At 47.6% G+C, this 71,233-nt stretch overlaps 2 protein-coding genes across 2 annotated transcripts; both read left to right on the top strand.

Annotated features, from left to right (window-relative positions):
• The first annotated feature begins 23,067 nt into the window (after positions 1-23,067).
• On the top strand, positions 23,068-30,967 carry LOC137160161 (zinc finger protein 773-like). Its single transcript, XM_067558608.1, has 4 exons — positions 23,068-23,286; positions 25,678-25,804; positions 26,413-26,529; positions 26,894-30,967. The coding sequence occupies exons 2-4, from the start codon at positions 25,678-25,680 to the stop codon at positions 27,760-27,762; spliced, it is 1,113 nt and encodes a 370-aa protein (XP_067414709.1). The 5' UTR covers positions 23,068-23,286; the 3' UTR covers positions 27,763-30,967.
• Positions 30,968-61,029: 30,062 nt separating this feature from the next.
• Positions 61,030-70,739, top strand: LOC137160160 (zinc finger protein 665-like). The gene is given in 5 exon segments (XM_067558607.1): positions 61,030-61,889; positions 64,883-65,009; positions 65,621-65,725; positions 66,081-67,680; positions 67,682-70,739. Coding segments are annotated over 4 exon segments (1,989 nt in total). The 5' UTR covers positions 61,030-61,889; the 3' UTR covers positions 67,839-70,739.
• Positions 70,740-71,233: the final 494 nt, after the last annotated feature.

Genomic DNA, 71,233 nt, shown 5'->3' with positions numbered 1-71,233 from the left:
GTGAGGTCTCCATGCCAGGGGGCCGCATTGGGTATAATACACCACCGCAAGCCTTTTCAGTAACATTCAGCCAGTGTTGTCAAACAGCCGGGTTTATTAGTCAACTGGAGCACAGCATCCAGCATCCTTGGTTAGCACAGACAAATGAAGATTAAAGCATCATCTATTCCAGAGTCCAGTCAAACTGCAGTGAATCCTTGGCTGTGTTTCTCTGACCTCATTTGTTGGAGTCCCAGGTGAGTGGCCCTTGACTGTCTCCAGCAACTAACCCTTCTCCAGTCCTTTATTCCAAGCTGGGCCATTGCTGCTTGGCTTCCTGCAGAAAGGGGGTGATCTATGGTCATTGGCTACTAGGGATCAATGTCCAGGCAATGGAAATCGCCCTTGTATTCTCAAAAGCTTCATTGATATGGGGTTGGTCTCCTCCAGTTCCTTTCCAATGATCCACTTAGTCCCAGCAAGGTTCATTCACACCTGTGTCTCTCAGCAAACAGTCCCTTTTCCACCCACAATGGTGAAACAATGCAGCATATAGGGGAAACTGAGTCATACATAGGCTTCCTAAAAAAAGAATTACAGAATTACTTTGTCAGTGTGACAAAGGTCCAATTTGGAATCATGAACAGCTGTACCCCCTCACTTCTTCAACCTGGGGTGCTTTTACACTGCTTTGCTGGGAGAGCAGCCACTCTTGGTCTGCTCATACACAACCGTGAGCAAGTAAATCACTCCCAGTTACACCACAGGAGAGTTAATAGCTGGCCACTCCGGAATTACAGAGCAACACCAACAAATTCCTAGTCCCAGACTTGCCCCCAGAAATGTATGTCTTGTACTGCCCAGCCCTCTCCTGGACAATGCAAGTTCATATAAAGTCTGTCATTTTATTAATAGAAAATTATACGCACAAACCCTGTTATCTCAAATGGAGCTTCCCAAACACTTCAACCCAAACACACAGGTTTACATAAAACATCTGTATTAACTACAGAAAGAAAGATTTTAAGTGATTACAAAGGTATAACGAGGTATTACGAGGTATAAAAGTCAGGATTGGTTACAAGAAAATAAAGTAAAACACAACTAATATCTAACTTAACAAGCTAAATGAATGCAAAGCAAAAAGTCTCTCTCATCACATGCTGTAGCAATTTTACTGGCTGGAATCCTTTCAGCCAGTGTTATTTAAATAACAAATATCACAGGATCTTTTGCAGGGGATAAGGCAACAAGCCACTTTTATTGTGAATATGGAAATTTGGTAAATAGTATCAATAATGCAAATACAAGGGAAACAGGATCAACATTGTAACAGTATCAATACTGTGCTTTACCTAGTGAATACAAATACAGAGACTCCTGTTAATAAAGTATACTTCATTGACACATGTTTTAATTGGTTCTTTCATTCACATTCATACACACAGACAGGCATACCCAGAGCGGGAGACAGACAAATATACATACATAAGGGTCTCACAGATGTTATAGTTACTAGCCTCTTGGTGCTCGTGGTAGTCACTGGCCAGGTGACTGTAGCACGAGGGTGAGGAGCAAGGTTCTGCCAATGCGCACCGGTACTCCTGGCTGGTGTGGTGATGTAGACCCGAACCTCCAGTCTTCATCTTTCTATCCCATTTTATAGGGAAAAGACCCCATGTAAGTCTATGGGTTTTTGCTCTGTCATGCTGCATCTGCATTTGGGGTGATCCTTAATCACCCACATTGTTGCAAGCCTGATCAGATTTTGTCCTTTGAAGTGGGCTGACTTCAAAGTTATCAGGGTGGACTCCTCTTCGGCCAGTTGAGTGGTAAAAGTTATTATCTTTGCTCCTTTCTTCCTCCCTCAAACGTTTGAGGTGAGGCTGGTGTTCTCTTCATTGTGTTTGACCATTGTTCAATCACTCTCCCTGTCTACATGCACCTCAATTGCTCAGCCATTCACACTTCAATCATTCAGTGCTAAGCTGAAGAATTCACTTTTTTTTTTAAAGCAAACATTATTTCATTTTTGCCAGTGTTTTTCACAATTAGGTAGGTATGTTACATTTCACAGTGTGGCTTCTTATACTTAAAATAGGGTTTTCACAAATATTTTGAAAGTGGGTAAAATTAACAGATGAAATTATCAATGGAGTGGGTTTACAAACAATCTTAAAACAAATAGAATTATACAAAGTAAAGACAGACTTGAATGAGTATGCAGTAAATGGATATTTTAAAAAGACTGAAGTGAACATTTTAAAGGGTAGAACAATAAGAGTCAGTTGAGGTTTTAGCTTTTGATTAAAGTTACAGTGTATCAGGCTGAAGTGCTTCTTGGTAGAAAGAGGGTGTTTGTGTGTGTGTGTGTGGGGGGGGTGTTTCTGGCTCTGTTCTTTCCTGTTTAACATGCTATTGGATATTAATAAATTATCCTGGATATTAATTGGAAGTTGGATAAATTTGAAAAACATTGGCTAAGCAGACCACTAATAATTTTTAGAAGACTAGCACTACAAAAAAAAAAAAAAAAAAAAAATTGGAAATACAAAAACTGAGCAACAATTGAAGACTGGAGCATAGAAACTGTGAGCTTGGCCACCATGAAAAGAATTGCACATGTATCAGAAATACCCAAGAAAAATTCTCAGCCTTATGGGTTGCTTTCCTGGCAGTATCTCAGTGACGCTATTACATACATGCCTCCCCTCCTCCCTCTGCTCTCCACCCGCTTCCTTCCCTCCCCATCTCTGCCCCCCTCCTCTGAATGTTGTCTCTATTGTTATTTTAACTTATTTTTCTTTAACTAGTTGGATTTTTATAGCAAATTTTGTTTGTAAATTGTGTAATACAAATAATTGATTTATATTTTAAGCATATTATATATATATGTTTCAAATATAGCTAAGATTTGGTTAGCAAATAGTTAATATATTATGAGATGTTTATTAATCATATATTATGTAATAAAATTGTAATATGGGGGAGGGCAGGAGACCCTTCGCTCGGGCTGGCTCTGTCTCCCTTGGCCGCAGCAGCTGTTAAACTGGAGGTGACTCCCTGCAGCTCAGCACAGGGCCTGCTGGGAATAGCAGGAAAGGAAATCCTCCATAAACAGGCTTCTCTAAGTTCAAGGAAGTGAAGCTAATAACTAAACTGCAGCTGAGGAGCCATGGCTGTCAGGGACCTGGGTAGGGAGTTTCCAGGACGAAGTGACTTGCTCTGTCTGCCTGGAGTATTTCAAAGATCCGGTGACTATTGAGTGTGGGCACAACTTCTGCCAAGCCTGTGTCAGTCAGTGCTGGGGGGAGTAGGAGCCAAACTTCTCCTGCCCTCAGTGCAGAGAAACCACCCAGCAGAGAAATCTGCAGCCTAACAGGCAGCTGGGGAACATGGCTGAGTTAGTGAAAGGACTGATGCTCCAGGTGGTGACAGAGCCCGAGGTGTGGAAAGTGTGTGAGAGATACCAGGAGGCTGAAACTCTTCTGTGAGGAGGATCAAACCCCATCTGCCTAGTGTGTGACAGATCCCGGGCTCACCGTGCTCATACTGTGCTTCTCATCAATGAGGCTGCCCAGGAGTACAGGGTAGGGCACAGTTATCTCCATGGCTGGGAGTTACAGGGTCAGCTTCTCTGCAGTTACAGAGCCTCTGGGTGTATCTGAGCAGCACAGGATTACAGCCAGGGAGCTGCCCAATAACAGGCTCCAGGCATGGTCCTGGAGCTGATGGGAATGGGGAGGGATTGGGAGTCTTCTTAGAGCTGGGTCACTTTTTCAGACGGTTTAAGAAGGGGGATGTGCTCCCACAGCCTCACTCTGCTCAGTGACCCTGTTATCACTGGGAACAAACCAAGGAACCCAAACCAGACCCCAGAGTCATTGTTTCTGTTTGCAGGAGCAAATCCTGAGCTGCCTGCAGTGTCTGAGGAAGGAGAGAGAAGAACTCCTGGGACTAAAATCCGACTGGGACAAGGAGAGTGAGAGGGTCCTGGTAGGTGCCCCTGCCCTGCCCAGCAGGTTTGCACAGGGGCGCCAGTGACAGAAGCAGGGAGGAGTCTCTGTGCTGTTTGTTGTCTGTGTAATTCAGAAGGGTAAAGGATATCCAGGGTTGATGCAGTGAGACAGTTCATGGTCATTTTAAACAGTGTAAATCAGGAGTGACACCACTTAAGTCAGTGGGGCTAGGGTTAGACTCCTCTGTGACCCTCCCACTGAAGTTAATGAGTTTATACCAGGGTAGCTGGGAGCAGCCTCTGGCTCTGCCTCATTAGCACTGAGGGGGAGGGAGCAGGAGAAGACAATAAAACTGCTGAATATGCACAGATGTCGCAGGGATCAGGGTAGAGCAAGGAGAGGTTTTTGCACATCCCAGGGTCTGATTGTCAGAAATTTCTGGTGATCCCATCAGATGGTTTGAGCAGCATCGTTTTCCAAGACCTGATCTACACTGAAATCTGTTGCTGGTACAGTAATGGTGATTGGGAGGATGGTCTTTTGATGACATTTTTCTCCTAGCAAAAGCCCTAGTGTAGACACAGTTCTACTGCCAAAGAAGTTAAATGAAATGTTCTGTGCAGCCTGGACAAGGCTTTGTGCCATTTCCCATGAGCCCCTGCGCTCCCCATGTCCCTGCCCTGCCCTTTTTGTGCTTCTCTCTGTGCACCCCAGAGGCAGACGGAAGAGGAGAGGGAGCTGGCGGTGTCTGAATGCAAGTGGGTGCATCAGTCCCTGGCTGAACAAGGGCATCTCCTGCCCGCCTGGCTGTGAGAGCTGAATGAGGAGATTGGGAGGAGGAGGGAGGAAAATGCCACCCACCTGTTTGAGGAGATTTCCTGGCTCAGGGCCCCGATCACAGAGCTGGAGGGGAAGTGTCAGCAGCCCGTGCCTGAATTGCTGCAGGTGAGACTCTGTCAGACGTGCCCAGAGTCCAGTGCAGGGAGGAGATGGCCCCTGAGTTGCTCGGGGCTCACAGAGTAACTCAGTGCAGAGAGCGCGGCACAGGGTGTCAGCAGGGCCAGAAGCCCTGGGGCTGCAGAGAGACAGCAGTTTTGGCCATCAGGGAAGGTGGGGGAGGCTGGTAAAAGGCTGTTCCAGCCCACAGCACAGAAAGGCCCAGCTGTTCCTGCAGAGCAGCTGGTGTGAAAGGGGCTCTGCTCCCACTATCACAACCCTTTAGTGTCTCCACCCCACTGGAGAGCAGCCGGTGGGGCTGGGCCGTGAGAACAGAGTGACCCATCTGGGGCAGGGCTGGGCCATGGGCACTGACTCTCTGCTCTGTCTTGCATTCCCTTCTAGGGTGTCAGAAGCACCATGAGCAGGTCCATCCGGGCTCTGTCTGCCCCTCATGCCCCATCATGCTGGGAAGAGGCTTAGAGATCAGGCTACAGACCCAGCACCCCGACAGTGGGACGATCTCACCCTCTGGATCCAACCCCCTTTCGTCCCCATCGCCCTGGGGCTGCTGGAGTTGTGGCTCTGTGACATCCTGGGGAAGGGATTGCCCCACAGCTCTGGGCTGGAGAACCCTCCCTGGGGCCGGGCTGGCTCAGAAGATCATTAATGGGGCTGGGGCCTGTCACCCCGAAGGCCCAGCTGGGACCTGGCCCCAGCTCTGCCATGGCCCAAATCCTGTCCCATGTGAGGGGGGCCCAGAGGCCTGTGGGGAAAGAGCTAAGTGTCCCAGCCCAGGCCCTAGTGGGGCAGTGTCCATGTCCCAGAACCTCCTGCCCCATGGGGAGTGACCAGGCCCCTTGGAGGCTGAGAGGAGAAGCTGAGGAGTGGCTGGGCCTGGAGAATGGGCCCCTCTCCCAGCCCTGGGAGCAGCCCTTCCAGGTCCTGATGGGGAATGTGGGCCGGGCTGGGTGTGAGGGGAGCTAGGACTGGCGCTGCCCAGGCTGTGTTTTCTCTCTGGATGGTGAGAGGCTGCCAGTCCCCAGGCTGGGCCCGGGCAGATTGTGCAGGCACTAAATTCCCTGGGCAGCAGAGGTCATGACCCCATTAGCTCTGCCTGTGGCCCCTGCTCCCACCGTCTCCCCTTTCTGGCTTTGGGGAGTGGGAACTTAGGGCCAAAGAGTGAGAGGAATAAACACACTCGTGTCTCTGCAGAGGCGAGAAGACCATGTCTCCGCATTCGGAGCCCAACTTCCCTGAGCTGGAAAAGAGAATCCGGGATTTCCCGCAAGCGAACACTCTCCAGGGGGCTGCGACAGGATTGCTGGATAAGGGACACTGCCGGGGTTTCTCTCTTATTGTATTGAGGGAACGGCTCCCTCAAGGGAAGCTGTGAGCTGGGACTGTGGGAGGGGATGGTCCCAACTGGATGGGTTATTAACAGCGTGTTCATGTTCCCCATGAATCACAGCTGGACTCAGGGCCCATGGGGAAGATCATTAATAATCACTGATCTGCGTGACCAGTGCTGCCGCCCGCTCTGTCCCAGGCCATCTGAGCGCAGGGCCTGATGCTCTTGGTGCTGTTTGTTTTTCACAACTGTTGTGGATTTTGCTCAGTCTGTGATCTGTGGCTCGCTGCTCCAATTCTGGAATTGGGGTCTGGAATTGTGCAGTCTGAGTTGGCCGATTGAATGCAGAGCAACATTTCTGGGCAGTGATTGTCTCTGTTGTGCGGGAGGGGGCGTACAGAGAGGGTGCTGGGAGTTCACTTTCCAAGATCACGAATACTGGTGAATAAAAAACACAGTCACATGAGTCTTCAGAGAAATAGAACCCAAATGGGCATGAAAAGGGCCAGGATGGATTCACTGAGAAACCCAGTGAATCTTCCTGGGGAGGGTTTTGTGGAATCCTGAGCTCCAGGGAAGCTGTTCTCAGCAGAAAGGAAGGTTTCCTATAAAGACATAAATGGCTGAGAACAGGGGCTTGGAGTGAAAGTGCCTCCCCCGCGTCACTATCCCGTGGCAGCGCCCTCCTGCTGTGCAACAGGAGTGTCTCCCTCCAACACATCCTGCATGGGCTGAAGGAAAAGTGTGAGATTTCTAAGTAATGTTTGTAGCTGATCAATGTATGAGAGACATGGACAGACTCATGGCCAGATTCTCAGCTGCCTGGACGTCAGTGGAGCTTCCCTGATTTACGCCTTGTGTTGGGCCAGATTTTCAGAGGTATTTAGGTGCTCAGTGCTTCAAATAGATGCCTGGTGGGATTTTCAGAAGCCTGCACTCTCAGTCTCTTGTTCTGGGGGAGCCATTCAGCACAGGGTGGCTCCAACACCCTTACAATAGGGCCTGGCACTGTAGTGTAGATGGGACTGACCCAGATCCCATCCATGCCCTAAGCTGTGCTGCACCGTGCGGCATCTGCAGAGCCCATCACGACTCTGGGGAAGGGGAACATGGACCAGAACTGTGTTCTACTGCAAACTCCACCTGCGTGTTGGCTAGACTGGGCCAGACCAGACCAGCTGTGGAGGGACGAGATCCCCAGGTGGGCAGTTGGATGGTGTGGACAGGCCCATGGATGGGGGTGGGTGGGGGAGAGCAGGGAACTGGAGGGAAACCAGATCCTAGGTGTGATGGGGAAGGGGCAATGGCCAGCAAAGAGGGAACTGTCCAGCAGTGAAAGAGAGAGAGAGTGGGACAGGGATGAGTGAGTTACAATTAGGGAGGCTATTTGACTGGTATTAAACATGACAGGCCTCATTTTGAGTGGTTTGTCTCCTGTCTGGTACAGGGACAAAAGAGGACATGGTTTTTCTGGTATTGGATGGGGGACATCATTTTTAAGAGCATGCTGGTCTGTCCACTCCAGCATAATTTCAGACACACTGCGTGGTGAGGTCACAGCAGCAGTGTTACGGGGGAAGTTCATTTACCCTGGCTTCCGGATCTATCACCGGGGGCAGACTGTAAATCACACCGCTGGTGTTCAGTCAAAGGACAATTTCTTGTGGTGACAAATAATAAACACAAAACCACTGAAGTTAAGAATAAAACAATGGGGATAAACCCCAGGCCCCAAACCAGCAACACAGCCCTGGGTTCCATCAGTTTTAAATATTTACAGTTGATCCCAAGGAGTGCTGCTCACGATCTGGTCTTATTCGTCTGCTTCTTGGCCTCGATTCTCAATGCCCGCGCAAACCAAACGTACCCTCGCCACGCTGTCGCTCAGATGGACAGCCCCGAATTGTGGCACTGGCCTCCTTAAATCTCTTTGGTTTGCTTCTTCATTAGCCAGTCAGTGGCTAGAATCTTTCCCACTCTCTGGGTCGTGACACAGCACTAATCCGGTGCTCACGGCACTCTAATCTTGTGCACACAGCACTCTAAATCATGGGCTCCCTGCCTTTTTGCCCTGTCTCCGGGCAGATTTGGTTTGCTGGCATCCTGCCAAGCATCGGTGTCTCACTATCTCAGTGTCTGACTCCATTTTGAATTTAAGATCCAATATGGAGTCTGGCCTAGTTGCCTCTTAACTACTAACAGGGGATGATTCAAACTTATTTACAAACACATAAAACAATCATAAACCATTCCCCCAACAGCGGGGGCAGGGTGGCCTGCTCTTAAAAATGGCGCCCCCGTGAATCATGACCTTGCATGCACTGTGCATACAGGATTACACTGGCAGGGTGGACAGCAGGCTTTTAAAATCGATGTCTCTGGTGTGCCATAACATCACATGCACTGGGCGTGCGAGGCCACACTGGTGGGGGTGGGCCCACATCATTCCCAGAATTCCCAGAATGTCCTGTAATCCAGGAATGTGTGAGTGGCCATCTTAGTTGTAATGGGATGATGTTGTATAGAAAAGCCAGGGCCAAAATGTTCCCAAGACACCCCCATCCCCAGGGCTTTGATTTCTCTGTATCAGAGAGGATTCAGAGAGAGGGGAGGTGATTCTTTAGGGGAGGCTGGGGCAGATCTGGCTATTGGTGGGAGATGGATCCCTTGCCCCAGTGATTCCCCCTCCCCTAGTGATTCCCCCTCCCTGATGCCTCCTACCCACACTCAGGTCCCCTCTTGCCCTCACCCTGCAGGGTCCCTCTGCCCCCATCAACCTCTCTGCCACACGCTCCTGACATTCAGCCCCTTTCCCGCCCCCCCCTCCAAGGATCTTCTAGTTTTAACCAAATGATGAAAGAAATGAAGGAAGCAGATGTTATCAGAGAAAGCTCCAGTCCTTGGGCAGACCTCCTTGTCCTGGTAATGGAAAAAGACAGTCCACATAGAAGGGGAGTTTCCTATCAGAACTCAGCCAAGTCACACATAAGGACGCATGTGACAGACATGACAATTTCCTGCAATATCCTGGTCAGTCCTGATGGAATTAAGATAAAGATCACTGAAGTAAGTTTAACATCTGTGGGGTCCTTTGTATTAAAATGCAAATGTTTGTGTCCTGTTTTGGGGTTGTACAGATCTTGTTTAGTCAGAAGAAGGATCAATGCAATCTCTGGGAGTGAATGTGAACTCCAAAAGACTGTGCTGAACAATATTGCAGGTGGCGTGTGAAGTGGAATTCCTAGGAAGTACTTGGAAGGAAGGGGTTGCAACACTCGCACCTATGAACTCAGTCTTTGAAGCTTCGCCTCGAGGGGGCCTTTTATCTGCTGATTATCTGGTATAAGGACAGTTCAAACACACCACTTGGATTTTCCAGGGACCAACAGATTAAGGTTTAAAATGACTCAGGGCTTCTTCCTGATCCAGCAAACAGAATGGACCTCTGGTCCCTCGAGGGCCCAATCCTTATGAAAGCATTGGAAGGACTTGGCCTACTGAAGCCTGTCAGACTGGGTGCTTGTTCTGAGATGAGAAAGTTAAGAACTTGTGACCACAAGAGACCCCTTTGAGGGGTCTGAAGTACTCGCCTGCCAGAGCCCAGGTTGGAGACAGCTGGGGAGACTCTCTAGTAAATGTATTAGCCCCAAGGGCACCATTTCAGATTGGGGTGGGAGGCAACTTTAAGCATGATTCCAGAGGCTACTTAGGCACCTGAAAACTCTAGATTTTGCAGATAATAACTTAGACATTAGCTGACAGAAGCACTGTATCTAATTCCTATGTAAAGAAAGAAAAAATATACATACAAACATCAGTTAAAGCTATATTGTAAAATTAAAACAATGAGGAAACAATACAAGATATTCCCAATCTCAAATCTTGAGATATCAGTTTTGGAACCTTAACACAGATATCAGAAACATAAGTTTGATACTTGGTACACTATCTTTAGTAGAGATAAATAAAAATAAATAAAATCTGCTTACTTTCTCTAAGAGACACACTCTGTGTTACTGCCATTATATACTGTATTTTAAACAATCGTTTTTCACTCCACTAAAAACATAGTTACTTAATTTTAACATATACAATTAAGGTTGTTTTTTTTTCTCTTTTATTAAGAACAGAAATGTATTTTTCTAATTATTTTGGCTTTTATGTTTACTGATCACAGTCATGTATATGACTCACTAGCATTTTATTCCATCATTACTATTAGTATCAGACTTGGAATCACATTTATTTTCATATGAATTTTAAGTTATTTTAGAAATACAGTATAACTAAAAATACAATTTGAAAATAAGCAACCTTCATCTGCACAGTGTCAAAGTTATGTGTTTAGCTAATGGTTTTTTTTCTAAACCAGCCTTGCTAAGGTGAGAACAAGCTAAATTTATATTCCAGAAGGATATTATATTTGACTCTACCAATTTAAATAATGAATGACAAAGCTCAGTATGGTAATAAAAGTAATAATGATAATTACTCTGACCAGAACATTTAGAACTCATGACTCAAAGAATTAAATTTAATCATAAAGGAGAAATAAAATTATGAAATACCGAGACCAGTCAAAAAATTAAAATAACAGCACTGTAATTCTTAATGAACTTTGAAAGAATAAAATTACAGAGAATATATGTGCATTGCCCATTTCGACAGGCAGTACCAAGAAATAACAACAACAACAATAATAATAATACAAGTGTGTGCATGTGAGAGAGAGTGTGTTGGGGAGTTTGTGTGGGAGAGTGTGTGTGTGAGACAGCGTGTTGGGGGAAGTGCGTGTGTGTCTGTGTGTGTCAGTGTGCTGTCTCTCTAAGCCGAGCATGCAGGAGCCTGAATGCTTGTTCAGTACAGCAGCAGTCACTCGCGTCAACCTCCTCCTGGCCCTGGCCAAAGTCGCCATCTTCAACACCAGGGAGGGGAGGTTGGCTGGGGAGGCGTCCTGCGACTCTGGGGCCTTTTTCTGTTCCCTTCTCTGTTCACGTCTCCGGGCAGAGTTCTCCTGGGCGGCGTCCGCTGGCTCCCTGGACACCTTCCGGGAGTGGTGGGCACTGTCCGGGGTTCTCTGCTCGGTGTCCCCTTCCGGTTCCCTTCTTCTATTCCTTTGACCTTCACGCCCTTTCCTGTTTTTACATTTGTTGTCCCCCGGAATTAGTTGCCCTCTAGGTCTGGTGGCTCCTCCCCTTAGGCTGGGGGAGGGGCCTTGAACGGTGGGCGGGCTAATGCCCGCCCACCCTCCTAGTTCGCAAATAGGAGCACCCACTCCAGAGCCAGAGGCACCAGCGCAGATAGGCTGCCTGTCTCCCAGTTCAATGGAGACTGAGAGACTGGGTACACAATAGGCAGGGGGAGGGGAACACCCCATCATCATTCCCTGGCCGGCTCTGTGAAGCAGAGCAGGAGGCAGGCTCCATATCCCCAGCAGCATAGCCAGCAGCGGCTGCACGGGGCACGGGGCAGTGCTGCAGCTGCAGATGGCAGTGGAACAGGGCAGCAGGAGGGGCAGCATCTTCCCTCTTGCTTGCAGACTTTCCCAGAGCAGGTTCTTACACTGGTTTGTCTGTAATGCTTTTACTTTAAGAATACACTATGGTTGCGCAGGAAGTGCTGTGTGGTCACTATTAACTGTAGCAATTTCACTGTATCCCATCTCGGAGGAGAAAAGTGAAGCAGGCCTGCTTAGACAGATTGTCTTTTTCTGGGAATAACACAGCGAAGGCAGGGAACTGCTGAGTCTAGAAATACCCCACTCAGGATGGAGAGAGAGATGCGGGTCTGTATCCAAGAAAGGCAACAGCTGGGGAGCTGTACCCAGCTAAATTGGGGAGCTGGAGTCAGATGTGAGTCCCAAGCACTGGACTACAGAGACATTCTCTCTCTCTCTGGCCCAATGACTCTTCCACTGTAGATTAAATACTTAATTAATCATCGGCCAGCGAATGAGACTGACTCTGCAGTCCTGTGGGTAGGGAGCTCATCTGAGGGGTGGGATGCCCTGGGTCCAGTCCCTCAGCTCCTGTCACTCTGTCATCACAGTAGGCCAGCTGCAACCAGAGAGACTGAAAAATCCACTCGGCCTGTACCAGAGCTGACTGGTTAGAGCACCTGCCTAGGACAGGAATAACCCCTGTTCAAATCCTTTCTCCCCTTCTGGCAGAGGGGGGCATTGAACCTGCAACCCTCTCCCAGGCAAGTGTGCAAACCACTGTGCTGAAAGTGGGAAGCAGCCCCACATGTTGTGTGCACTGCAGCATATGCCTGGCTCATTCCTACAAGAAACACCTCAGGCAGTGGGCTCCCATGCATGGATTGCTAAGCAGAGGTAGGCGCTCCCTCTCCCCAGCAACCCAGACTTAGAGGCTTATTTTTGAGAGAGAGGCAGGTTTAGGACACACCCTGTTAGCATCTCCCAGTGACTGATTTAGGTGGCTCCCCACTAACATGCTGACTCTTGTGGATTGTGTTTTAAGGCATCTGTCTGTCTCTGTTCATCCTAGAGGGAGACTAAGCACCTAAGTCAGGCTTTGTGGATTGCAGTGTTGTTCTTGTGATTTTCTAGGCACCTGCAAATTAGGTGTGGTGGCACTCAGCATTGCAACGCCTAAATCCCTCCATGGATCCCACCCCCGGTCATTTCAATTAGAAACTCCCAGAAAACAAAGTCACAGCCCTGGCCGAGGGTGGGGTGTCTCCTTTTTCACCATTTAGATCCAATTTTTTAGCTCATGTCTGCCCTAGGAGGAAGGATGTTTTTTTCAAATGCAGTAGCAAACACAAGGCAGTGATCTCATTATACAGTCCTACTGGAGATGAGACAAATGATGCTTTCATCTCAGTGTAGATAATCAAGGTGATTGCTCACCCTCCCAAACACTCTCCAACCACAGAATTCTTTTTGACCAGTTACCCTGGGGTGAAACTATCACTTGTCTTGTCTACACATAGATTATACAATGAGAGAGAGAAACCTGTGTCCTAGTGCAGACAAAAGCCCAGAGACTGTCTCTTGGAGAAGGTCCCATCTCATGAAATGCCTCCCCCACCCCCCGGACACCAAAGCAGTTGCTGATGGGCAGAAGAAATGTGAACAACATATTTCATATCTCTTTAGCCACCTTTGAATAAATTCCATACCTCTGGAAACAAAGAGGAGAGTCAGCAGCACCATGTATGTGTTCAGCCACCTCTCCACAGCCCACAGCTGAGCATCTCCTCATTTACATGGTTATAGACAGCAGAAGAGGCCGAGCACAAGCTGGATAGCAATATATCACAGTAAAACCTGAGCTTTCATCATAGGGACATGCCAGTATATTCCCTGTTGGTGCTGGGGGGACACAACCAACTAGAGAAGTAAATCCCATGACTTTGCCTCCAACAATTGCAGCTAGAAAATTAAAAAAGAACAAATCAGAATTGGCTTTCATGCTTTATTTACCGTAAATACCCAGAAGAGTGAAAAGAAGCTGAGAAGCAGCTTCAATAACCACAACAGTGGAAAGACGATGCACAGATTTTGGGAACAGTATTTTTTTAATGACACTAAAATGGACAAAGGCAAGGAAGTAACGTATGAAATGAATGAGTTAGTCTCACCTTTAGAGAGGTTTTATAAACCTGTTTGTTCCTCTTGTGTTCCCTTTTCGTTCATACTGTTCGTTTTTACTCACCATTTTTCTAGCCCTCATTTCCCATCCCAGTTCATTTCTCTGTGTCTCTTCCATTCTCCTCTGATCCCTGTCACAGATCATTCCCCTGCATATTTTCCATTCTTTCCCACAGTTTATCCTTTACCCTGTCACTGCCTCTGGCTGGTTTCTCTCTCCAGAGTGGTCTCTTTTCATTGTTTTCTTATCTGTTTTTCACCCTTTCGCCAGGACTCTCTGTTTATTTTGTTTTACTTTATCTTTTCCTTTTGTTTCCTCTATTAGCTCTGGTTCAACCCACCCTGGCCTCATTGACTCCACAGTGTTGCCAACCCCAGAAGTTAAAAATCTGGGATCAGAACCGAAAGTCAGGAAATTGAACCCCCAAAACATAAGGTTTCAAAAAAACATAGAATGTATCTGGTTGACCTTGTGATTTTTTCTCTCTCCCTGCCCATCTTCTGTGTGTGTGACAAATACAGTGGTGTCAACCCTGCATCTACAGAGGAAGATGACTTTGGCCCCTGCAGCAGGAGCTGTTCATCTATGTGTCTGATAACTATAGTAAAGAATTTCTATAGTACAGAATTTCAACCAATTTGCCTGGTACTGCAGTTAGGCTTACTGGCCTGTAATTGCAAGGATCACCTCTGGACCCTTTTTAAAAAGTTGGCATCACATTAGCTATCCTCCAGTCATCTGATACAAAAGTTGATTTAAACAATAGGTTACAGACCACAGTTAGTAGTTCTGCAATTTCACATTTCAGTTCCTTCAGAACTCTTGGGTGGATACCATCTGGTCCTGGTGACTTATTACTGTTTAATTTTTCAATTTGTTCCAAAACCTCCTCTAAGGACACTTCAATCTGGGATAGTTCCTCACATTTGTCACCTAAAAAGAAAGTTTGAGAACCCCTGTCCTAGAGGATGGAGGAAGGAAGGGAGAGAGAAGAGGATCCCAGTTCCATGATCTGACACACACTTAGGATCCTAGGGAAGGGATTTTGCAAGTATGGGGAAAGAGTCCCTGCCCTGGCATCAGGCCCTGGTGTCCCTGAGCTACAGGGGCTTTTCCCTTCTCTAATATCTGTGTGTCTGTAACTCTTCAAAGAACAATAGTCATTCACATGTCAGGAATGCACACACTGAGATCCCTGACTGCTGGACTCCAGTGCCCATGATTCAGGAGCCCTCCCTGCACTGTGTGGGGATCTGGGATGTTTCTACCTCAGTCTCACTGCAGCAATTCACTCACTGGCTCCACCTCACTACTCAGGTTGCTGAAGCAGGAAATCTCCTCAGAGTTTAGTGACATTGTCATTCTGCCTTCAGAATCTCCTTGTCCAGCTTCTCCAGCTGGGCCAGCAGGAGTCGCTCTTGTTCCTCCAGGAACTGCTGCAGCTGCTGAAATTCAGACACAATCTTCTGTCTCCCGATTTCTGTTTCCATAAAAAAATAAGGAAAGGTCTGGTCAGGAACATGGATGGGGCCTGAAGGCCTTTAACATAATCTACAAGAGAGAGTTTCTTTACAATCTCTAAGACATATATGTAGGGACCAGGACACGAGCAGTCAGGCCTACTGGTCAGAGCCAGAATTGGATGCCAGGAACTAAAGCCAGAGTCAGACCTGTAGTCAGAGTCAGGATCTCTCCAAGGGTTGTGGCCAGAGTCAAGATCAGGAGTCATGCCACAGGCTGAGCCAGAATCAGTGTCAGGAGTCACACAGGGAGGCGGGGGGAAGGAGTCAGGACTAGAGTGAGAGTAAATCAGCCAAGTGACAGGTCAAGCTAGAGTCAGATAGCAATACTGCAGGTCAAACCTGAGCCAGGAACTATGCCAAAGTCAAGCTAGAGTCAGGGTCCAGCCCAGCAGCAGATCGGGAATTCACTCAGTTGTTTGGACAACTTCCAGTGACTCCTTCAGGTGTAAGTCATAGAATCATAGAGTTGGAAGGGACCACAGGAGGTCATCTAGTCCAACCCCCTGCTCAAAGCAGGACTAACCTTAGCTAAATCATCCCAGCGAGGGTTTTGTCAAGCCACAGCTTAAAAACCTCTGAAGATGGAGATTCCACCACCTCCCTAGGTAACCCATTCCAGTGCTTCACCACCCTCCTAGTGAAAAAGTTTTTCACCAACCTAGACCTCCCCAACTGCAACTTGAGACCGTTGCTCCTTGTTCTGTCATCTGCCACCACTGAGAACAGCCTAGCTCCATCCTCCCTGGAACCCCCTTTCAGGTAGTTAAAGGCTGCTATCAAATCTCCCCTCATTCTTCTCTTCTGCAGACTAAACAAGCTTAGTTCCCTCAGCCTCTCCTCATCAGTCTTGTGCTCCAGCCCCCTAATCATTTTTGTTGCTCTCCGCTGGACTCTCTCCAACTTCTCCACATACTTTTTGTAGTGGGGGGCCCAAAACTGGACACAATAATCCAAATGCGGCCTCACCAATGCCGAATAGAGGGGAATAATCACTTCCCATGATCTGCTGGCAATGCTCCTACTAATGCAGCCCAATATGCTATTAGCCTTCTTAGCGACCAGGGTACACTGCTGACTCATACCCAGCTTCTTATCCACTGTAACCCACAGGTCCTTTTCTGCAGAACTGCTGCCTAGCTCATCAGTCCCGAGTCTATAGCTGTGCATGGGATTCCTCCTTCCTAAGTGCAGGACTTTGCACTTGCCCTTGTTGAACCTCATCAGATTTCTTTTGGCCCAATCCTTCAGTTTGTTTAGGTCTTTCTGTATCCTATCCCTACCTTCCAGGGTATCTACCACTCCCCCCATCTTAGGGTCATCTGCAAACTTGCTGAGGGTGCAATCTACCCCATCCTCCAGATCATTAATGAAGATGTTGAACAAAACCGGCCCCACGACCGACCCCTGGGGCACTCCGCTTGTGACCGGCTGCCAGCTGGACATGGAGCCATTGATCACTACTCGTTGAGCCCTATGCTCTAGCCAGTTCTCTATCCATTTTATAGTCCATTCATCCAACCCATACTTCTTTAACTTACTGATAAGAATACTGTGAGAGACAGTATCAAAAGCTTTGCTAAAGTCAAGGTATATCACATCCACCGCTTTCCCCACATCCACAGAGCCAGTCACTTCTTCATAGAAAGCAATCAGGTTGGTCAGGCATGACTTGCCCTTGGTTCACTGTTCCTGATCACCTTCCTCTCTTCCAAGTGCCTTAAAATGGATTCCTTGAGGACCTGCTCCATGATTTTTCCAGGGATTGAGGTGAGGCTGACCGGTCTGTAGTTCCCTGGATCCTCTTTCCTCCTTTTCTTGAAGATGAGCACTATATTTGCTTTTTTCCACTCATCAGGGACCTCCCCCAATTGCCACGAGCTTTCAAAGATAATAGCCAATAGCTCTGAAATCACCTCAGCCAACTCCCTCAGCACCCTCGGACGCATTGCATCTGACCCCATGGACTTGTGTATGTCCAATCCTTCTAAATAGTCTTGGACCTGTTCCTTCAGCACTGCGGGATGTTCACCTCCTTCCCATTCTGTGCTACCCAGTGCAGTAGTCTGGGAGCTGACCTTGTCTGTGAAGACAGAGGCAAAAAAAGCATTGAGTACCTCAGCTTTCTCCACATCCTCTGTCACTAGGTTGCCTCCCTCGTTCTGTAAGGGGCCCACACTTTCCCTAATCTTCCTCTTGTTGGTAACATACCTGTAGAAACCCTTCTTGTTCCCCTTCACGTCCCTTGCTAGCTGCAAGTCCAATTGTGCTTTGGCCTTCCTGATTTCATTCCTGCATTTTCGAGCAGTATTTTTATACTCCTCCCTAGTCGTCTGACCAAGCTTCCATTTCTTGTAAGCTCCTTTTTTGTGTTTAAGTTCACCAAAGACTTCTTTGTTAAGTCAAGCTGGATGCGCATCTAAACGTCTGCTCCAATAAGGGACCTCGTAGGCAGATCCTCTGGTGGGCCAAAGTTCCAGTAGCCCCTCCCCTGCTGGTTCTGGAGAGCTGTTGGGGGTTGCAGTTGCAGTCTGGAACCCGTGGACTGGGGTTTGAAACCCGCAATTCTTCACATCCTGACACTTGCTGATACCTTATGATCACAAGGTAGAGGATATTCTTAAAGCTTCCCATTTGGCCCCAATATCTCTTCAAGGGATATCTCTATGTCTGACATGGTTTGGACACTGTGCTGTGTTACCAGTGGGTTCTGGGGGTGCATCTACCCAGCCCACAGGAGTGAGCCTCTAAGTCTGGGTCAACTGACTCAGGTTCTTTGGGGCTAGCTGTGTAGAGATTGGGTCTTGGGCTGGAGTTTGAGCTCTGAAGCCTAGGGAGGGTGGACTTCAGAACCTGAGCTCCCGCCTTAGCTGCAGCTTAAAAGCACTGTCTACACAACTCTGCTGAGCAGGGCCTGGAGGCTCACTGCTGCTGCCTGTTTAAACATACCCTGAGAATCCAGATCCAGAGTAGCAGGACTCAGCATTTTACAGAGTTGCCAGGGAGAAAAAATAATCAAATGATTAAAAAACTGCAAGAAATGACTGCAGACACCGGCACACAGCACTGCTGAGATAACATCAATTCAGTTTGGGAAAAGTTTTGTGAAAGCCACAAGGGATAATAATAGTAATTAACTCATTAATTAAAATAGGTGCTTCCTAGATGCTGCAGAAGATGCTGTTGTCCTTCTCCAGGGAGAGAACATTTGTAATACACACACATGTATACACACACACGCACACACACACACATTCACAGAGTATCCCACAATCATGGAAAACACACAAGCGACGTATCTACCAACAAACAAACCTCCCACCTCGATGTCTCAGCAGGTGAAAAACAACAGGTACCTACCAGATGCTCCTGGCTTCTCTTCTCTCCATTTACTTTAAATCCCAGGAGCTTTTCTCTCTCTTCCCTCAGAGTCTTCAAATGGGCCTTGATCTTTTCCTGAAAAACAGAAATTATTTGGTAGGTTTATTGTGAGGGTTGACAGTGTGTTTATAGGGGGTGTTTTTCCACCCAGAATGCAAGACTGAGATGAGTATTGGTCCTACCAGATAGCCTAGTGGTTAGGGCACTGGCCTGGGCCTTGCAAAACTGGGGTTTTATATCCTGCTCTGCCAGTGACATGCTGAGTGACCTAAGACAAGTCATTTCTCCATATTGTGCCTCTGTTTCCCCTTCCCTGTTTTGCTAATGTGGAGGGTCAGTGGGGTTTCTCGGGGGCATCAGCGTCCACCTGTGATGCTGAGCCTGCAGGAGCAGTGGCTGTGTGTCTAAGGGGTGATATTAAATTCACAAACTAAAAACTTGATTAAAGTGGCATCAGTGTTTCAAAAGCCTGATTCTCATTTACACTAAGGCATCTCTAGCAAAATAGAAAGAGGAATTAATCAGTGTCATCAACTCTTGTGATTTTATCATGAGGCTCACAATATTTGATTAGTTTGGTTGGTTGCAGTGTTCTTGTTGATTTGTTTGTTAAAGCCCCAGCTCCTTCAAGCTTCTGAAGACGTGATATTCGGCTTCTGTTTTCTAAAGAAAGGAAGTTTCTAGCCTTGTTGATTACAGAGAAAATTTGAAAATGGGACCCTAGTGCAGCCTGAAGTCTTAGAAACTAGAAGGAAAACTAAAACAGCCCAGCATTAATTAGCAGTAATATTTTTAAATCTCATGTTTTGAAAAGCAGTCTCATCCTATGGTGGGGCCTGACTCATGATTTTTTATTGCCTGGAGTTGGCAATACTGTAAATTCAGGCCTTATCTCTCTGTCCGTTACCCATGGAAAGCCTCCTAAAGGAGCGTCAGCATCCTCTAAAACAGCACCATCAACAGAAAGGGAAACAGACAGAGAGGAGAAGGTAAGGGAGTGCACACAGAACTGGGCTGTGGGCCTCAAGCAGCAAATCAGCACAGCCCTCCTGAATTGGGGATGAACTAAAAAGATAAAGGAGAATGTTTGTTTTTCTATGTAGGTCCTTAGAGCTTTAGCTGGAGAAGTCAGATCTGAAATATAAACTGATCAATGCCAATACAGTAACTGCCAGCACCCAGTGTTCCAAACCACATTCTAGTACCCAAATAGTGGCCCCAGTGTTCCAAAATCAGGAGGTTGGCTGAAGGAATCACAAGACTTTTTTTTCCTAAAATTACATTTTGGACTTTTTGTTTGTTTCTGAGTGACAAGGTTTAATTCTGGTCATGTTCTCCAGCTTTTCTACTTAGCCATGAGAGCAAGAAGCTTACCATTTTATGAAAATGAGAGCTGAGATTCATCACTAGATTCCAAGAGTTGAAATTTATGAAGCGCCCGGGTATTGAGAGACTCGAGATGAAATCAGGAGAGTTTGTGGCAACCCCAGTCTGATTTGACATGGAAAGGAAACAACTGCATTCTGACTATTGAAGATATTTATCTGCCCTCCATCCCTGTACCATGTGTTTAGCCTCACAACACTCCTGTGAGATTGTACGGGGAGATTTTGATAGACCAGTAAAAAGGCCAGGGACCACTTCATAGTATAATACTGATTATCATACTTGTTGCTAACAGCAGCCAAACTCTGTAGGCTTCCCTGCAGGCCCGTGCAGCCTTGGCACGACTAAGCCAGAAGGGAAAGGAGCCTCTTGATCAACATTTGCCTGACCCTGAATTTCTCCCTGATGTTCTGGTGGAGGTGCTGGGATCTGTGTTTAAGGAAAAGACCAATAAGCTTATTTATGCATGCCCTGTGGGAGATAGATGTTTGTCTGGGCCTCAAGATATGCAGATTCTGTAGGAACTTCTCTAGTTAATCACTACTCTGGCGACCTTCAGATCTAGCTTTTGAAACTTTTGGCCCAACAAGTTTTTTTTCTTTTTTGACGTGTTTATTCTACTAACAAGAATAAATTGGCAGGGGAGGGGGAGCTTTCGACTCTTTGGGATCTCTTCTTGTACACAGCTTCGGGATCCTCCAATGACAGCTGGAAGATCAGGCCAGTCAGAAAGTCGTCGCTGTTTCCACTTGAAAGCTGCCCCAAACTTCTGTAATTATTGAGGGTTGGGGAGTTTTACTAACCTGTTGCGGACGTGTGTAAATGCTTGAGCCATCACCTCGCACAGAGTAAAGTTACCAAGAGCTTTGGGTTGGCAGAACCCTGGATAACAATAAGAAGATGAGAAGTTCCAGAGGGGTAGCTGTGTTAGTCTGTATACAGAAAAAACGAGAGTCCTGTAGCACTTTAAAGACTAACAAATTTAATTTCTGCAGGCATAAGCTTTTGTGGGCTGCAACCCACTTTGTCAGACGCATGAAATAGAAATCAGATAGGAGGTATATATATACATCCAAGGGTAAGGAACAACAATGGGGAGGATAGGTGTTAGCAAAGTCCATTCAGTTAGAATAGATGAGGCCTATTCACAACCATTGATTAATAACCATTAATAACCACTGAATAACAAGATGGGGAAGTGCTGTTACTTCCATTTTAGAGGAATGTCATGTCAGGCACAAAGCAGATCAATGACTTACCTGCAGTCACACAGGAAGACTGTCTCAGAACATGGAATTGAACCTGGATCTTTCAAGTGAATAGCTAACCAGACCAGACTTTTTCTCTGCATTAGGAGCCTGGGAAAGGAGGATAAAGACAAAGATACACACATTTTAATAACAGAATCTATTGTGTTTTTAGGTCGGTCTCTTGATTTTCAGGTTTTTAGGTCTATCTCTTGATTTTTGAATTCCCTCCCCATCCCTAGGGTGTGACAGTTAGTGTCCTCCACTCTCCCACATACTGGGTAATGTGATTTTGGCCCCTGCTGCAGGAGCTCTCACCCCACATCTGCCCACCTCCTGCCCAGCAATTAATCCTCTTCCCCAGTTCGCCATCAGTTCTGTCCTCACCCAACCCCGCTCAATTCAGCCCCCATCATCACCAACCCATCAGTTCAGCCCCCCTATCCTATTGACCCCCGCCGCCCTTAGTGCACTCTCCCAGCACTCATCCCATCTGCTCAAAACCCACCAACCCTTCAGCCCCCCCACGTCAGCCCCCCAGCATCACCACTGCTCCTTAGAGTTCTTCACCCTCCCCAGGCCTGGGTCCCCTCTCCCACTTCCCAGCCTGGCAGGGGGGCAGTGGGAGCCCCGCCAGGCCCAGGGTGGCTGGGATTTCTAAATAAAATTAAGCCTCATTTTAAAACTCTCAAATGTCAGGATGTCTTTTTTCAGTTGCTTCAGTTTTGAGGGTTGGCCCTTCCCCCTTCTTTATATCTCAGCTGAAATTCTCTCTTCCCACTTGTTAGATTGCTAGCTTTGTTTATCTGATATGTAAATGAATTCTCATTGTCTTTCAAAGTACTGTGGAATTACCTGCCTGGTGGAGAAAGCGCATTCCTTTGTTAAGGGCAGGTAACTCCTGTTTGACTAGAAAAACACTTTAATAATGTGCTGCGGGGGGGGAATCCTGCCATTTGAGAGTTCTATCAGGAGATCGGCTTCATTTACTCAGAAATTCCGATTCTCATGATCAGTTCAGGAGAGTTGACATGTCTGCTTTTGTCTGCATTGCACCCCAGGACGTGACAGAGCCTTAAACTGAAGAGGGATTTTATCTTTCACAAGACATCTAAGTTTTATTATTTTCGAGTGTACAGTTCACTTCTCAGCCCATAGAAGGCTCCAGAAAATGGCTTTAAGTTTTAGATGTTCCAAAACCACAAACAAAGAAGGAAAAGGAACAATTTCGGGCACAGAAAGAGAAAACATACAGTTTGTCTGAGGGAGTCAAGGTGTTTTGCCCAGACTAAGTAAGGCAGAGAAGACAAGGTGATGCAGAGGAGAGGGTGAGCGTTTGTTTTTGGGGGTTACCATTGAGTAAATGGACTCTCTGGAACAAGGCCGGGTCTCTATAGAAACCCCCCTTCTCCTCCCTCCCCGGATCTGGACCTCTCCTTTCTGCCCATTGACACGGGGGCTTCTCTGCACGATGCCCCCCTCCACGCGGAGAGAAGCGGCCTGTGTCTAGGGGACAAGGGCCCCCGGAGGCAGGTCCGGAACAGGGAGGCTGCAGCGAACGCCTTGGTCGCTAGGACCCAGGAGCCGCCTGCTCAGCCCCCACTGCACCGGCAGCGGAAAGGAAGGAACAAGGAAGCGAAGCGAAGCGAAGCGACTCGCTCGCGCTGCACTCTGGGCGCCTGAGCCGCACTGTCCAGGCCGCTGAGCCGGGCTTGCTGCCTCCGCGCTCTTCGTGCAGCAACATCCCGGAGTCCCCGAGGCCGCCGAGCTGCAGTCGGGGGCGGTGAATATCGGGGGGTAACGGTCCCGCTGCCCCCCAGGAGCCTCCCCCAGTGCGGAGACCGCAGGACCCCCCTCCCCGGGACCCGGCCCCTGCTCCCTCCCAGCGGGGCACCGCGTGGTGGGAAGGTAAGAGAGACCGTCCCATCCGCCCCATCGGTGTCTGTCTCCCGGCTACACCCTGGCTGCAGGGGGAGGGTTTGCGCCCCCCCGGCTGCTCCCAGCGGAGCTGGCTGCGATCCCGCCCCCCCCGGTGTCCAGATTGTTGCAGGGCGGGCGATGATCGTCCCGCCGCCCGCGGTGAATGTGGGCTCGGACAGCGACACCTGGGGAGCCCGAGGAGGTGTGTGGGAGCCGGAAGGCGGCTGAGGAGGGGCCGGGGGCTCTGAGCCAGAGGGCACGGAGGGGTGAACGGCGGTGGGAGGGGGCCATGGAGATGCGGGGCTGCTGAAGGGAGGCTGGGGGAAGACCCAGGAATCGGGGTACAGGGAGAATTCCGGGGCTCAGGGGCACAGAGCTGGGCTAGAGGGAAACTCCGTGTGGGGTGATACAGAGAAGAAAAGGGGGACGCGGGGAGAGGGGCTGGGGGAGGCTGGAGGGAGAATATGAGTGCAAGGGGACTGGCTGGGGAAGGGAGAGCCAAAGGGTAGGAGAGGGATGGTGAGAGATACAATGGCAGCTCCCCCAGCCCATGGGGTAGGAGAGGGTGAGGGGGCTGCCCCACCCAGCAGCTGGTGGGGAATCTTTTTCCATAGAAATGGACAAACAACCAAGCATTGGGGGGTGGGCAGGGGACTTCTCCCTAAGGGCTCAGAATTTACAAGGCAAATATTCCCCCCCACTCCCCTCACACACACCCTGCTCCCATTATGTTGGGGGTCATTACTTCTGAATGTGGAATGTCTGGGGTTTGCAGGACTGAACTGGATCCTGTCCTGGTTTCAGTGCAGGATTCTGTGTCAAACCATACAACTGGTATTTATTTTGGTTTGGATGAGGTTCAGGTTCAGTTGCATTTGATACGTTCCGTTTCATTTCCAGTTCAAGCCACCCAAAGAAACAAAAATAAAAGTTCAGTTACCTTTTTAAATCCTATCTCAATCTTAATGGAGGTACATTCAAAAAAGAGAGCTGCAGCTTAAAATGGAAACTCTTTTGATTTCTGACTATTAATTTTTTAACTTTTACATGAGTTTTCTTAATATTATTGTGTTGTCAAATAAACACAATTATTTTTTATAAGCAAATTTGTTTGAACAACCAAATAACATCTTTAATATTGCTTTGTCGTATTGGACCTCTAAAGTGAAAGAATACATTTGAGGACTGGACATTTTCTTTCAACACTCACTTGTGTTGCTAGAAATGCCAGTACAATTTTTCCTGGTTGATGCAGCCTGGGCATGACATTTTTCTGATGTTCCCAGTAGTTTGATAAGTTTTCTTTCTTATTAAAATGTGACTCACCTGCAAATTAATCAAGAATTGGCCCAATCATTTTTTGGGCTTTCCTTCATCCAGATATCGCTTCCTTTTTGGAGATTTTACAAGCTTTCAGAAGAAGTCTCCATTCCTCTGTCAATTTCCAACATGTGTGAGATTGATTCTATGACATTGTTATTTCTGACTCTAGCATTTCTGTCTTCATCTGTGTTTTGGTTAAATGAAATTTGCCTTGACTTTGTTCTCTTCTAACAGTGGGAATTGATATCTAGGATCAAGATGTCTATATGAGAAAAAGATATCCGTTCCAATAGATATCTTTTCTCATTTATTCATTGAAGCTAGTAAGGATTCAGTAAAGGGAAAAGAAACCTTTGTTATTTCCAGTTTGTATTTTAACCAAGCACCATAAAGTCACCCATGGTCAGTTGTTCATATTGAAGAATCTTTGTTGTCACTTTATCAGACTTCAGTGCAATTGTGACGCCTTCAATGGCCTTCATTCTGCTTCTGCCAGAAGAAACTTGTGGCTTGAGGTGGTCACGTCCTGACACGCTCAGCGCCCAGCTCAGTGCTCGCTGCTCACTGTGGCAGCAGGCTGGGCTGGTGGCACCACCAGGATGTACTGTGCTGTAGGCAGATTAGCCTGCGTACCTGGCAGAACTGGCCTCCGAATCTAAGCCTGCCATAGGCAGCCAGGAGGGGTGAAGAGAAAGAAAAGCTCCGAGGGTGGGTGAGGTTGGAGAAGGGTGTAAGACGGGTGGGGGTGGGTGCAGGCACAGTAAAATGCAAAGGGAAGGTGCTGGGATTCCTGTCCCTGTTCCCTGCACGGAGTTCTGCTTCCCACATCAGCCTGTGGGGGTGTGGTAAATGGAAAGACTTGTCCCTCCCAGCAGACGGAGGAGGGCAAAGTTGCTCTCACCTTCCCTCTGTTCCCTGGAGCCTCCTGGCCACTCGGGGTGGGGGGATTCTGCTCCTCTGGCCCACCCAGAGCTGTCCTAGTTTTGTGCTTCCCCTATGAACAGTGGGATTGTGGCTGGGCAGCAGGTACTGAGTGGGAAGCGCCTGTTGTTTCAGATGCCGGTGACCTTCGAGGATGTGGCTGTATATTTCACCGAGGGGCAGGGGGCTCTGCTGGACCCCGGTCAGAGAGCCCTCTACAGGGATGTCATGCAGGAGAATTATGAGACTGTGGCCTCGCTGGGTAAGGATTTGTGTCCCCTCAGCTATGTGAAGCCATGGGGCCTGCATTTCTGAGTCTGGTCAGGTTCCTCCCTGGTCAGTTAGATTAGAGGGGAATGGGTTGCATATTCTACAGCTCCCCTGTGAGAGAGCAATTCACCTCCATACCCCTCCAACGGGATAGGGGAGTCATGAACGAAATGGACATGCTAATTCATTCCCTTCTCTCCAGTTTACATGGGAACAGAAGCAGTGTATTATCCTGTCTGCATTAATTCTCACTCACACATAGGATCTCTGTTCCCCTCCCTTCCTGGGACTAGCTCCATCTGTGGGAAGGCTCTGGGCTCTGAAAGTTTAGACATAGGCAGAGGTTTAACACCAGAGCTGTGTGTGCTTCAGCAAGTCACCCAGAGCGCACAGATCCTGAAAACTCATAGTGAGGGTGTGACAGCTGCCCCCTCCCTGGACATCTGCCTCTCCCACACGGGGCTCCATGTTCCCATGTGTTCAGATCCCACAGCCTGCCACCAAATCATGGGGTCAGTTTAAACTGAAGATGTGTCGTTTGTGACAAATACTCCACCAATCCTCCGTGCACTCTGCTCATGCCTGATTTCATTCCCCAAGTAGGACTCCCCATTCCCAAACCTGACCTGATCATCTGGCTGGAAGCAGGGGAAGAGCCATGGGTCCCGGATCTCCAGGCCACCAAGGAAAAGAAGATCCCAAGAGGCACCTGCACAGGTGAGGAGTCTGACACTCACACAGAAACGATATGGCCAATAAAAGAAAAAGCTGAAAATCCCCAAAATGTGGTATGAGCACCCTCAATTCTGCCTCATCTCACCCAGTCAGGCTGTGGTCAGCAGGTGTTGTATCATCATGGCAGATATTGCTAATGGCTTCCCGCCCACCTGTTAGCCGTCAGGGTTTTCTCCCTGACTTTACTTCCCTGTGAGTGTTTGGATGGGATAAGAGGCAGAATCCAATTTCTCAGTCTCCCCCGGCAGTTATTACGCTATGTTTTCCGCTCTTTGCTGTTCCCCTTTCTGTCCTTTCTACCAGCCCACGCAATGACTCCTGCCTGGATCCTCTCTCTCTCTCCCAGCAGGTGATAAGACAATGAGTAAGAATGAGGCAGAGAATCCACAGCAAGAAGGTCCTGAGCAAGTGGAACTGCAGGAAACCTTTTTGAGAAGAGCTGAAGGGAATTTTTTCCAGTGGTCGGAACAGAGAATATCCTGGAGTAATTGGCACAGTTCAGAGAGGAAACTGGGAAAAGGCCCAAGCAAGCAAGTGGATGAATCCATTGAATGTGGGGGAGGAGGCAAGGATCCCAAGGAAATCACAGTCCAGCAGATGTATCACAAGGAAAAGAATCCATATAAATGCTTGGACTGTGGGAAAAGCTTTAATCGGAGATCAGCCCTTAACAGCCATGGGAGAATCCACACTGCAGAGAGACCCTATACATGCTTGGACTGTGGGAAAAGCTTCAGTCAGCGCTCAGACCTTATTAGACATGAGAAAACCCACACAGAAGAGCGCCCTTATAAATGCCTTGAGTGTGGGAGAACTTTCAGTCAGCTCTCAGTTCTTAATAGCCATGAGAGAATCCATACTCTAAAGAGACCCTATAAATGCTTTGAGTGTGGGAAAATCTTCAATCAGAGCTCAAAACTCATTATACATGAGAGAATCCATACAGGAGAGAAACCCTATAAATGCCTCCATTGTGGGAAAAGCTTCAGTCAGCGCTCAAATCTTATTAACCATGAGAGAATCCACACGGGAGAGAAACCTTATGAATGCTTCGACTGTGGGAAAAGCTTCAGTCACTACTCAAGCCTTATTAGTCATGGGAGAATCCACATGGGAGAGACCCCCTATAAATGCTCGGACTGTGGGAAAAACTTCAGTGATGTGTCGGTCCTTATTAACCACATGATAATCCATACAGGAGCGGGACCATATTAACGCCTTGAGTGTGGGAAAAGTTTGTGTATCATCAGCTCTTCTTATACATAAGAGGACCCACACAGGAGAGAAACTATATAAATGTTTGGACTGTGGGAAAAGCTTTAGTTGGCGTTCACATCTTATTAGCCATGGGGGAGTCCACGTGGGAGAGAGACCCTATAAATACTTGGATTGTGGGAGAAATTTCAGTCCCAGCTCATACCTTCCTACACATTGGAGAGTCCACACAGGACAGAATCTATAAATGCCTTGACTGTGGAAAAAATTTAATTTGAAGTTCAAATTTTGCTTCACGTGAGACAATCTATGCAAGAAATAGAAGCCATAAATGCTTCAATTGTTGGAAAAGTTCTAGTAACTGCAGGAAAGATTCAGCCTGAGCTGACATGTTATTCCACATCAGATATTTCACAGAAGAAAGAGTTTGAATGGTGGGGAAACTTCATGTGGTGCTCAGACTATATCAACCCTCAGTAGATCCACACAGGGAAGAGCCTGTCAGATGTCCTTAGCATGAAAAATGCTTCTGTTTGAGCTAACACCACATTGGACATCAGAGACTCTGCCACACAGGAGAGAAATTCTCCCAGTGCCCTGACTAGGGCTGGCCATAGTAAAAACTGCATTTTCTAATTGCCACACACATCAGTGGCATTTGGCTCCCAGGTATCCAGCTGCCTATATCTGGGGGCAGGTTCCAGCAGCAGCTGACCCTGAGCTGATCAATGACCATCTGCCTTTGCCTGGTCTAAGCAAACCCCCGGAAGAGAAGGAGAAGTCCGGATCAGCCCCTCCTCCTTGCTGCAGCCCTGGCTGCTGAACTGATGGGCCTGCCTGCCTCCTGCTAGCCTGCTGGGGGAAGGGATAGAGAAACTCCTCCAGAAGCTCCCTCTGACTAGATGAAATTCCACCCTCTCCCTTCCCTTCCCAGATGTGATTCCCCTTCCTTGGAGACTAGGACAGGGCTACTTGGGCCAGGCCCTACATTCACTCTGGACACCTGTCCCCACCCCTCATTTTCCAGCAGCATCTGGGCCGGGCTCCCCTGCTTACCTGGAATTGGTCCCTGCAGGGTGAATGGCAACTCTTTCCCTCCCTAAATCCTCTATGATGCTGGGTTCCAGAGATCCAATGTGAAGGGAGCCGGCGGGATGGGCTTGGGGAGGGATCTGAGGGAGCTGAATGGTTGGGTTTCATAGATATGGGAACTAGAGCGTACTGTGTTTTGAGGAAATCAAATGTACAGAATCATGGGAAAAGAGAAGAGAGTATGTGGAAGAGCTGTGCTGCCTCTTATCGCTCACCGGCTCTACCCCTTTTCTCTGCCCCCTGTGCATTCAGAAAGCACCATTGAGAGGGACTGATTTCCACAGGGTCTTTTTTGGGAAGCCTAAAGGCCTAGGGATGCCACCTCTGCCTCCATAGCATCAGCCTCCGAGGGTCTGTCTATGGTGGGAAAAATGGGTGGGATTAGCTAGCAAATCTCCTTGACACCCCCCCCACACACACACTTTCCCTAGTCTAGACTGACCCAAAGCATATTTTATATTCTGATAGCCCCATTAGCAGAAAGATTGTTAGAGTCACTGAGTTCTCCCTTTGGGGAGAGATTGTCTCATTTCCAGATAATCTCAGATTGCTCCAGGTTATGCCATAAAACATTTAGTTTTTGTACATTGACTCCCTTTAGAGAGCAGAATTAAATAGATTCTAAAAGTGCTGGAGCAGGGATAGGGAAATGTGGTGTTTTGGGTTCTGTGCTATTTGCCGGTGATGGGAGGAGTTGGAGGGATTCCCTCCTCACCCCTTCACTGTCACACTCCACCCCGATACAGCAGCCTCTGTCCGAGCCCTGGAGAGTTTATCCTCTCCCCATTCTACCCTCCAGTTCCCTGCATGGCACTTGTCACAATGTTCTTTTCTCTCCATACTGAGGAATCACACTCTGATTTCTTCTATCCTGAATCAGACTCCTGCAGGCTAGAGATGAAAGTGTCCAAGAGCTGGAGAGGGAATTCAAATGAACCCCAAAGGTCTGTTTGAGCTTTTTCATCTTAAATCCTTGTTTCCATCTATTGGTAAAGTGGCCTCTGAGCTTTTTCCAGCCAAGTCCAGAACATTTGGGGGACGGGTGGATTTTGGTTTCGGTTTGTTTTTGTTTCTTTCTTTCATTATGACAATGCTAAAACTTTTGTAAATGACACAACCAAATATTGAGGAGGTGCTGAGTACAGCAGGATTAGCCAGCACAGCAGTAAATGGATAAATTTGTTTTCCTTCTTTTGGGAGTTATAATTCTGCGGGATTTGACTTTATGTACCTGAAAATATTTTGTAGCCATGTAATGTTGGGTTCTTTCTCTTCCTGAAGGCCGTTTGGTCATATAGTTTGATGTTAGTTTAGTTTGACAGGATGTAGCACAACTTTATTGAGGACTTTCCAGACAAATGATCATTTGCCAAAGAGTCCTTTGATTATTACTTTAATCTTTCTTTACCCTTTGTCATGAGTTTTTTGTGTCGTTTGAAGAATGAAAATTATCAATATCTCTCTGCATGAACACCAAGGTTGAGTACTAGATTCACGCTATGCGAGACCAAGGATGAATGGGGCATAGAGTTACAGCCTGATCCCTTCAGAGGTGTGAGATAGGAGCGGGAGAGGTGAGGGGAACAGAGCTGGGAAACTGTAGACTTTTCTCTTGAAAGCCAGACAGCTGAGGCTGAGACTGTGAACTTGCTGCACCAATGCCAGAAAGAGACAGGAATTCCCCTGTGAGTGGTGGGTGAAGCCATCCCTGAAATCTGAAGAGGTACAAATGATGCCCCAAGAGGAATGTTGCGGGGATGAAGGGGGCAGCATGTCCCGATTACTGAGAGAATAAGGCTCTGAGCTTAAAGCAGGTATTCAACTTCTGTTCTGGAGGAGCAAACAGAGCTGCTAAAGACACTCACGGCTCTGCAGTCTTAATCCATGCATGCTCGCCCCCTCACCCATAGCCAAACAAGCACTGCTTTTCATGCCAAGCCCCCAGCCCATCTCAGTACCCCGTTCACTCCACCCCTTCAGACAACTACAAGAAGCACAGCTGGACTTACACCCAGTTGTCATAGTTCACACTGCCCCTCTCTGCTTTCTCCCCGTTAGCCCAGTTTTTCCTGTGTATTGTGAATAAGTGTTTAATAAAGACAAACTGGGTGAAGAATAAGCAATCTTTATTTGTCTCTTGCATGCAGTGGTTGCACCTCGCATAGATTCACAATGCAAGCTGGATCACAGTCATAGCATGTGCTGCTTACACAGACACCTTATTGGTGTTCATTGTCAAAACAGTTCCTTAAGGCCTCCTTGATTCAAATGGCTCCCATTTGTGTCCCTTTAATACCCCTGAGATCTGATTGTTCATATTTGGCCGCAAGGCGATCTGCCTTTGCGCTCCACCTTGGGGGAAACTTTTAGACTCATAGACTTTAAGGTCAGAAGGGACCATTATGTTCATCTAGTCTGACCTCCTCCACAACACAGGCCCCAGAACCTCACCCCCCCACTCCTGTAATAGACCTGTAACCTATGACTGAGTTATTGAAGCCCTCAAATAATGGTTTAAGGTTTAAAGACTTCAAACTACAGTGAATCCACCAGCAAATGATCCATGCCCCATGCTACAGAAGAAGGCAAAAACCCCTCAGGACCTCTGCCAATCTGCCCTGGGGGAAAATTCCTTCCCAACCCCAAATATAGTAATCAGCTAAACGCTGAGCATGTGGGCAAGACTCACCAGCCAGACACCCAGAAAGAATTCTGCATAGTCACTCGGGATGATAGATAGGGTGGGTACATGCCTGGCATGTGGGAGACCCAGGTTCAATTCCCCCTGTCCAGCTACTTAGAGTAGCTCACGAACGTGAGTACCATCCTCAGGGCAAATGGTTCAACACCAGAACACAAACCCCACACTGGTCGTGTGTCCTATATTTAGATTTCACCTGCCAAGTAACAAGTGTGAACTCCTCCAGTCTTATAGCAGCTTTAACATGGAGTCACAGGCTGTCCTCTTGGGTACTCTGGTCTATCCTGCCATGTAGCTAAGCCTGCCCTTGTGTCAGATGGTCCTTTACACCAAAACTCACACCAATATTCAGATTATGCCCAGTTTGAAGGGACAAGTCACCAGGTCACTTGTACCTCAGATCTCTCATGAAAGACGCTTGCAGCCAATTCTATATTAAACTAAGGATTTATTAACTAAGAAAAGAAATGAGAGTTATTTACAAGGTGAAAGCAGGTAGACATACACGCACAAAAGAGTAATCAACGCTGCTGTAATATGCAAGGCTCTATACATTTTTTAGGCCAAGCCCTGGGGAACTTTTGTTTATGCTTAGAAATCTTCTCTCTTCAAAGTTCAAGCAGCCGAGAGATCATTTCGTTTTGACAAAGATTTTTATTCCCTTCTCCCCAGAGTTCAAGCTGATGGGATGAGCTCTCCTCTTCATGGGCGTCGGGGTATGTCTACACTGCCAGGGCTGCATGGATCGATGCAGCGGGATCGACTGAGCAGGCCGTGGAGACCCGCTCAGTCGATCCCGGAAGTGCTCTCCGGTTGATGCAATAAATCCACACACACACCCCTGAAAAGAGTAAGGCTGCATCGCCTGGAGGGTGTTTCCCCTTGATGCAGCGCAGTGGAGATGCTGCGGTAAGGGAATGTAAATAAGTCGAGAGGATTAGTGGCCTGCCGTCTTTGGGGGACCAGCAGGACTGCAGCCGGCCTTACCCCTACCTCCAGCAATGGCGTTGCCTCCTGGTGGTTTCGCCGCCTCCTCCCCTGAGACTTCCCGTGCCCACTGCTCGCGCTGCTTCATGGGGGATCTCAGTGGAGGGGCTGAAAACACCAGGAGGCAACGCCGCTGCGGAGGGGGGGGGGAGTGGCGGCTGCAGCCCCGCTGCTCCCCAAGTCACCTGGAGGCAAAGGTGCCGGCCGGCGCGAGTGCTTCCCTTGACACCTCTCCCGCTCCTGTGGCTGCTGCTCCCAGCGATAACTCAGCTGCTGGCTTCAGCTCCTGTGCCCTGCTCGGTGCTGACTCGTTGGTGAGTGACTCGCTCACCGCCTTGCAGAGTCCTGGGAGCATGGAGAGCGGAGGGGGTGGCTCTTCTCCCTCTCCCCGGCAGGGTGGGCTGCGCTGCCCATATGGAGCCCCTCCTCATCCCCACAGTGGGCTGTGCTGCCCCTCCTCACCCCACAGCTCCGTCCCCCCTCACATGGAGAGGACACCCCTGCCCCAACTTCCCTTCCAGGTGAGAGGGGGAAGTTTCCTGAGACCCCCCAACCACCTGGGGACTAAGCCCAGGTGAGCCCCCAGCTGCTGCTAGGGAGGGATCAGACCTGGGCTGGGGGACGGGCCGAAGCAGCAGGCTGATTGCTCGGCACAGCGGAAAACGTTCTGGGGTGGGCTGCTGAGCAAAGCTGGGCAGAGACACGCCTGACTCAGCTGGGGCAAGGAGGCGTTGTGATGTGATTTGACTTGAGAGAGGAGAGCAGACAATGGGAAGGGAATGGGGCTGGGGAGGATGCAGGGGGGACCTCAGGGGCGGGGGCAAAGTGGGAGCTGGGGTGCAGTGTGGGCAGGGCCTTGGGGAGGGGCAGGGCCCCAGCCCAGCCTCCCCAAAGGCAGGAGTCACCAGCTGCCCAAGATCCAGATCATTAATGAAGATGTTGAACAAAACCAGCCCCAGGACTGACCCTGGGGCACGCCACTTGTCACTGGTTGCCAACTAGACATTGAGTTGTTGATCACTACCCGTTGAGCCCAATGACCTAGCCAGCTTCCTAGCCATCTTATAGTCCAACCTATACTTCTTTAACTTGCTGATAAGAATACTGTGGGAGACCGTATCAAAAGCATTGCTGAAATCAAGGTATATCACGTCCGCTGCTTCCCCCACATCCGCACAGAGCCAGTCACCTCTTCATGGAAGGTAATCAGGTTGGTTAGCCATGACTTGCCCTTGGTAAATCCATGTTGACTGTTCCTGATCACCTTCCTCTCTTCCAAGTGGATTCCTTGAGGGCATGTCAGTCGTGAAGCATCCAGCTCTGAACCTGCACTGGCTCTCAGGATACACTTGCTCAGCAAGGACTTGAAATCATTTCAGCGGGAGCCTTGCAAGCACCTTGCTGACCACGCTGAGCAGAGATATCCCCCGGTCGTTGTTGCATCTGCTCTGTCCCGTTTATTTTTGTATAAAGTAATTATCTTTGCTTCTTTCAGATCCTGGGGTATGTGACTTTCTTCCCAGCAGGTGCAGAGAAGTGCATGGATGTCGCTCACAAGCTTCCTCCTCCTGCCTTTAGGATCTCTGGAGATATCTGATCCTTGCCTGCTGCTTTCCCAGGCACAATCTCTTTGATAGCTTTCTCTATGTCTTCGAGAGTTGGTATTTGGTCCAGCTCCTGCATTGTTGGAAGCTGGGCAATGGCAGCTAAGGCAGTATCACATATAATTGCATCCTTGGAGCAGAGTTCTTTGTAATGCTCAGCAGGGGCAGCTCGTGAACTGCCTGTGCGGGGAGGCTAGCCCCCCAGCCCCGCCCCTTCTGCCAGAAGCCCTGCCCCTTCCGCCCCCTCTCCCATCACAGCTCTGCCCCAGGCCAGGCCATGGGCAGGCCAGGCCTGAGCCCCAGTCAGAATGGCCGGGTGGACCCCCCCAGTGCTGGAGCACCCCAGCACCAGTGGCAGGCAGTCCGAGTTCCCCCGGAGCCCATGCCCCAGTGCTGCCCTGCCCCAGCCCGGCTGGTCTACCCCAGGCCCTGGAGTGCTGCCGGTTAGTGTCACGCCATGCCATGCCACACCATAGTGCCAACCTGCCCCAACCCGGCCGGTTCACCCCAGCCCCTGAAGTGCCGGCAGCTAGTGCTGCACCACGCCACATTGCTGACCTGCCCCTGGGCTGGCCCTGGCCGGTCCACCCCAGTCCCCGGAGCGCTGCTGGCCCAAGCGCTTCCAGCCACTGGAGCACTGCCAGCCCACGTTGCGCCGGCTTGCCCAAGCATTGCCCTCTGGCTGGCCCACCAACCCACCCCAGCACCAGGATGGCCAGTCCACCCCCAGTCACTAGCCTGAACACCACCAGCCTCCGGAGCGCTGCTGGCCTGTGCTATGCCATAGGGCTGGCCTTGGCCGGTCCACCCCAGTCACCGGAGCACCGCCAGCCCACACCATGCTGGCCGGCCCACCGACTCACCCCGGCCCCAGGCTGGCCAGTCCGCCACAGCCCCTGGAGTGCTCCCAGCCTGTGCCGCAACCCAGCGCCGGCCCACCCGAGCACTGCTGCACCCCCACCTTTAGGCTGGCCTGTGCCCAGCTGGCCCGCTGACCTACCTGGCCCTGGGCTGGCCGGTTCACCCCCAGTGCCCAGAGTGCCACAAGCCCGTGACATGCCACAGCACCAGCCCACCCTGTCCCCAGGCTGGCTGGTGGGCGGCCTGGCCCCACTGCTGGAGTGGCTACCAGCCCACGCTGCTTCAGCGGAGAGGCCAGGCCCAGGCCAGCTAAGACTGCGTGCTGCTGCTACCACCAAGTCCATGCAATGCGGCAGGAAGGGGGTGGACGGCCAGTGTGGCTGTCAGGGAAGGCAAAGCCTTCCCTGGCCTTACGTACCAGGCGCCCATGATGCTCAGTCCATCAGTCAAGTTGTTCTTGCCTGTGAATCAGGATGGCACCATCTTTCGCTTTCAGGTTTGCAGTCGTTTTACAAATTGGACCAAATGCCTCTTTGATTCCATCATAAGTACCACGAAGGTCCCCTCTTTCAAAGCAGCTCTGAATCTTCTTGCACAGGTCTTGCCAGTACTTCTGGGCACATTCTCCAGTGGCTTTCTGGACTGCAGCCTTAGCTTCTTTGAACTTAAGAGTTCTGGACTTACTTGGTTGTTGAAGTAAAGGTAGGTGAGTTTGCTTTTTCTTTTCTATAAGTGGGAGCATGTTCAGATGCTGTGAACCAGTCAGGTTGATTTTAATTTGTTGTTCCAAAGACATCCTTGGCAGCAGCCTGTGTCTTATTGTTACAAGCGTCCCATATGGTGCCAGAATCAGGGGAGTCAACTTGATCATTTTCCGAAACACGCTCAAATGCACATTGAAACTTTGCACAAGTGTCAGCGTCCTTCATGTTCGTGATGTCGAGGTGACGTTTGGCTTTGCATGATGGATCTGTTTAACATGTAATTGGAGCTTGGCCCTGACAAGGTCAGCGTGGTGATCAGCGCTGTGCATGGATTGAGCAGGCAGTACATTACAAATGTTTCCATGACAGATCAGGATGAGGTCAAGCTGATGCCAGTTGTTAGAATATAAATATTTAGGCCTGCCTGTAAAGGCCTATGGTTTTTAAGTGTATTCTTATCACTTAGCTAGTTACAGGGGAATAAAAACAATCAATCAAAATCACAAGCTGCCTGTCTATGGGCCTTCTCTCACTGTGACAATCTGAGGCCTTGTACTTTGGCTAAGCAAAAACAGAAGCAGCAGGGGCAGCCATAAGCTGGGAAGTGTGCAGTCACATCTGCACACTCCAAACAATTTACATTAAAACAAGGTAATACCAGGCTGTTAAGAAGGCGATCCAGTCTAACACCAGATAAAGGAAGGATCCTAGAATGTTTAAAGAAAACTTTGTTTGATAGCATTCTGTCTGGTTTTTAAACACTTGTCAACAGTTGTGGTTGTAGAATCCACACTTCATATTGTTTGGTCATTATGGTACCGACTGTTCTGATAATTTCTGCTTGATTCTTTGATTGTTTCCGTCGGTCCCATAACTAACCAATCAATGAAGGTGGTGGGGTATGATTGGTTAGAGAATTATGTTACAATATGGTAGGATTGGTGAAAGAATTATCTTGTAATATTTTTTAAATGATTGATTATACTATAAAAACTGAGGTCAAACAGGAAGTGGGGGGAAAGGAAAAATTACTGGTGTTAAAAATTGGAATGAATGCTTGCTTGAGTATTCCAATAAACCCATTGTATTGCCTACTGCTGGACTCTGGACTTCTGCTTCTGTCAGCAAACCAAGAACTGAAGGGGGGCCTTAACATCAGTGTCCAAATCAGGGTTGCCTCCATGTGACTGTCTCCTCAGTCCCTGTGGGATTTGCCACCAGATGTGTAGATAGTGCAGCCAGTAATGCAGTGGCATGTGACAGGCGCTGGTCAATAAACCTCTCTCCCCTTGGGAAATGCCAAGGGTGGGGTAATGGAACCCCCTGGGTGAAGGAAATGTCCCCAGAAAAGCAGATGAGCTAGAATCTTGTTGGCTAATAGTACCCACACTATGGGGACCCCACCCATTTAGAAAAGACAAAGTTGTGGACACGATAAGGCAGGTGCTTCCTTCAGCTCGGCGTGGTGTTCCGGCTAGAAGCTGCAACAGGCCTATACCAACTGTCTTGACCTTCTTCTTGCCAGTGGAGTCCCTGCCAAGAGAGAAGGTGGAAGACCTATGGCAACCCGTTCCTTCTTCGTTTTGCATAGATGTACACGTCAAAGCTCTGTGTTTAATGGTTGCTCATCCTGGTAGGGAAGGACCCAGGTGTCAGCAGCGGCTCAGATGTTCAAGCAGCCCTATTTAGGGGTGGCCTGCCTGCCACAGAGTGGGGAAGTTCTTAGAAAAGGGGGTCAAAAAGGCTTCCTTCCAACTTTTTCTTTCCTGACTGTGACCTGTCTGTGCCTAGGGCAGCCACCTGAAAATGCCAAGGTCAGGACAGGCTATAAAAGGAGAGCAGATTCTCCCAGCACTGGTGGGTGACACTGAAGTCAGACTTCCCAACCAGCCACAATTTGAAATACTGATTTAACAAACATATCTATAACCTCCATTACACATACAGCACATGAACATAAACATCCTCATCTTACTTAGCACATTACAGCCTTTCTAACAGTACCTGACGTGGCATATACTACATGAATTATTATGATTTTGACATACTGATGTCAAACAATATAATAAATGCCCTGTTACCAGATTTGCCCTTCACCTTGGGGTATGCTCATTTATTAGGGTTACCTTCCTGGAAGCGGGGTGTGATTCTAGGGGTGTGATTCTAATAACGTGTTACTTGTGTGTTCATAGGGCTACAAGCCCCCTCCCAATGGAGCTATCCTGCAGGACCTAAGGTTTTCAGGGCTGGGTTCTTCCAGCACCAGATTCAAATAAACCCCCCACAGATACACGCACACATTTCAGATTAACTGACTGCATCTGAGCGGACCGGGCTATCAGCACTGCAGCCGACCCCTTATGTGTCCCTGAAGTCAGCAGGCTGGGTGACACCACACTTTCAGTGGCTACCCTTATATGCCCTTTGCCACGCACCGGAATAGAGCACACTTCTTGAGCAGGCTGGGTCTAAACAGCACTTTTCATCTACTCCCCTCTATCTGCCCTTGGACTCAATCAGGCTGGGTCAAACAGCACTTGAGCCGCACCCTTATTTGCCCCTGGACCCCATAGGCTAGGCAGAGTAGCATTCCTGGCTGTCCCCTTCATATGCCCCTTTACACCACAATTGTTCTAGCAGTAACCTCCTTGATGAGCAAACCCCATAGGATTTTTGGGCACTCCAGGGATCTTTGGCTTATATAAAAGAAGTGTTGCTACAGAGCAAGATAGGGACCAAGGACACAAAGGAAGAAAATAAAGTTTGGAGAGAGAGAGAGAGAAAGTGGCAACCAGCTTGCTTATAACAGTTATTTTATTGCTAGGTATATAAAACTTATGATACTAATAGTAATACCATACAAGGAGAGAAAAACAGTCAAATGTTTACAATACTACACAGTTACAGTTGGAATATTGGAGAAAGCTATCCCAGGTTTGATTACAAAAGTAAAAAGTTATACCTGGAATAAGGGGCGGGGGGGAGAGAAAAGGTGTGCTGGGGGAAGAAGGGGGTGGGGTTGATCTCACCACTCCATGCAGTTCAGAGGTTTCCAGGAACAGGTTTGTCATCTTAGGGTCTGGAGTGCTTTGAGTCTGGCAGAGTCCTCAGCATGATCAGTCAGGAAGAAAGACAGGTTACAGTGGAACTTATGCAGAATTTTGGATCCAAACATCAGAACAGAGGTTTGAGCTTTGATAGGAGATTTTTGTAGGCCTCAGGTTTGTTTATGGATAAACAATTTCTGGACAAAAGGAGCTGATCATTCCTGGAAGGGGCACCCTTCCTGAGAGAGAGCTTACAATGCAATCAGGTTTCAGAGTTTTGCATATCAATAACTAGAATGGTCTGATAACTGCGGAGCTGGATGTGTACAGGTGTTAGTTCAGTTACATCAAGAGCAGGGATTTCCCAACATGCAGTGCTTCCCTGCTTCAGCAATCCCAGAGTTCAGTGCGTTCCCTGCCTTACCAATCCCAGAGTTCCATGCATGTTCCATCTTCAATGTAGATGAGGCTTCTGTTCTCCATTCATGTGCTAACTGAGATGCTTATGAGGCATGGGGAGTTGTCTCACCCTTGATGGGAGGGTTTCAGTTGTGTCTCCTGCCTTTTCATATTGAGAATGTCTGGTTTCTGGTTTAAGCAGCCTGGCGGCCGGGGGGAGGGCAGTATTCAGGTGAGCCAGAGAGAGAGAGTTGGGGTTTTGTGCCCTGGTTCCCCAAGAACACAGAGCTGCCAGGTAACAGTCACCCCTCCCAATCCAGCCAGCGTGACACCCCCAACACCAGATTGGTGTAGAAGGGAGTAATCAGAGCTCCTGAATACACCTTAAGCGTCTCTTATTCAGCCAGCGTGACACTGGCTCTAAATTAATAATTGCTTATTGGAAGGTTTGTTCTATATTAACAGGACTTGAACTGAAGGACCATGAATTTCAGAAAACAGCCATAATTAATAGAGAACTACAGCAAATGGGCATTGACATCGCAGCCCTCCGTGAGACAAGACTTTCAGAAACTGGATCACTAGATGAAGTAAACTACCACTTCTGCTGATCTGGGAAACCTGAAAATGAACCAAGGATAGATGGTGTCAGATTTGCTGTCAGGAAGTCTGTCCTGAGGGCATGTACCCCTCCGGTATTTATTAATGAGAGGATCCTGCGGCTGTATGGGAATAAGAACTCAGGAACCCTGACTTCTGTCCATCTACGGACCAACATTTGATTACTTTAAACAGCAAAAAGATGAGTTCTATTCTCATCTGGAACAAATCATCAAGAATGTCCCTGTAAGGAACAAACTCGTTGTTCTTGGTGATTTCAGTGCCCGTGTGGATAAAGACTGAGAGCACTGGTGACACTTCATTGGCCAACATGGCACAGGTAGCCTTAAGGAAAATGGCCAGCAGGTCCTTGAGCTTTGCACCTCTTGTGAGCTGATAAGCCTCGAATACCAATTTTGCAGGCAGCAGCAGCAGCAAGGTCACAGATAGGGACCCCTGTTCTAGCATTTATAATGTCATTATATACATTGATGGTTTCCCTTCACCTAGAATACTGTGTGCAGTATTGATCACACCAACAGAAAAAGGATATTGCACTATTAGAGAGAGTTCAGGCAAGGGTGAAGAGAATGATCAGGGCCTGGAAAACTTCTGTTAAGAAAGAATAAAAATGATTGGGACTGTTTACCTTAGAAAGGAGATGAATAAGAGGGGATAGCATAAAACAGTATAAGATAATGAATGGGACAGAGAAACTAGATTGGGAACATCTTTTCTGCCTGTTTCATAACACAAGAACAAAAGGACAGTCCATGAAATTGAGAGGGATCAAATTCAAAACCGATAAGAAATACTTTTACACACAACATGTGATTAGACTGTAGAACTCATTGCCACAGGGTGTTTTTGAGGCCAGTAATTTAACAAGATTAAAAAAAGAGGTTGGACATTTATATTAAGAACTAGAAAATCCAGAATTATAATAGTTAATGCAAATAAAGAATTTTGGAAGGGATAAAGGGGTCAAGGTTTAAAATGATCTCTAACAATTAGGAATTAGTAATAATACTCTTATATAGTGTTTTCCATCACCAGATCTCAAAGTGCTTTATCATTAGCCCCATTTTCTAGATGGGGAAACTGAGGTAGTTGCTCCAGGCAAGGAAATGCCCAGCTGGGCTAATGCAGAGACAACAAGTTTACAGTAAGAAGAATTGAGCATTTAAAAAAAAAAAAAAAAAAAGCTGCATTAATGTTTCGGGAGTTGCGACTTCGGGGATTGTTTTTATTTGAAGTAGCTTATTTGGGCTTTGAGGATAGCGGACTACGACTCCCATCATGCTCCACATGAGGGCACTTTTTTGCTGGCTACGCCAAGAATGGACCAAGGGTTGCTTTAGGACACAGGAAGGCAGCCAATCAGAGAGCGGGCGTTGTGGCTAGGGGGGTGGATGTAGGCAGGGGGCTCAGTATGGAGCGAGGATCGAGCTGCGGCGCGGTGGTACTGAAGTCGGTCGGACGGTCGGTGCTGCCCGCGGCTGAGTCCAAAGCCGTCGCACAGCAGAGCAGGTGTGGCTGGGCCCGGGAGCCGGTCTGTGAGGAGCAGGTGGGAGGCAGCAAAACCTGGCCTTTGCTCCCAGCGAGGGGTCCCAGGCCAGCCGAGGCCTGAGGAAGGGGGGACCGTTGCCGACCCCTCCCCCAGGAGCAGAGATGGGGCAAGGAGGGGCCGTTTGTGCAGAGTGACTTTCCCCGGGTCTCTCCCCTCACCTGCAGTCTGCGGCTCCGGAGCTGGTGTCGGCAGAGCCCGGGGCTGCCCCAGGGGCTGGTTCCAGCCAGCGGAGAAAGTCCCCCTGGGCTGGGCACAGAGGGGCGCTGGTGCAGGGCTCTCCCTGCACAGACCCTGCTGGAGAGCAGCAGCTGCTCAGCCCAGGCTCCCAGATGACAATGGAGGCAGCAGCATGTGTCCCAGGAAGCCCAGCTAACTCTAGGGCTCTTGTACCCGGAGCACAGAGAGAATCTGACACCGGCCTCCTCTGCCTTAGCAATTCCCAGAGCCCTCTGCTGGGGCAGCTAGTGACTGAGCCTCCCTTTGCTGTCCTGCAGCCCCCAGGGACAGTCAGGCCAATGCTGATCTCTTTTCCTATCTGGACTCATGCTGGAACCGGAGAACCAGTTCAAACCAGTATTTCATACTGGAACTGAACCTGAACCATAATTTTGTTTTACTGATGGAACCTGCACTGAACTGAACAGAAAAAAAGGAGGTGGGGGTAACATGAAAATAAAGATTCAGCATTTGTTAAACTCAATATGTTTAAAAACTACAGTGATTCATCTTCATTTTAAGAGAAAACAACAAAACAGCCAATGGGCTGGAGCTGGCTCCCAGAACGGCTGCCCCAGAACAGTGAGAAGAGAATGAGAACAGAAGGGAGCCAGCCAACAAGATCAGGGAGGGAGAGGGAGGCTTGGGAGCTGGCTGCACACCCTGGGAGGCAGAAGGGGGGTCTAGCGGCAGATGAACCATCTCTGAGATGCCTCCCTGGGGAAAGAAGACGTGGGATGCTCCCTGGGCTCTGAAGTTTGTAACAACTCTTCAAGTCCAAGGGCAAAGGTAATGGCTCCCCAGCCTTTTCCTCTTACATGGGCCTCCTCCCACCATCCCCAACTCCTGAGGCAGCTCCTACCTCCAGTTGCTACACTTGAGGCAGGGTTCATGCTCCAAACTCCGTTCCCCACTGAAGCCAGCTGCAGGCTCACTCCCAACCTGCCCAGAGCACTGTCTGATACCCACCTCCAACCCCCGCCTCAACCTCAGAGTTGCAGCTGCCGGGTACATACCCAACCGCCCCACCTCCCGGGGCACTGTCTAATACCCACCTCCAACCCCCCGCCCCACCCCAGAGTTGTTCTTTCTCCTCACCCATCCTGGCTGGCTACAGGCTCAGCTTCAGAGCCAAGTTCTGCGTGGGAGGCAGGCCAGTCTGCCTGCAGCACAGTGTGTTCCTGGTGATGCTGCTGCTCCAGCCCTGCTGCTGCAGGAGCACTGAGCTGGGCACTGAGCATGTCTGAGCGATTCTTGGAGCTCAAGGATTTCTGCCAGGACGTGACCACCTCAAGCCGTGAGCTTCACTTGACAGAAGCAGAATGGAGGGCCGCTGAAGGCATCACAATTGCACTGAAAACTGATTAAGTGATGACAAAGATTCTTCAATATGAACAACTGACCATGGGTGGCTTGGTTAAAATGCCAAGTGGAAATATCAAAATTCTTTTTGTTTATTGAATCCTTACTAGCTTCAATGAATAAATGAGAAAAAATATTGGAACTGATCCCTTTCTCTCATATATCTATATATTACATACACACACACACACATATATATCAAAGACAACAAGAGTTCTGTGGCACTTTAAAGACTAACAAATTTAATATTTGCAGACATAAGCTTTTGAGAGACTTAGCTCTCTTCTTGATCCTAGATATCAATTCCCACTGTCAGAAGAGGACAAAGTCCAGGCAAAACTTCATTTAAACAAAACGCAGATGAAGATAGAAATGCTGAGTCAGAAGTCAGAAATAATGATATCATAGAATCAATCTCACACATGTTCAAAATTGACAGGGGAATGGGGACTTCTTCAGAAAGCTTGTAAGATCTCCAAAAGGAAACAATATCTGGACGAAGGAAAGCCCAAAAAAGAATTGGGCCAATTCTTGTTTCCTTCGCAGATGAGCCACATCTCAATAAGAAAGAAAACATACCAAACTGCTGGGAACATCACAAAAATGGTACGCCCAAGCTGTATTAACTAGCAGAAATTATACTGGCAGTTTCAGCAATACAAGTGAGTGTTGAAAGAAAATGTCCAGGCCTCAAATGTTCCTTTCACTTCAGAGGTCCAATATGACAAAGCAAGTTGTCAGTGAGGCGCGCACGCTCGTGTGAGTTCTCCTCTGGATGCCGTCTCAGCTTCTGCAGCTAGCTGAATTGGCAGGCCTCATTAGCACTGCCCAGGAATAACCTCAGACTCAGGCAGCGAAGGTGCTTGGCCAGATTTATTTTAAATGAAGCATGGTGCTAGCAACCCATAGGACATGTATGCTCGTCACAATAGGCCAGCTCAGTTAATGGCTGGAGTTTCCATTATCCCCGAGGCAAGAAAAAGATGCCCCTGCTCGGACCCCTTTCTTCTACCCTGATACAAACAAGTTTCACACTGCATCTCTGACGTTGGCTATTGTTCCATACCTTGCCTCCAAATCAAGCACAACATCTTCATCCATCATCCTGTCTCCTCTGTCTTAAGGTTGGGGTGTCTCTGTGCTGTCTCTCATGTATCTTGGGGAGAGCTTGGATTGCCTCCCTGTATTGTATTTCTGTTCGGGCAGCACTTGTGCTGTCTTCCAGGACTGTGTTTCTGCAATCACCCCAATTTACGGCTCCTTAGGAATGCCAATGCTGTGTTTCTGCCAAGTTCCTGTGAACTACAAACAGGCTCACAGCTTGACTCCTGCTAACTTTACTTTATAACAGCAGGGCTTGTCTGCTACTTTAGTTCAGGTCTCAGGCCTCCTACCTGGCCTGTTCTACTAGGCCTCAGGATCTCACTTTCTACTACATTCACCTACTTTTTGTCTTTTTATGGGGGAAGATGTTTTACCCATCGCCCTGGAAATGCATGGACCGAAGATGACCCAGTGGGCTAAACATTGTTATATGGCCACCTTGTTTACCATCCACACACTCATGCCACTCTGTCCCTTAGTCTGCACATTCCCTCATAGGACTGGTGGACAGCTTTTGTTTCCCAATTGTTTTTAGTCCTTTATGGTGGGCCTGGGAATGTTAGGTTCGGAACCATTCCATGAAGAAGTGTAGTAGCCACCTTTTGTTGCAAATATTCCTCTTTGCCTAGGACTAGTGTGCTAAACAGCAAAGGGGGGCAACAACAGAGCACCATCAACCTGTGGTGCTGCCTCCCTCACCAGCAACCACACTCACAAGTGCATACACTTGTCCTATAATCTCTGTGATATAGCTTCAAAACTTTAGGCACACAGACCTGCTTATTAAATTCAGTGTGTGCATTGTGACGTGCTCCATCAGTGACAGGCCAAGAAACCTCACAATTGTATAGACACGCGGTGGTTAAGTCTGTCATTCCCAGGACACCCCACCTTTTATCCTATTGTTCCCAGTTGTAAGCAAGGAGAAATGTAAACTTTTTTACATTACACACCTAAACTAACAAACACAATACAATTCCTCTATTACCTACTAATAGCATGCATAAAATAAAATTGATTGTACCCGGGCATAAACATAAAACCGCTACCAAAAATAATAAAAATGCAAACAGTGTTCATTACCATGGCTTCATTAATGGCTAAAGCCAGTCCCCCTTCCATACTACATTGTAATTTAATTCTTTTCATTTGACAATGCAAATAACAGCACAGTCCAGTCAGGGCAGGTATAGTTATTATTTGCACTATCACAAAAATCACGCTGAGTCTTCTGATCATGGGTAGTAAAGTGACTGGGATTGCCCACCAGTGTGTCTCTACCTCCTTTTGTACAATTTCCATTTCCTCAAGATGCTGTTGGATTATATTAAGTGTAGGTACCAGAGCTTCTTTTGACCGTGCGACCAGATCTTGTATATTTTGGTCCAATTGTTCAGTGGGGTGTGAATAAATCCATTATTAGATAATATTGATATGGTGCATCTATGTATACATATGACACCATCTCATATTTAAGCATCACAATCCTTCTGTCTGTAGTTGTAGTCTGCCCCTTTTGCGCTGGTACCACAGATAACAACACACTTCTGTTAGGGCAATTACAGTTACCACCTGTATTAATAATAGTAGTAGGCTTGAGTGTTTTTGAAATACTGGGATAGGTATTATTACAGTGTGTCCTACAGTGCTATGTATATAAGATGTAAAACAGAAATTTGGAGTAGTGACATTACAATTGAGACCTTCATATATAAATGTCTTGTGATTAGTTACTACACAGTATTGTCTATCCGTGTTATAGGTTACCTCAACTGCTGGTTGTCGTCATCTGCTAAGCTTTGCTGGGCAGGAAACAGGAATTGCTAGCTTCTCTGTTCCATTAGTTGCATTGTTCGGTGATACATCAGGAGTTGAGGTAGACCCAATTGTTTCTTATAGATGCTGTCTTTCAGATAACCTACTTCATGGACAGTAACCAATTTATTAAATATAGCTGTTTCAGAATTTAGTATTGGTTCCCAGGCACTAAACAAGATTGTTTTGAATAACATGTGCCTCAGTTAGGATGCAGTGTCACACTGACTCCAAATTGTGATTAGTATGAACAGGGGATTGGTTTACACAATTTGTAGTTACTATGTAATTTAATAATTTCTTTACTAATTTGTTTTTTCTTTGCCTTCATGTTGTCTGCTGCCATTAGTTTGTTAATTTTTACCTGTGTGTTGGTTTAACAGTTGAGCATTGTTATGCACATTGTAAATGATGTATAGCAATATCGCAACAACACAGCAATGCAACAATAATACAGTAATAATAGAGTTGCTTTTACACAGTAGCCAAATACAAATAAAATGACAGATTAACCTAGTCCAGCTAGTGGTTTTCTAGCTGATTGCCAACTTAATTGTCCATACATGGTACACTGATGTACACCAGATCAGCCTGTTATTTATAAATTCATTTTTCTTTTCTTGATGTCTGGGGGTTTCTTCACGGTGTACTGATATCTTCTGCCTATCTCTGCATCTGACAAAGTGAGCTGAGCCTATGCCTATGCCTGCTAAAATTAAATTTGTTAGTCTTTAAAGCGCCACAGAACTCCCATTGTTTTTGCTGTATACAGACTAACACGGCTACCCCTCTGGAACAATGATATTTTCTGGTGTCTTTGGAGTGTGAGATGCCACCTTAAACAGCTTAAGTTAGTTAAGTTTTGGTTATTGAAAACAAAAGCAATGTAAAACAAACAAACGTTAATACACAGATTAAGTTAACTTGTTTACAATATAATAGGGACCAAGTTTTTTATAACACAAGCTATACATTTGCAATGGTTGTACAGACATTCGTTTTTACTTGAGGTGCATTACTAATATTTTATGTGCTGCTTAACTGCTAAAATAGATGCTCATAATCTTCTGTGAGAAGGTGGACTGCTTTCCTCTACTGAGCACTCTGTTTTAGCAAAATAGTAACCGAATTTTTATCCAAGCTTCTTAGAGTTAATGTGCTTGTAATACCAATTTCACTTTTGTTCACCGTTTAGAAGCACAACCTTGAACAACCACCACTTCCCTTTAACATGGCAGAAAAGAAAAGAGTATAACAATTAAATCAAAATCAATTTTAAATACAGGTCTGTGCAAATACTTTGAGGGTATTAAACTTTCATGACACTCACTGCAAACAATGGGTGCTGGCAGCCCCCTCTGCACAATGCAGGGAATTGCAGCCAGCCCAGCTGAGAGTGGCCTGGGGCATTGCCCTGCCCCTGCAGACAGGCTACAACCAGAAGCACCGCTCCCTGGGGGAGGATGGTGGACAAGTCTCATCTTCTCTCCACGTGGGGCCTTCCCCTGGGAGCAGGGCTCTGGTTCAGTAAGGTGTGTGTCTGGGGTCTCTGCACTGGGAGAGTCTCCAGGAGCAGCAGGAATGTTCCTCCCTCCATAGAAAACCTCTCACGTCTCCAGCCAGGGCTGTGAGGTCTTCAGCTGCAGCAGTGGAGGGACCTGTGATTTTGTTGTTGTTGTTCACGTTTGTACGTTTATTTCCACAAGCATGATGGCTAAAAACACAATATTTTATTTTAAACAAAATTGTACAATTAGAAGCCACTGAATATTCCCCACAACAAACAGATCTCAGGTTTTTAACAGTTGTAATTTGTCTTCTCCCCCACAGCTCCCCATTATGGACAGATTGCTCAAAGATCAACTTCTCAGATAGATGGCAGTACAGGCAGCTGTAGCAATCTGCTCACTTACATCTTTTTCAGCAGTATAATAAAAGAAGGAAAGGGTTCATTCTTTGCCTTAAAACACAAGCTTGGTGTCCTTTGGGCAGAATAATAAAAAAAAAAAAGCTGCTCCTTGCCACTCTGTCAAATGCAGCATTTAATATCACTGGGCCCAGACCCAAACTTTGGATCCAAACGTACCCTGAACTGTGGGGAAGTTTGTATTAGAAATCTCTGGTTTTGAGACATTTCTCTTTGTATTTACAATTCTGTAAGCATACACCATCTCTTTCAGGGGCTGTGATCTTGCAAGGAAGCTGGATTGCTCAACAAAATGGGTTACTGGAAGCAGTGTAAGGACTGCAATTCACTTCCTGCTGCCTAGTGAGATTGATTGCTTTGGGTTTTTCACTGTCTTTTATTCATTTATTCATGCATTATTATCCATTTTTTAATTATTATTTTATTGTTACCTCCCCCAACATGTTACGTCTGTAACATTGTCCGGTTTTGCATTGTCTGGTTTGGCAGCTTTGAGAAGTTGTAAAGTCGTGCGATTGAATAATGTTACTGGCTGGCCTGTGGTGCTGTGTTTGGTAACACACTCAAGCTGTCAGTCACCTGCCGTTTTGTGTTTTTATTGTTTCTTTCTTTGTGAAAATCAAATAAAAAAATAAGTAAAATAAATAAATAAAGAGGATTGCACTGCAGCCCCCCTGTCCTGGTCTCCCCCCCCCCCCACTCCGGGGAACCACATTCCTTAGGAACAGGCAGCTCCTTTCAGATTAAGGAAGCATTGTGCTTCCAAGGCACCACATCAATGGGTAGCCAGAAAGGAGGCGTCCAGATTGGACAGCTATAGAGACAGGGGATTGTTCCCCAGAGTTCCCAATATTAACCGGGACATGGGGACAACGAGTTCATTCATGGTCCTAGAGAGGCTGCCCAGAACCCAAGGCAGCAGGGGACGTGTTTCCCCATGACACTGAGTCTATGCGAGATTCACTTTAGTAAGAGACTGATCCAGGGAGGTTTGTAAGATGCGGTCCATGTTCATGTCTGCTAGCCCTGGGCAGGAGCTGCAAGGCCTGCTCCCCCAGTTCGGGTCATGGAGCTGTCAGTGCTATGCCACCAGGTTCTCCTTCTTATTTGTAGGGTCAAATTAACCCATCACTGGGCTATAGGGAAAAACCCTCAAGTTCTCCACCTTCCCTTCTACCTCCTGCTTCCCAGGGCTACTGGCTGCACCTCACCCTGCCCGTATAACATTGCCTGCACAATTTGCTTCTGGTAGCAGTTATTAACATCTGTGTATTCTCTCTTTTGCTGCTGCTTCACAATTTGCTGCTTCTGCCTTTCCCCATCCTGTGGTCCAAGGGCAGTAAGTTGTGATAGATGGAGGCATTCCCATCACAATTTGGTACCTCTTATCTTTCCCCATCTCCTGGTGCAGGAGTAACAAATTGTGATGGCTGGGGTTCATCTGTCATTGTTTCCCCACCTCTGCCTTTCCCCATCCTTTGGTCCAGGGATTGTAAATTCTGATGGATAGGGATATTCCCAACCCAGACGTATGTGCCGAAGTTTCTTTGTGACTCTAGCTCAGAGTCTCTATGATGTGGCCAGAACATGTAGCGCACATGCCTGACTTCTTCAGTTCTTGATTTTCCTTCTTTTCAAAGCACTTTTCAGTGTTGTCAGCAAAACCTTCACTCACAGCAGGCACATGCATCTTCTTGCATTGATCAGCCATTGATGTCACAGGGCTGTCTTAACCAGATAGACAGATAACATTTCCCCCTTGAGTGCTGATAGGCTCAGCTATCAGGTGAATAAACAGGGAATGACCTGCCATGTGGCTTGTTGACAATGGAAACATCCTGTACAGCTTCAGAAACAGATACAGATTATTCTTAGTAACTGCAACAGCCTATTCCTGGATGTTTCTGGACCCATTAGTCAGCCCTACACTCTGCATGTATACTGAGACACAACACCACTATGTTTTAAGGGAGCTGAAAATATTTTTGTTGCATTCTAATCACAGTCCGTCCTCACACCCTTGTGGATATCACAGCAATGGATTCAATACTATTACCATCATAATATAAGAAAGGTTTAAGAGACAATGCTGAGTTTGCAAGTAAAATTTTCCTGGGAGCACATAGTAACTGTGACCCGTCTGTGCCTAGGATAGCTCACCTGAAAATGCCATGGTCAGAGCAGGCTGCAAAAGGAGAGCAGATTCTCCCAAACTGGTGATTAGCGCAGCAGTTAAGATTCATCAGCCAGCCACAAACAGTGCTTCTGATCCCCCACACCAGTTATCAAAAAGCTACAACAAGAAATACACAGCCCTCTTTATTGCATTTCAGCCCCTGTCCCCCAATTAGCAACTAGGTCCAGTGAAGAGATAAGTTATTAAACTCTATGCTCTTTACCAAAAAGGTTCGTCTGATCCCCAAAGGGTCAGCCACAGTACCAGTTCAATATAAGTTTGGATCTTACCCAAAATACCACACTGCCAGCCAATCCTTTAGTAACTAAAATTAAAGGTTTATTATAAAAGGAAAGAAACAAACAAGGTGAGAGGTGTTACATGATTAAAGCAATCAGGTACATACAAATGATTTAAAAGTCCATATATATCAGGTTTTCATTAGAAATGTGGTGTTTGCAGTCTTGTATAGTCCCTCTGGTGTACATCCAGTATCTGCATGGATCTCAATCCTTTGTTACACAGCTTGAGGTGCAGATGATTTGATCCAGAGATAGGAAGCAGGAATGAAGACTGAAAATAACATGGATGTGTTGGTGCAGCTGCCTTTTATAATGGATTACCATGTGGCTTGTTTCAAACACAAGCACTCAGCACATGGCATGGAAAAAACCTTAGAGTCAGAGAGTCCCCTGTCCATAGGACATGTTCTTACATATCCTGGTGATTCACCAGGTGTAGCCCTGGCTTCTCTTTCCCTGGGCCCATCGTACCTGTTAGTTTCCTTAATGGGCCATTAAGCAGGCTAATACTGCTGCCATCCTGTCTGGGGTGCTGCCCAGAAACACAGCACAAGCTGAAATACAGATACATCAGACATACCCAGCACTTCCAATACAGATACGACACATACACACAAACATTGTCATTGTACTTAGCAGATTATAACCTAACAGTACCTGACATGGCCTATCATGTGAATTATTGTAATTTTCGCATATTGATGTTAAATAATCAGTGGCATACCATGGGTCTCTGGCACCCGGGGCCAAACCTGCATTTGGGGCCCTCCCCAGGCCTCACACGCCCTCCCTCTGTGCAGGGCAGGAGGGGTCCCCAGCTCCCACAAGACATACCACTACACAGCTGCCCCAGGGAGGGCAGGGGTCTGTACCTGTGTGTGGGGGGGGAGGGATGGGATGCCACTTACCTTCTCCTACCTGGGGCAGCAGAGCCGACCCTTCACAATGCACGGGGGAGTTGTACTTACTTACTGCACAGCACCCCACCGCCTACCTCTCCCACTCCAGCCTGCACCTGTTCAGACAGGGCAGCCTCACTCTCCTGAGCTTCCAACAGCCCCCACCCCCTGTGCATCATGAAGCACCTGGGGACCTACCCCCCCTCAGTACACCACTGTAAATAATATGATAAATGGTGCCCCTAATCCAGCCAGCATCACATTCATATAACCTTTAAACAGCAGAGCATCCACAGGAACACTACCAATCCCCACTCCCTCTAGCTGTCTGGCATCCCATACCCCTGCTTATCAAGTTCAGTTAAGCTAACGGTGACCCACTCAGGCAGAGCAGACTGAGCTCAGTTCTGCTGCCCTTTGCTCATACAAGAAGGAGAACGACATTTCATTATGTGAAATGAATTTGTAAAGTGATTTGTAACCCGACACCAGCCAAAGCTGATCACTTTGACAACCCAGCTCTGTCTGCTGGACACCTGTGCAGGGTGGGTGTGTTCATGTAAATACAGTTTGGTCCTGAAGCCTCCCCCCAGCTCACTCAGCAGGGGGAGCTTGTTCAGACTCCACTTACATCTATAGACTGAAACAAACAACTAGAATACATAACTTACACCCTCCCTTACAGGTGTCATGACATCTGTTTGTTACCTCCCTTGTTCTTAGTATATGGTACAAAACATCCCTACTCATTGTCTGTCAAACCATCCTATCTTGTACTAGCTTGGGATGTATCTGTACTAGCAGGAATATATTTATGTAAATCTTTAGTGCCTAGTACACTAGCAACAACTTTGCCAAGTTCACGTACTAGGCAGTGAACTTGTAAGCACCTGCTTCAATGCATGGCCTGACTTTGGGTCACAGCCTCTGCTTCAAACCTCACATCCTGCAGCAGGCCTGGTGCTCCAGGCTTTTTAATCACTCTGCTACACCCCCATTGTTAACTCACAGACTGGGATCTGCTATTAGTGTGCTCAGGAATTGACACGACTCTCGTTCGATAATGACAGAAAGGCTTTAATTACTATACTTATAAACATATAAAATGAGCCCCCAAACCAAAAGTCCAGTATATTTTAGCTGCAAAAGCAATTATCCTCACCAATGCAGGCAAGAGGCGGTGATGGTTTCTTAGCAGCTTCCCCGAGAGCCTGGATCCGTGGTCTCAGAAAGTAGCTGGGCAAGATGGTAGTTCTTCTCAGTTTCTTGTCAAGAGTGATTCTTCTTCTCTTGAAGCTTGCCTGCTTGCTATTTCCATTGCTTCTCTTTTATATTCTTAAATCCAATGTTTTTCAAAGCATTTTGGTAATTTACATGAGTAAACACAGGAATTCCAGAAAACAATACAAGAGGGAGAGACCCATGTGCTTTAATTAGTTAAAAGGTGCTAGCCACCTAGATGTGTTGTTTAGTTTCAGTGTTCCACCCCTCAAACAAAGGGATATTGGGGTTGTTGTGATTAAATTGAGCAATACCTGGGGTGGCATCCAGCCATTAGCTTTGATCCTAAGGTATTTTGAGAGGTCTGGTGCCGTGGAGGTCTAGCACGCCCTGCATTTAACACATTTCTGTTTACTGCATACATGAGTTACTCCCAGAGGATAAATTCATTAGGGAAAATAGTCCAGACAGAGAGGCAATTAATAAACAGTTATCTTAATGAAATACCAGACATACTTTGAGAATAGAAAGACAGCATGGGTGTGTTGCAATGAGAAACAATCACCCCTTTTCAAAAGAGACTCCAGTCACCATTTCACATATTCTGCAATATGCACTTATTAATTTTGTAGTTTAATTTTATAAGTAGGCCCATCTTAGCTGAAATTTCACGGTCTACAGTCCCCGGCTTGATGCCCATAAGGCATTTATGTGGCATCACCTAGACATTCCAGCATTACCATTAAGGCAGGTAGAGTCACTACCTCCGAGGTTACATCTTCTCACTGGACATGCTTGGGTGCCTGCATTTATAAAGAGAGCACGTAGGTCTTCTTCACGGGCACAGGACTCGATCCATAAGAACAGCTATCGGGTCCTACATACGAGAATACATTGTATTATCGTGAACAATACGCCAATCCTCAAAACCATCACAATGGGGTGTAACGCCAAATTTAGAATGCTAGTGGCAGTTGGAGGCCATCCGAAAAGGGTTTTCCACATGCAGTGCTGCATGGTATCTTTTGCTTCGTCTAATAAATGGATAATGGATTTGCTCACACGTTGCACAGTAATAACAGGGCGGTTTGCTGAAGTTTGAACTTCTTGAACCTTGTTATATAAATCTGGGTGGTGAATTAGTTTCTGCAGCTCATCTGAAGACATTCCTAATTGGACATCATTTAAATCAGTCTTATTAAAAAAAATGAAATCCCCAAGTGAAAGATTGTTGGTCAAGCGTTTGTCTATTAAAGTTAAAATCACATCCTAAAATTTCTACAACATTACAAAAACAGTTAGAACTTTCATTTAAAACAACATTTTGTGAATTGATTATTAATACATTACATGTAGTTCAAAGACACACACGCACACCCTTCCCCAATATAAATGATAACACTTTGATTTGAATACTCCTTATACATAGAGTATTGACATTCTGCTTGATCATTACTTAAGCATACATCTTTATAATACAAAACATAACCAGGACACATATATGCATGTTGGTTAATTTTTTTTTCCAGCAATCTTGTACTTTAACTGCCCATTGGGAAGATACAATAGGCATGAGGACAGTTTGATTAATGGTAATACCCAGGGGCACTAGTGGGCTAGCTATCAAGACTTGCTGTGGCTTATATTCAAGGATGGCAAGACTTTATATTTGGGTGGTGGAAGTACAGCACAGCACTGACATTCTTGGTAATTGAAGGGTAGACCCTGGCTAAAAACTACTCCTCTGCATTGTCCCTTCTGGATAGTCCCCTGTATGGTGGATATATGTGTCACCAGCAACACGATAATAATGAAACACAACATCTTGGCAGCACCTGAAAAACACAACATACAGCACGGGGCCTAACAGACCCGATTAGTAAACAAAATAAAGAAAACAATTTTAACTGCCTTTCCATTCCTTTAGCTGTGAGGAGTGGAACCACTTCTGAATTTTCTTTTTTGCAGTTCGTATTTCCACTTGGTATACAGTGGGGCTAGCTTTGTTGATGATGTACACTGGACCTTTCCAGATGGGAGCGGTACATGACTCTATCCCCAACACTCCACTCTTTAGGTCTCAGTAGTGGGCCTAATTGCGTGTCCATTTTTTGTTGATTCTGCTTTAAAGCCACTGCAATCTGCTTGTGAGTTGCAGAAATTGTTTGTAACAGATCCCTGATCCACGTGTCATTTAAGACGTGTGGCTGCAGCGAGTCTGGGATCGTGTCTCCCAACCACCACTGTTCAGGCATTTTCATTTTTCGACCGGTGAAGGCTTCATGCACGGAGAAACCATGAGCAGCTACAGAGCCTCGCACAGCCATTAATATGAGAGGGAGTTTTTCATCCCAGTCTTTTCCTTCCTGCTCGGACACCTTTTTCAGTGCTAATTTTAGTGTCCGGTTAGTTCTTTCTACCTGTCCTGAGGACTGTGGGTGGTGTGCGATATGAAATCGCTGCTTGATCTTCAGGGTTTCACATAGAATTTGAACACATTTACCAGTAAAGTGGGAACCCTGGTCAGAGTCAATTTCATCAAGTAAGCCGAATCGGGAAAATATTTCATTTATTAATACCTTGACAGTAGTCATGGCATCATTTTTCCGAGTGGGGATTGCCTCAACCCATTTAGTGAAAGCATCCACAATCACAAGGCAGTATTTGAATCCTTTTTTACTGCGGGGCAGTTCTATGTGATCAATTTGCAATCTATGCCAAGGTCCTTTAATAGGCTGGTGTCCTAGGGGCCCTTTTGTCAACTGTGTGTCTGGGTTGTTTGCAACGCATGGTAAACAGTTATAGATAAAATGCTCCACATCTTCTCTTATGCTGGGCCACCATCCTGCTGCCTCTAATCGTTCAAGCATCTTTTTGACCCCGAAGTGCCCATCCCGATGAGCTAGTTCAATCATTTCTTTCCATACTCCCTGAGGAACTACCCACACGGCATTATTCTCTTTTTCCTTTTTAGCTAATACCAGGCCCGTAGTATCCCTCCAAATTTCCCAATTTCTGTGCTTGCCCTGCTTTGCCAATTTTTTAATTTGGGCATCAGCGTCCTGCAATGTTTTTAAGTCAGGAGCCTTTACATTCTGGTTGCGAATAGCAGCCACAGGTGGACAATCGCTTGGGACAGTCCATATTGAGCCCGTCTTGGCTCCCACCTTTGCCAATTCGTCTGCTTGTGCATTATATCGGGCACTGAAACTTTGGTCTTTCTGGTGCCCTTTTACCTTTCCAAGCTCTGTACGCCCGGTTCTCTGCTCTGCCAGCTTCCAAACATAATGTAATTTCCTTGTGTGCACAACTGGTTTACCATCTGAAGTTTTCCAGCCTCGTGTCTCCCATAAAGGGATCCAGTCTAGCAATGCCTTTATAACCCAATCTGAGTCTGAAAATATAACCGCATTCTGTGATTGTTCAGTGTGCTCTAATGCAGCTGCCACAGCCACTACTTCTGCAGCCTGAGCTGAGTGGGGTTCACATTTGCCCTGTATCTTTTGATTTGTTTTAGGGTTTATGACTCCAAATCCTGTGTATGCCTGGCCCTTATCATAAAAGCAAGATCCATCTACGAACCAAACCCAGAAATGCTCTGGCACCTGGTCTGGCCGATACATGCAATTGACAAAGGGAGTCAATTTCTCCACTGTTATCAAGGGCATAGGGCATTCGTGGTTGCCTGCAGTTTTATCGCTCTTGTCCCCCTCATTATCCCCTCTTTCTATAGGTTGTGCCGTAAGGGCAAAAGGAACAAGGCAAGGGTGAGGGATTTTTTCAGCAGTAATGTTTTTATTTACCAGCGTTAGCATCCAGTGTGCTAAGCATGGATTGGAAATGCGACCCTCATTAACCTTTCCAGACAGAACAAATTTGATGGGTGTATGACTGGTACGCAGCACTATTGGGCTGGATCCTATGAGATACTCCCAATGCTGTAGTGGCCATACTAGAGCGAGCACTTCCTTTTCACAAAGGGTGTAAGATTTTTCTGTATTTGTCAGCACTCGGGAGGCATAAGCAACTGGTCGGGGTTTTGTGCCGTGATCTTGCAGGAGTACTGCACCTAAGCTGTGGTCAGTGACAGCAAGTCGCAGCTCGAAAGGTAACTGGCCGTCGATATGCCAGCGCTGGGGCCTGAGTTAAGGCTTGTCGTAGTGCATTAAAGGCCGACTGCTGCTCTGGACTCCACTTCCATTCCTCCCTGTTTTTAAGCAAATAATATAGGGGAGAGGCCAATTCTGCATAGTTTTCAATGAAGTCTCGGGAAAAACCTGTGAGTCCCAGAAATGAACGGAGGGTGGTGACATCAGTCGGAGTTGGGAGTTTATTAATTAGCTCAATGCGTTGACGGTCTGGGCTCCTACCATCCTGACCTAAACAAACCCCAAGATACTGGACCTGCTGGAGAACTAACTGTGCCTTTTCAGGGTTTACTTTGAAACCAGTGTCATGAATAATTTGCAACACCTTCTGAGTTCTGTTTAAACACTCAGAACGTGAGTATGCTGTGACTAGTATGTCATCAATATGGGAAATAACGTGAGGCTGATCCTCAGGAGGAAGGTGGTCCCACATTTTGATGACATGGGCATGGCAGATGGCAGGAGAATTTTTAAAACCCTGTGGAACCCAGGTAAAATTAAATTGTCTTCCTTTGAAGGTGAAGGCAAATTTATACCAGGAGTCAGGGTCTAAGGGAATTGCAAAAAATGCATTGGATAAGTCTAAAACAGAAAACCATTTTGCACCACCAGCTATGGAAGCCATAACCTCTGGGTATTTGGCTACTACCGGTGCTCGATTAGGGGTGGATTTATTAAGAGCTCGGAAATCAACAGTCAAGCGCCAGGTTTTCCCATCTGCCTTTTGAACTGGCCAGATAGGGCTGTTATTAGAGCTGGCTTTTTCTACTAGAATTCCTTGCTTAAGCAAACTTTTGACAGTCTCTTCTATGCTCGGCTCAGCTGCCGCTGAGGTGGGGGGTCAAATCCTGTTACTTTTTCTAGGGCATTACTTTTCCCACAAGCTAATTTTGATTGAGCCCAGACCCCTTGGACAGTGTTGGCCATATTATGGACATCATGCGGCCATTCAGGTTGTTTTAAAATTTCAGGAGCTTTAAGGGCTGAGCAGTGATGTACTGCATGGATAAAAACAGTTTCTGGCTCTTGTTCTTTAATGCTGTATCCAGGCTGTACATATAAGGTTGAATTGGAGAAGTCTACAATGGCACAAAGGTCTCTTAATATATTTGTCCCTAGGATCCCTGTTCCTCCTAATGGGGTTAGGGCAAACTCGGCTCTGTTTACAGCCGTAGGGGTCGGCTCTCCGACCCAAAATTGCAGAGGGTGGGAAATGTGAGCAGCGGTTGCCTGGCCATTAAATCCCTCGAGAGTTATGACTCGGGGGCTTTGAAGTCGGGAAGTTTGGAGTCCCTCATAGCTTAAAATGGAGAGAGATGCACCCGAATCCAATAACATCTGTTGCTGCCTCAGTTTCCCTAGAGAGCTTGGGTCTTTCCAAAAGACCTGCACCTCAGGCCGTCCCCACTGATCGTATGTTATGGGTGCAAGGATATTTGAGAGACAGACCAGAGAAACCGGGCTGGCCTAATACTCAGTATGAGTAGGGGCATTTGGTGGGGTACTATCAGCACTGCCCTGTAGGCTGCGCTCTCGCTCTTGGTGTCCAGCCAGGCGGCGGAGGAGTTCATGCGTGGGTAACCCATGGATGGTGTCTCGGGATTCATATTGTCGCCATACCTCTGTTCTGACAGAGTCAAGAGTGTCAATTCTTGATCCGTCTCGGTCAGCTGTGTGGGGATATCCTCGCCCACGGCCACCGCGATGGGCAGCAACCTTCCCTTTAGGCTTTCGACTAAGAGCCATTGCAGAGGTTGCATTATACGCATCACAAAGTCGTGTCTTTATTTCGGCTAGGGTGATTTGGGCTGGAAAGTTAACTGCCACTAGCCGCATTTCATGATTTAAAGCCTGCAACACTGCTGTTTTAAAATCAGTGGTATCGTAGTTAAACTGTTGTCCCTGAGCTGGGGTAGGAATAATTCCTGACAGGCGACCTAAAAGTTTTTTCTTTTCAATGAAAAACTCTGGAGGCTCTCCAAGATTTTGTTTTTCGGAGTAAAATAAGTCCAACATATTATCTCCTGGGCGGAGATACTGGATGAGTCGCTTTAAAGCGTCCATGTGAGTGGTGATGGCTCCGAGTTTAAGGTCATTAGGGAGTCCAGCATAGTTAGAAGGGTGCATGGTTTCCCTAAATAAAGCTGGCAGGTCGAACTGGTAATGAAAAGTGGGCATATTATGGACTGCTGTAATCCAGTCCAAAACAGTGGAGCTATTTAAGGGTCCGAGAGTTTTAGCAAGTACAGCTGCTTGTGCAGGTGTCATTGGGGTATTCTCTACCCGTGTATGGGTGCCAGTAATTTCATTTTGGGCATTTAGAATTTGTGTGGTATGGGCAGTGACAGGTGCCATAGGTACATTATTGGATATTAACGCAGGGCACATTGGCAGTGGCGGGGAATTGTGATCTGTGTTTATCAGACACATAGTGGCTGGAGGATCTGGACTGTACGGGGGTGGGTATAGTTCTGCATCCTTGTTAAAAGAGCCGCAAATTATTTCAGGATGGACTGCTGAAATGATACCTCTAGAGGCTTTTAATTCCTCCTTAAGGGCAGAAATCTGTTGATTGCACTTGGAATGATCAGAACCCTGATGCTGTGCCTGACGGTTTTGCTCTAGCACTTGCCTAATTCCCCCTTCTGCTTCCTCTGTTTTAGATTTCCAATAATCTATCTCCACTTTCATTCCCTCAGCCTGTCTTTCTACCTCCTTTCGTTTTTCTCCCTCCTCTTTAGCAGTGTTAATCAATCCAAGGTTCTGGGCAGTAAGCATTTGAGCATTAGTTTTCCAATTTTCTGCCTCTTTTTTCACAACCACAACCTCTAGTTCATGGTTTTCAACCTCAGTCTGCAACCGAACAACTTCTTTATGCAATGCCTGACACACTTGGAACATTCCCTGTATCAAAGCCTTTTTCTTGTCCTTTTTGCCAAATTTTGGCTTAATTGCCATGGCAAGGACTTCCCATTGCAAACACAGATGTCTCCATGCCATGGGGCCAGCGAATTGGTCAGTCCCCCAAGGACCTTTATCCAAATTTTCTTTCTGTACAAATTGTTTCATCACAGTTCCCATGAATGAATCGACCTGTGCTGACATTGTTAAGCAAATTTATCAGCCTCTTTAGTAACCTTCACGGGCTACACCTATCCTTCACCCCCTGCGGAGGCTAGGTAGGGCCCCTGAGTGTAGGTTGTGAACCTTTCCCCTCAGGTCTAAATACTCGAACTGTATCTGAGTGCGGGGAGCTACCCCACGCCTGCTCAGATACTGGCTCACAACAACAAACAGCAACAACTTTTTCCCAAGCGTTTCTTTCATCAATTCGCACACTCTCCCAGTGGTGCCTCCAATTTGTTAACTCACAGACTGGGATCTGTTATTAGTGTGCTCAGAAATTGACACAACTCTCGTTCGATAATGACAGAAAGGCTTTAATTACTATACTTATAAACATATAAAATGAGCCCCCAAACCAAAAGTCCAGTATATTTTAGCTGCAAAAGCAATTATCCTCACCAATGCAGGCAAGAGGCGGTGATGGTTTCTTAGCAGCTTCCCCCGAGAGCCTGGATCCGTGGTCTCAGAAAGTAGCTGGGCAAGATGGTAGTTCTTCTCAGTTTCTTGTCAAGAGTGATTCTTCTTCTCTTGAAGCTTGCCTGCTTGCTATTTCCATTGCTTCTCTTTTATATTCTTAAATCCAATGTTTTTCAAAGCATTTTGGTAATTTACATGAGTAAACACAGGAATTCCAGAAAACAATGCAAGAGGGAGAGACCCATGTGCTTTAATTAGTTAAAAGGTGCTAGCCACCTAGATTTGTTGTTTAGTTTCAGTGTTCCACCCTTCAAACAAAGGGGTATTGGGGTTGTTGTGATTAAATTGAGCAATACCTGGGGTGGCATCCAGCCATTAGCTTTGATCCTAAGGTATTTTGAGAGGTCTGGAGCCATGGAGGTCTAGCACACCCTGCATTTAACACATTTCTGTTTACTGCATACATGAGTTACTCCCAGAGGATAAATTCATTAGGGAAAATGGTCCAGACAAGAGAGGCAATTAATAAACAGTTATCTTAATGAAATACCAGACATACTTTGAGAATAGAAAGACAGCATAGGTGTGTTGCAATGAGAAACAATCACCCCTTTTCAAAAGGGACTCCAGCCACCATTTCACATATTCTGCAATATGCACTTATTAATTTGGTAGTTTAATTTTATAAGTAGGCCCATATTAGCTGAAATTTCACGGTCTACACCCACCTGTGGTGATTACTCATGGCAGTGGTGTAGTTCTCCTCCCAAACTAAGGGAATCTTACTTTATTCAGTAATTAGAGAGAGTTTATATCAGCATTTGGCAATTAAGAGAAAATGAAGAAACATCTGAGAAGATTTACACAAATTGGCTAAACAGACAGGAACAAAGCAAAATCTGAAAGGATTCATATCAAGTGGGTATTTAAAGGAGAAACAAGCAATCTTTGTGCAGAGATTATATTAGTAATCCATCAACAGAGTAGAAAGCAATCAACATTGGAGGGGGTGTAATAGAATTCAGTCAGTGAATAAAAGGGGGCAGCACTATTTGATTATTGGAGAGAAAGCCATAAGATTGGAGGGTATAAATCTGTTGAAGTGAGATGTAAATTACATTCTCATGGTGTTTTAAAGTCCTATGGCCCTAACTCCCAGGGGGGAAATTACATTCCTTTGTCTAGGGAGGGGTGGGGTGTCACCCAGGAACGTGTCCCCAGCTGCTCCAGGCTCTGGGGCATGGCCCATGGGCAGCCTCTAGGGCCAAGGCTCATCATCCTCTTGTCCTTGATGATATTAGGGATGCTCTGGAACAAGGCCCAGTCTCCACAGAACCGCCCTTTCTTCCCCCCTCCCCGGATCTGAACCTCTTCTTTCCGCCCAGTGACACGGGGCTTCTCTGCACGATGCCCCCTCCATGCGAGAAGCGGCCTGTGTCTAGGGGACAAGGGGCCCCCAGGAGGCAGGTCTGGAGCAGGGAGGCTGCAATGAAAGCCTTGATCGCTAGGACCCAGGAGCCGCTGGGATGTGGCTCTGGTGGGGCGGGACGCGAGCGATCGCTGCTGGGGTCCCACCAGCAGGGAGGAAGTGAATCGCTTTCGCTGCCGGGCGGCGCTGCGCTGCGCAGGGAGTGACTCACTCTGGGGGCGCCGTGGCGAGCCCACGTTCCTTGCAAGATCTCTGCCGCTGGGGGGTGCCCGGATCCCGGCTTCAGCCGGGGGCGGTGAATATCGGGGGGTAACGGTCCCGCTGCCCCCCCAGGAGCCTCCCCCAGTGCGGAGACCGCAGGACCCCCTCGCCGGGACCCGGCCCCTGCTCCCTCCCAGCGGGGCACCGTGTGGAGGGAAGGTGAGAGAGACCGTCCCATCCTCCCCGCCCCCATCGGTGTCTGTCTCCCGGCTACACCCTGGCTGCAGGGGGAGGGTTTGCGTCCCCCCAGGCTGCTCCCAGCGGAGCTGGCTGCGAGTCCCCCCGTGCCCAGAGAAGCTGCCGCCAGCTCCCATTGTTTGCAGGGCGGGTGATGATCGTCCAGCCCCGCCGTGGCGAGGCTTAGGACAGCGACTCGTGTGTGTGGGTGGGGGGAGACCGTGGGAGCCGAGGTCACGTTCCCATCCGCCTCCGTCCCTGACTCTGTTGGTGTGAACGGAGGACTCAGGGTGCTCAGTGAGATCTGCTGACACCGCCTGTCCCTGCCCCACTCTGCCCCCCGCCCCCTTGGCAGACAAGGAGCTCCCCTCCCTCCCGGCTGTTCCTGGGGGTTAAAGGGGAAATGGGAGGGGCAGAATCTGGGCAGAGGCAGGGCAAATTGCATGCCCAGGAGGCTCCAACAGCTGGAGGCAGAGGAAGGAGAAGGGGCTCAGGAGTAAAAGCAGGGCCTGGCCTGGGGGTAGGAGCTGGGGATGAAAACGGGGCACAGGCGCTGCTAGACATGGCAGAGGGGAACCCAAAGACAGGGAGGAGCAGAGGGGATACATGTTCCCCCAGATGGGGAAGCTAGCTGCAGTGCTTACAAAATTGGGGAGGGGCAGAGAGGCTTTTCCTCCCCACTTTCCCAGGACCTTTGCTCTCATTTCCTGGGGGGGAGGGGAGGGGGGCTGTGTTTTTAAAGGCACAGTGCATCCCAGTGCCTGGAGAGGGCCCCTCTTGTATGTGCTCAGTGTGGCCCATGTCAAGTGGCTATGTGATGATTTCAGCCTTCGTTCTTAAAGAAAAAGTAAGTTTCTAGCCCCCAGGGCTGCGGAGAAAGCTTCACCATCTGACCCCAGTGCCCGGAAAGGATCAAAGAGCAGACAGCAAATAAAAGAGAAAACCAAAACTCTTCTTTTTACATAATCTCATGATTTTAAAGCCAATCTCATGACTTTTGTTGAGCCTGACTCATGATTTTTGAACGTTTGGGGTTGGCAATATTGGATCCCAGGGCCTCGGCTGCTGCCGCTGGGCACCCCAGAGCCTGGCTGCAGACAGGAGAGGTTTCCTATTGAAGGAATTAACATTCCTGGTGCTGCCCGAGAGATGCTACCAGTGCAGAGACACCAGCCTGTCCCGGACACCCCTTACTGGGAACCAGAGCCCTGCTCCCAGGGAGGACCCCATGTGAAGAGAAGGTGAGACCTGCCCACCATCATCATCCCCCCTCCCCCTCCAAGGGAGCAATGCTTCTTATTGCAGCCTGTGTGCAGGGAAGGAGGATGTCCCAGGCGGCTCCCAGCTGGGCTGGCTGCCATGCCCTGCATTGTGCAGAGGGAAGCTGACTGCCAGCTCCCATTCTTTGCAGGGAGTGTGAGGGATTTGGGGTGGGACAGTGACACCTGGGGAGCCGAGGGGCGCAGGAGCCAGAAGAGGGCTGAGTGAAGAGGGGCTGAGGCCTCTGAGAGCTAGAGGGCATTGAGGGGTGAACAGGGAAGTGGGAATGGGGAAGAGGAGGGTAAACAGGGACAGGATGTGGAGCTGCTGAAGGGAGGCTGAGGGAATACCCAGGAATCAGGGAGCAGGGGAAGAATTCTGGGGCTCACGGGAACAAAACTGGGATAGAAGGAAACTCTGAGTGGGGGGATACAGGGAAGAAAAGGGAGGTGTGGGGAGGCTGGAGGAGGAATATGAGTGCAAGTGGAGACTGGCTGCAGAAGGGGAGCCAGAGGACAGAAGGATGGTGAGAGATGCAATGGCAGCTCCCTCAGCCCATGATGTAGGAGATGGTTAGGGGGCTGCCCCCACCCAGCAGCCAGTGGGGAACCTTTTCCCCTAGAAACGGTCAAACAAGGATTGGGGGTAGGTGGGCAGGGGACTTCCCCCTCAGGGCTCAGAATGTACAAGGCAAATAGCCTCCCCCCGCCCCAACACACACACATCCTGCACCCAATTTGGTCTTCAATTTTTTTCCCCCAGACAATCTCATGATTTTTTTTGGAGATTTTTACAAGCTTTCAGAAGAAGTCCCCATTATGCTGTCAGTTTCCAACATGTGTGAGACTGATTGTATGACATCATTATTTCTGACTCAAGCATTTCTGTCTTCATCTGTGTTTTGGTTAAATGAAATTTTGCCTTGACTTTGTTCTCTTCTAACAAGATGTATATATGAGATATATATGTATATATAATCCGTTCCAACAGATTTCTTTTCTCATTTATTCATTGAAGCTAGTGAGGATTCAGTAAAGGGAAAAGAAACCTTTGTTATTTCCAGTTTGTATTTTAACCAAGCACCATAAAGTCACCCATGGTCAGTTGTTCATATTGAAGAATCTTTGTCCTCACTTTATCAGACTTCAGTGCAATTGTGACGCCTTCAATGGCCTCCATTCTGCTTCTGCCAGAAGAAACTCGTGGCTTGAGGTGGTCACGTCCTGACACGCTCAGCACCCAGCTCAGTGCTCGCTGCTCACTGTGGCAGCAGACTGGGCCGGTGGCACCACCAGGATGTACTGTGCTGTAGACAGATTAGCCTGCACCCCTGGCAGAACTGGCCTCTGAATCTAAACCTGCCATAGGCAGCCAGGAGGGGTGAAGAGAAAGAAAAGCTCTGGGGTGGGTAGGGACACAGTGAAATGCAAAGGGAAGGTGCTGGGATTCCTGTCCCTGTTCCCTGCACAGAGCTCTGCTTCCCACATCAGCCTGTGGGGGTGTGGTAAATAGGAAGACCCTGCCCTCCTCTGGCTGCTGGGAGGGACAAGTTGCTCTCATCTTCCCTCTGTTCCCTGGAGCCTCCTGGCTACTCAAGGTGGGGGGATTCTGCTCCTCTGGCCCACCCAGAGCTGTCCTAGTTTTGTGCTTCCCCTATGAACAGTGGGATTGTGGCTGGGCAGCAGGTACTGAGTGGGGAGCGCCTGTTGTTTCAGATGCCGGTGACCTTCGAGGATGTGGCTGTGTATTTCACCGAGGGGCAGGGGGCTCTGCTGGACCCCGGTCAGAGAGCCCTCTACAGGGATGTCATGCAGGAGAATTATGAGACTGTGGCCTCGCTGGGTAAGGATTCGTGTCTTCTCAGCTACATGAAGCCATGGGGCCTGCATTTCTGAGTCTGGTCAGGTTCTTCCCTGGTCAGTTAGATTAGAGGGGAATGGGTTGCATATTCTACAGCTCCAGTGTGAGAGAGCAATTCACCTCCATACCCCTCCAACGGGATAGGGGAGTCATGAACGAAATGGACATGCTAATTCATTCCCTTTTCTCCAGTTTACATGGGAAGAGAAGCAGTGTATTATCCTATCTGCATTCATTCTCTCTCACACACAGGATCTCTGTTCCCCTCCCTTCCTGGGACCAGCTCCATCTGTGGGAGGGCTCTGGGCTCTGAAGGTTTAGACATAGGCAGAGGTTTAACACCAGAGCTGTGTGTGCTTCAGCAAGTCACCCAGAGCGCACAGATCCTGAAAACTCATAGTGAGGGTGTGACAACTGCCCCCTCCCCGGACATCTGCCTCTCCCACACGGGGCTCCATGTTCCCATGTGTTCAGATCCCACAGCCTGCCACCAAATCATGGGGTCAGCTTAAACTGAAGATGTGTCGTTTGTGACAAATACTCCACCAATCCTCAGTGCACTCTGCTCATGCCTGATTTAACCCCCTAAGCAGGACTCCCCATTCCCAAACCCAACCTGCTCAGCCAGCTGGAAGCAGGGGAAGAACCGTGGGTCCAGGCTGCTGAGGAAAAGAAGATCCCAAGAGACACCCGCACAGGTGAGGAGTCTGACACTGACACAAAAAGTATTTGGCTAATAAAGGAAAAAGCTGAAAATCCTTAAAATGTGGTGTGAGCACCCTCAGTCTTTCTCATTTCACCCGGTCAGGCTGTGGTCAGCAGGTGTTGTATCATCATAGCAGATATTGCTCATGGCTTCCCACCCACCTGTTACTTGTCAGGATTTTTTCCCCGACTTCACTTCCCTGTGAATATTTGGATGAGATGTGAAAGCAGAATTCAATTTCTCAGTCTCCCCAAAAGTGATGGTGTTGTGTTTTCCCTCTTTGCTATCCCCTTTCTGTCCTTTCTACCAGCCCAGGCAGTGACTCCTGGATTCTCTCTCTCCCGCAGCAGGCGATGAGACAATAAGTGAGAATGAGGTGGAGAATCCACAGCAGGATGGTCCAAAGCAAGTGGAATTGCAGGAGTCTTCTATGGGACAAGCTGAAGGGAAATTTTCCCAGTGCTTGAAACAGAGAAAAGCCTGGAGTGACTGGCACAGGTCAGAGAGGAAGCTGGGAAACCACCCAAGGAAGAAAGTGGATGAATCCATTGAATTTGGGGGAGGAGGCAAGGATCCCAAGGAAACCGCAGCCCAGCAGACAAATCCCAAGGTAAAGAAACGCTATAAATGCTTGCACTGCGGGAAAAGCTTCAGTCAGCGCTCTGTCCTTATTAACCATGAGAGAATCCACACAGGACAGAGACCCTATAAATGCTTGGACTGTGATAAAAGCTTCAATCGGAGCTCAAATCTTATTACCCATCAGAGACTGCACACAGGAGAGAGACCATATAAATGCCTTCAGTGTGGGAAAAGTTTCAGTGTATCATCAGCCCTTACTATACATCAGAGAACCCACACAGGCGAGAAACCCTATAAATGCTTGGACTGTGGAAAAAGCTTTAATTGGCGCTCAAATCTTGTTACCCATCGGAGACTGCACACAGGAGAGAGACCCTATAAATGCTTGGAGTGTGGGAAAAGCTTCTGTCAGCGCTCAGGCTTTATTAGACATAGGCGAATCCACATGGGAGAAAGACCCTATAAGTGCTTGGACTGTGGGAAAAGCTTCTATCACCGCTCAGGCTTTATTAACCACAGGAGAATCCACACAGGAGAGAGCCCATATAAATGCTTGGACTGTGGGAAAAGCTTTAGTCAGCACTCAGTCCTTATTGCCCATGGGAGAACCCACACAGGAGAGAGACCATATAAATGCCTTGAGTGTGGGAAAAGTTTCAGTGCACCATCAGCTCTTGTTATACATCAGAGAATCCACACAGGAGAGAAACCCTTTAAGTGTTTGGACTGCGGGAAAAGCTTCAATCAGAGCTCAAATCTTATTACCCATCGGAGACTGCACACAGGAGAGAAACCCTATAAATGCTTTGAGTGTGGGAAAAGTTTCAGTGCACCATCAGCCCTTATTGTACATCAGAGAACCCATACAGGAGAGAAACCCTATAAATGCTTGGACTGTGGGAAAAGCTTCAGTCAGCGCTCGCGCCTTATTAGTCATGGAAGAATCCACACAGGTGAGAGACCCTATAAGTGCCTTGAGTGTGGGAAAAGTTTCAGTCGGCGCTCAGGCCTTATTAGCCATGGGAGAATCCATACAGGAGAGGGGCCATATCAATGCTTGGACTGTGGGAAAAGATTCAGTGTACCATCAGCCCTTCTTATACATCAGAGAACTCACACGGGAGAGAAACCCTATAAATGTTTGGACTGTGGGAAAAGCTTCAGTCGGCGCTCACATCTTGTTAGCCATGGGAGAATCCACACAGGAGAGAGACCCTATAAGTGCCTGTACTGTGGGAAAAGTTTCAGAGAGAGCTCAAACCTTAATAAACATCAGACAATCCACACAAGAGAGAAACCCCATAAATGGTTGGATGATGGGAAAAGTTTCAGTCCCAACTCATACCTTCCTAAACATCGGAGAATGCGCAGGGGACAGAATCTATAAATGCCTCGACTGTGGAAAAAGTTTCATTGGACGACCAAACCTTGCTTCACATCAGACAATTCACACGAGAGAGAGAACCCATAAATGCTGGCATTGTGGGAAAAACTTAAGTAACTTCAGGAAAGATTCAGTCTGAGCTGACATGTTATACCACATCGGATAATTCACAGAAGAAAGTTTGAATGTGGGGGACGCTTCATTTGTTGCTCACATGGCATCAATCATCAGCTGATCCACAAGAGGAAAAGCCTCTCAGATGTCCTTAGCAAGGAAAACGCATCCGTTGGAGCTAACACCACACTGGACATCAGACTATGCCACACAGGAGAGAAATTCTCCCAGTGCCCTGGCTAGGGCTGGCCATAGTAAAAACTCCATTTCCTAATTGCCACACACATCCATGGCATTTGGCTCTCAGGTATCCAGCTGCCCATCTCTGGGAGCAGGTTCCAGCAACAGCTGACCCTGAGCTGATCAGTGACCATCTGACTTGGTCTGGTCTAAGCAAACACCAAGCAGAGGAGAAGCCCCGAACAGCCCCTCCTCCCTGCTCTAGCCCTGGCTGCTGAACTGATGGGCCTGCCTCCTGCTGGGGGAAGGGGGAGAGAAACTCCTCCAGAAGCTCCCTCTGCCTGGATGAAGTTCAACCCTCTACCCGCTGTTCCCAGACATGATGCCCCTTGCATGGAGACTAGGACTGAGATACTGGGGCCAGGCCCCACATTCACTCTGGACCCCTGTCTCCACCCCACATTTTCCAGCAGCATCTGGGTTGGGCTCCCCCACTTACCTGCAGTTGGTCCCTGGGGCCTGGCAACTCTTCCCCTCCCTGAATCCCCTAAGGTTCTGGGGGATGAATGTGAAGGGACCAGGAGGGATGGGTTTTGGGAGGACACGGGGGGAGGGCGGAGGGGATTGAATGGTTTGGTTTGGTGGATGTCAGAAGCAGAGGGTGCTGGGTGCTAGGGAAATCAAATGTTCGGTATCATGGGACAAGATAGGAGAGTATGGGGAAAAGAGATGCTGCCTGTTACTGCTCACCCCCTCTGCCCCTTTTCTATGTCCCCTCTGCATTGAGAAAGCACCACTGTGAGGGACTGATTTCCACAGGACTTTTGTTGGATCCCACTTCTGTCTCCACAGTATCAGCCTCAAAGACTGTCTCTATGGTGGCAAAAGTTGTTGGGATTAGCTAGCAAATATCTTCTGATGCCCCTGTCAGCTCCTGCCCCACTCTTCCTAGTCTAGACTGACCCAAAACATGATATATTCTGATGCTCCTCCCATTAGCAGAGTGATTGTTAGAGTCATTGAGTTCCCCTTTTGGGGATAGATTGTCTCATACCCAGATAATCTCACATCACTCCAGGTTATGTCATAAAACATTTAGTTTTTGTACATTGATTCCCCTAGAGAGCAGAATTAAATATATTCTAAAAGTGTTGGAGCAGGGATAGGGAAATGTGGTGTTTTGGGTTCTGTGCTATTTGCGGGTGATGGGGGGAGTTGGAGGGATTCCCTCTTCCTCCCGTCACTGTCACTCCACCCCATTACAGCAGCCTCTATCTGAGCCCTGGAGAGTTTATCCGCTCCCCATTCTACCCTCCAGCTGCCTGCATGGCACTTGCCACAATGTTCTTTGCTCTCCATGCTGAGGAATCACACTCTGATCTCTTTAATCCTAAATCAGACTCCTGTGGGCTAGGGATGAAAGTGTCCCAGGCCTGGGGGGGGAATTCAAATGAACCCCAAAGGTCTGTTTGAACTTTCTCAGCTTATTTCCCCTATTTCCATCTCTTGGTAAAGTAGCCTCTGTGCTTTTTCCAGCCAAGTCCAGAACATTTGTGGATGGGCAGATTTTGGCTTTAGTTTATTTTTTTTTAATTTATTTTTTTTCTTTCATTATGACAATGCTAAAACTTTGCAAATGACATAATGAAATAATGAGGTGCTGAGTACAGGAGGTTTGTCCAGGTCAGAAAAACAGAGACATTTGTTTTCCTTCATTTGGGAGTTATGATTCTGCGGGATTTCACTTTATGAACTTGAAAGTTTTGTTGCCCACCTTTTGGTTTTTCTCTTCTTGAAGGCCGTTTGGTCACGTACTTTGATATTAGTTTAGTTTGACAGGATGTAGCACAGCTTTATTGAGGAATTTGAGACAAAAAAAGTCCTTTTTAATTTAATTTTAACCTTTACCCTTTGTCATAAGATTTTTGTGTTGTTTTAATGATGAAAATGATCAATATCTCTCAGCAGGAACATGAGGAGGAGTGCTAAATTCACACACTGAAAAGTAGAAACTGACCAGGGCATGGATTTCCTGCCTGATCCCTAAGTCAGAGATGTGAGATAATCAGGAAGGGGGGAGCGTGGGAGGTGAGGGGAAGCTGGGAAACTGCAGACTTTCTCTTGAGAGCCAGACAGCTGAGGCTGAGAACTGTGAATTTGCTGCACCAATGCCAGAGAGAGACAGGAATTGCCCTGTGAGTGTTTGGTGAAGCCATTCCTGAAATCTGAAGAGCTACAAAGGATGCCCCAAGAGACATGATGAGGGGAGGGGGCAGCATCTCCCGATTGCTGAGAGGACAAGGCTGGGCAGAGACAAGAAGGAAGCTGGCAAGTCACCAGGCCTGGGGCAGCCTGGAAGCCAGGCTGATCCCCATCACTGAGACCAGAGGGAGAGGAGGAGCCTGACAGCCTAGCTGGTCACCCCCACCCCATTCACCGCAGTGTCTTGTGTGGGGATGACCGGAACTTTCTCTCACCCCACACTGCATCCTTCTAATCTCAGCTCCTTGGATTCCTTGCCCCCGGAGTGTTTGCTTTTGTGACTGGGGCCCAGCATGTCTCATGGAGGCTCTGCACTTTTCTATCAGTTTGTAAATGCTGCTCTGTTGCTGGTGCATGGGGGATTTGGGCACAGCGATGTGCTGGGCTGGGGATGAAAAGGAACATGCTGAGCTGGGCTGAGGGTAGGGAAAAGTGTCTATCTTTGTTTATCCTTTGACATAATAAAGTAGAATTTAGTTTCTCACAGTGTGTCCTTTGTTTTGCATTAAATACCCACCAGACTCAGTGGAGGTTAAAAGTAAAAGCAAAGCAAACATGGTTTGGTATGGAAATGCACAGTGAGTCACCCATACAGCTTCACCTCTGCCCTGTCATGGGCTCAACTGCAGGCAGTATGCTCACAAATTTTATATATATGACTAAAGTGATTCTGATCTCTGAGCTGGGTTTCAGCCCAAGACCCACACTCTCAACATTACCACCTGTAATTTTAGCTCAGACCCATTTAAATCAATGGGGCTATTGGCAATAGTAAAATTAAACATCAGAATAAGGTTTTGCAGGACTGGCAGTTAGATTTCTAGGTTTGGGAGTCTGTTGATACTCAGCCTGTTCCTCATACTGCAGCTTTCCTCAAATGTATTCTTTTATGGCTACAAAATAATTGTCTTATGATTATTTGTAAAGCAGCAGCATCCAGAGGCTCCACAGGAGACTACAGTCATACTGTGCTAGGTA

This window comes from Emydura macquarii, unplaced genomic scaffold, assembly GCF_026122565.2.
Source record: "Emydura macquarii macquarii isolate MOO-44397 ecotype Brisbane River unplaced genomic scaffold, CSIRO-AGI_Emac_v2 contig_2156, whole genome shotgun sequence".
NCBI lineage: Eukaryota > Metazoa > Chordata > Testudines > Chelidae > Emydura > Emydura macquarii.
This window is presented reverse-complemented; position numbering and strand designations above follow the sequence as displayed.

Excerpts from the sequence above, each read along its gene's own strand:
- LOC137160161 (XM_067558608.1), top strand. The coding sequence starts at position 25,678 with ATGCCGGTGACCTTCGAGGATGTGGCTGTATATTTCACCGAGGGGCAG. Across the intron at positions 25,805-26,412 it reads TGAGACTGTGGCCTCGCTGG|TAGGACTCCCCATTCCCAAA; the intron begins GTAAGGATTTGT and ends TCATTCCCCAAG. Across the intron at positions 26,530-26,893 it reads CCCAAGAGGCACCTGCACAG|CAGGTGATAAGACAATGAGT; the intron begins GTGAGGAGTCTG and ends TCTCTCTCCCAG.